The sequence below is a fragment of the Coturnix japonica genome, chromosome 11, assembly GCF_001577835.2.
Source record: "Coturnix japonica isolate 7356 chromosome 11, Coturnix japonica 2.1, whole genome shotgun sequence".
NCBI classification, from domain to species: domain Eukaryota; kingdom Metazoa; phylum Chordata; class Aves; order Galliformes; family Phasianidae; genus Coturnix; species Coturnix japonica.
The window spans coordinates 14,758,951-14,831,039 of record NC_029526.1 but is presented as its reverse complement, the minus strand read 5'-3'; the positions used below and the strand labels follow the sequence as shown (position 1 = coordinate 14,831,039).

Genomic DNA, 72,089 nt, shown 5'->3' with positions numbered 1-72,089 from the left:
TGACTCCAAGGAAAACAGCTGCCTCCTTCTGCGAAGTCACAACAGTCTCCTCATGGCAGTGAGATACTGGCATTATCAGTGGTACTAAATGGTAACAAGTGGCACAGAAGCATTTGTTTGTCCACAACAAAATGAGATCTGAGAGTTGGATGCTCCCTGGCACAGCTAAGGTTTATTCTGAGGTCTGTTCTGACTGCAAAAGGGTTTCAAAGCAGTGCTTATCTCAGGGAGGGGTGGTGGCACCTACAGCCAAGGCTGCTTTACAGAGCTGTGCAGGACCTTTGTGCTCTGAGTGTTTAATAGGACAATCCCCATTTCAAATACACTCTAATTTTTAGATTACCAGTTGAGATGGCTTATGCTGAGATTAACAGAGGTTTTGCTGTTGTAATTTTGTCTTGAACCCTCATTTAAGACATTGTGGATGTTTCCTTTACAAACTCTCCACTCCCTCTACCAGGAAAACATGTGTTTAGTAAATAGCACTGATGACATGAAGCACTTTTTATTGTTTGAGTTAAATGAATGTAGCAGACTTAATTAGTTACACATTTCCCAAGCAGGAAATGGGAAGCCATTAAAACTACTGCACTGAAATATCCCCCAATTAGTGTTTCTTTGCACATGATTTCAATTTTATTAATCTGCCTGCTCCCATAGGCAGGGTGTGTGTGCTCACAGTGCGAGCAAAGCACTGGCCAGATCAACAGGGCTCCTGGTTCAATGATCAGGAATCAGAGCCCCTTGGGTTAAAAGGGGAAACTGAAGCCATGCAAAGTCTGGATCTCTGGTGTACACCTGCTTTCCTGTCACCTACAGCTCAACAGGCAACATCTGGCCTTTCAGCCAGATTTTCTCCATAACAAGAACAAAGAAAGAACTAAAAAAGGCATAAGGATAGAGGATGAGCACACAGAAAGCCTTTTAATTTGTGTGAGTTCAGAGCAATATGGTCAGAGGATAATGAGTATGATGTACTGCTCACATCAGTTCAGGGCCATGTTGAAATAAGCACAGCTAATTAATTAATGAATGTACTTAGAACAGGGAATAAAGAGATAAAAATCACTGAGAGGTGTAATTATTTTGACAGATGCAACAAATAAGGTCCTGTAATTCCTCATGGAAGGATCAAACTGAGCTCAGGGTAACGCAGCCATTCCACAAACAGGCTCCTTCTGGGGCTCTTGTGCCTTGGCCATATGGGCTGGAATTTGTCCTTCATTAGGACTTCACTCATGGAATATGGAGGGAGGTGAGCTCATGTCACAAACACTTAGATGTAGGTTTGTAGGACAGTTCTCATACATGTGCTTTTCTAGGAGACTTAGTTCACCCCTATGCTAGTGCAACTATGTACAGCTGGTAGCTTCTAGCTGCTCTGTAAACATCATCTGTGCTGACAGGTTTTGCAATTACTTAGCAAGATACATGGGAGGGGGGGAATATAAACTTACTATGTTTCAAATAGACGATGTTTTAGTTTTATGTGCTTTTCTTCCAGTGGCAGCCATTTGAACCTAGCTTTCAGCCAAGCCATTGGCATTTTAATCTTAGAAGTTATCGGGATTTAAATATTTAGATGTTTCTCTTACATTACTGATTACTGCTCCAGGCTTCCCAAGTGGCAGATCCACGCACTTTACTACACAGTGAAACACACTGCATTGGATGGCAGCATCACTGTGGGGTCAGGCTCTGCCCCAGCCCAGCCGACTGTTTCTGCACTGCCCCTGCTTTTGTAGCAGCTGGTTTGTAGTTCTTTAACTCTGCCACGGCACACTGTGAACAGCACATCTGGAGTATCTAAAGAATCTGTTCCAGTGTAAGCTGGAAACTTCTGCAGTGGGGATCGAGAAGTCAGAGCTGAAACTTTCTGGAGATATCTGCCACTTGGGGATGAATATAGAGAGAAGAACTATTTCTGAGTGAGGTCTGATTGGGTTTGGAAATTAAATCTATTTGTATAAGCTCCTTGCAGCTTGGCAGCTATGGTAAAACCTGCTGTAAACCCAAACAGCATTATTGTTTGTTTGAGTAAGATACTAAAAGCTGCAGACACACATTTTCTAATTTCAGGAAGATGTTTACTTTCCTATTTGATAACATCTTGCTCTTTCTGATGTTTCTTTTCTTCCATTTCAAGATACAATTGATTCTTCCATTACTTCAGTCATATCAAATATTGTGAAAGAGGAGTTACGCAGAAATACTTTGTTAATAGTACTCAGCAGTAACAATCCAAAAAGCATTCTAAAGACTCTAAAAGCCACTCAGAAAAATAGATAAGATTCATTTAATTTATTTTAGTGATGCTGCTATTGTCATCTTCAAATGTCATACCATTTTCTCTTCTTTAAAAGCCAATTGAGAATGTGACTGCAATTCTTTTAGCCATTTTGCTCCAACTGTTGATCTAACTTGAAAGGATGAGTGTTTTTATTGCACAGAAAATGTCACAATAGAAACAGCCTTGCTCTAGAATACAAGGATCCTCTACCTTTTAAATGCGTGGCTTGGCATGGCAAATTGCAATTAGCTTGGGGATTTGGAGCCATGTTACAGTATCACTGGGAGATACTTTGGCCGAGATATTTAAGAATGTTTTAGTAATTTCTTAAGAATCCAACTGTCTAATTAAAAGGAAGTGTTTTCTTTATTTAAAATGAGAATACTGCAATGTTCACGCATATAATGCTTTCTTAACAGGAGGAAGAAGATGCCTTGTCATTGCTGCCCATGTAATGACTCATGAAAACATTTGCATATGTAAGCTGAGTTTCAGGAGGGCAGGTGATGATTGATACAGAACTCCCACTAAATGGCTCCTGGTTTGCTATACTACTTACTAGTGTAGGTATTATGAGTTGCCTGGGATACAACCTGTTTTCCTGCCTTTTACAGCACTGATTAATGTCAGCTAAAGACTTTCCACTCACTTTCACATTCCATTGACAATCTCTGATTCAGATTTGTTTCCAGAGCCAAAACCCACATATTCTACAGAAGAAAATGGCACAAAGGCTGTGGGATTTTTAAATCTTTACCCCATATTGGTTCTTCTACACAGATAACCTGACACTGATGTACTGCCTTTTTTCTACACTGAATATCTGTCAGAGAATAGAAGACACTACACAGTTACTAAAAGGCCTCTTAACATTGGCTAAACTGCTTAAGATGAAGGACTTTCTCTTAGAAACTTGCATGGCCTCTCCTACATTAAAAGAAATATCTATGTTTTGGTGACAGATAGAAGCAGTACAGCTGTAGCAGCTGCTGCTACTGCATTAAACACAATATCATGAAAAAGTTCTTAGGATAAATTCCTACAGTAGTCATTACCTGTCCTCAAAGCTGTCAGACTGCAGCTGAAATGAGGGAAGCGTTCCTCTGATGTTCATGCAGAGATGTTCCACAGTTGAGTGCTTCAGACATTGTCATGTAAGGCGATCTTTCTTTCTAGATGAAAACAGTAGGCAAAAATGTAAGGAAGTTACTGAACATGTTTGTCATTAAGCATACTAAGCTCTACAGAATGAGGGAACACATATCCCCTTACATGATGATGTGAAAAAGTGCCCAGCTATATTGAAATCCTGACTTCAAAGGAAAAAAGTACACTAAGCACAGGGAAAGCATTTCAGACAGAGCTCGGATGGAACAAAATATTTGCTGAGTCTCAGGCAGATTTACTACTGTGAGACCTCCACCATCACCAAGGAAATGCCCTCTTAGGAGCTCCCTGGAAATTGCGGGGGCTTCCCAAGATTTTTCTTAAGCTTCACCCTAACCCAGCAAATCTGCACTGCAGACACCTCCTCTTTGGTTTCCCCAGGCTCCCTCACTGCACTACACAGCCAGCAAGGAGATCCTGCCCTCCAAACACGAGGTAGGAACAGATGGTAGGGACATATTCAAACCTTCATACAAAAATACAAGCCACGCATTAAAATACAGCAACCAAAATAAAAGCCAATCACACTGTGGTGCTATGAAAAACACCTGATTATAATCTTTGTTCCTCTTCAATGAACCTCACAGACAAAACAAGAAGTCTAGTCCAGAAGCTCTGATGGAGAGAAAGGCAAAACACAGCACACATCTGTTGACCCACAGTGCAGTTTTAAAGAGCAGTTTTAGCAGCTTCGTGGAGAGAGAAATCAAAAGAAGGATGAGTTTCTTCAGATGCTGGGTGTTTGGAGAACTCTGCAATGAAGTGTGGAAATAAACAACTTCTTGCAGATACTGCCCTCGTGCTGCCTTCTAATTGAACTACATAGATCAAGGAGTGCTGCAGGGAAAACAATCCGATGAAGAATTTAAATGAGCCATAGGAAGGGATTAGCAAGTTGCAATCAAGTCAGGATACGGTTGTAAATATCACAGATAATAGATTTGGCAGATATTGCCTGCAGCAACTCATACAGGCATCGCCCCAAGCCTGGCTCCATGTTCTTGTGTGAGTCCCCACTCCTGGCCTAGCATCTGTACACACAGATAACACCTACACAGAAAACTCCAGTGCAAGGTGGCCAGCTTGTTGGGTGTAAAGCCCTTACAACGTGCACTGGAAGTGAAAGGAATCCCATAAACTTTGGGTCTCCCAATCTGCCTGTAAGGGTCCTTGTTCCATCAGCTCTTCCCTCCCCTAAGCACCAGAGGTTGCCATACATCCCTTCTTTTAACTAAATGAAAGCACATATTCCTAAAAGACTCTGTCTTCAATGAGGGCAGGCTCTCCCCAGGAACAAACCACCTGCCCGCAGGCAAAGGAAAGCACTGTGTTGTGTTTTCTAATTGACTACTCCCTATTGTGACACACTGTTAGTCCCCAGCTCTGCTCTTACTCCCTGCCTCTTGCATTCACCTGGTTTCATCCCAAGGGGCTTTCTGCTCACCCCACAGTGTCAGCACTACGTACAAAAGTGCTATCAGGTAATAAATAATTATATTGATTGTCCCCAGAAGAGTCCCAAACCCCAAAGGCAAAACAAAAAAGTCAGTGGGAGTTTTGCTTGAAAGTCGAATGCTGGCAGCTTTTCATCCAACATTTCTTTCACATTAGGTTTAATTAGAGGTCGGTAATGAGGCACTTTTAAAATTCTCCACATCTGGAGAAAGAGAACCGTGATTAGAGTGTACAGTTATAATTCACAAATTGGATTGTTAGAACTAGTTTTCCTCTGCTTTTTTTCCCCTTCTTTGCCAGGAATAACACAATTAAACTCAGCGTCTCTATGCGTAATCCAGTCAGGAATGACCAAAGGATGGGGGTGATGGAGAAACCTGCTGCAGACTGCTGAGGTGGAGGCCTCACTGAGGGTTCTCCTTAGTCCTGATCAAACCTAATAGTGAGACTGGTTAAGCTTTACATTCAACTACTACAACAGTTAGTTCCCATCTGAAGGACTGAGTCCGACAGATCTCTCCCCCAAGTAGATCCAGGTATCAGGAACTGAACAGAGGAGTGCATTTCATTTATTTTACGACACTGAGCAGCAATAAGAAGGTAGAAATAAACACCCAGAACTGGATGTTGTACTGGAGTGACAGCAATGCTTGTTCCAGAAAATGGGTTCTGGGAAGAACCCGATGGCTTTGCAATCCATGCAATGATGTCCAGACACTGGGGAGGAATACACCACAACAGGGTGATGCTACTGGTACCAAAGATGCTGATGGAAGATGCACAAGAAGGTTGCCCATGAAGAGCAGGGAAAACAGGCTGCTGATCAGAGGAAGAAATCAGGAATGTAATTTCATATTTCTTGGAAGCAAACCAGGATTATTTATATTTCAGAATTCCATAGGAAGCTTTCTGTTTGATTTCCTAAGCAAGTATTTACTTGTTCCTTCAGCATTCAGGGTCAGAACGAAACTAAAGACTGGAAGCTGAGCTCAACGTAATACTACAACATAAACCAAAGTCAGGCACTAGCTGGAATAATGGCTGGAAATGTGGATTTCATTTCCATTTGCTTTCCTGAGTAAGGGCTCACTGGCATTCATTAACATTTGGAAGAAATCATGCTGACTCCAACCCGATTAGAAAGGGAAGCCAGTAAATTTAACACAGATTATGGGATCACTGTCTGGATTAAGCTGACCAGAGAACAGCTTCAACCTTCACTTTCACAAAATACAACAGTTTCCATATATGGATGCAAACGAATGCACAGTGTAGTTATCCACAACTATTTTTTATCTTCCTTCCCTAGGGATAACTCCATTCACTCAGAGTAACAAGCAATAAAAAAGTGGGCTGTAAAATCTGGTGATCTGCATGGCCACAACCTGCTTCCCAGCAGCAAATGTTTGTCGTCCCTGGGCACAAATCATGGAGACAGCAGAAGTGTGCTGCAGTCATGGGGAGGACAGACACACACCCAAAGGATACAGAAGGGCTTTCCTCAGAGACAACCCACACTTAAGTCATAGAATACATAGAGGATTATTAAAGGACCATTAAAGGTCATCTAGTCCAGCTCACCTGCAATGAACAGGGACATGCAAAGCTAGAAGACTGCTCTTCAAATGGCCTTTGCTGCTTCCGGGGGAGTGTGGAAAGGTGGCATTGTTTCACTATGAAGCTCAGAAGAAATATCAAGTACACAAGATTCCTCAAATACTTGGAATTTCTAGATAGCAATTTTGGGACCTCTCACCTCTCCTGATGGCAAAATCCTGGGAGCACAAGCATGGCCCAGAAGAATAGAAAACCTTCTCCCACTTACTCTCTTAATCTCCACTAAATCCCTTTACATTATGTTGAATTAGGTAACAGGCAGGGCATTAATATTTCTGCAGATAAGAAATAAGCTGCCCTCAGTTAAACAGTCCCTATTATTTATATCCATGTGAGCAATGATCATGGTTTAGAAGATTCCATTTGCCTGGCTTTTTTTTTTTTTTCTTTTAAATCCACGTACATATTTCAAATAAACTTGTGAAGCTGCAGACAGAAGTTATTAGAGTAATGGGAAAAGCCCGACGGAACAAAGCTGATCCAGAATGTGGATTGAGGAATATTACATAACTATAAAGTGTTTCCAGAAAGCAAGTGAATAGTGCCCTGAATCTGCAGAGATGACATCATTACCTCCTAAGAACTTAATTCCCACAGATCCATTGTATCTTATTATTTATGGGGGAAGCATGGAGTGAGATGGTTCCAAATGCAGCCATTAGGCTTAGGAAGGGCTGCTGCCTGTAAAGGCTTCAGGTTGAGTTAGTGGCATATTAATTTCTTTCCTATCAGTTAACATGTAAAGCAGCTGCTAGGTGAGGAATTCCTTCTGCCTATTTAGGATGAGGAAGATCTGGGCAAATGACCTGAAATAACTCTTTTGATGAATGGAACTTCTTCTCCTTGGCACAGAGCATACACTGTAGTTTTTCTGAATGTGTTTATTATGGTAAATCATTTGTCCTATCATTGTCCCAACAAATGAAGGGAGATAGATAGACTGTCAAGAGATAAACAACTGCAGTTATTCAACCTGTATATTTGGACACATAAAATGCATCATTTGCCTAATTTTCTGTTCCTGAATGGAAACAGATTCTTCCCCTAACAATATTTGCCAAGTATCTTCTTGTAAAATTGAGCACTTCTGCAAATGTGTGTGAAGAAGGAACAGGAACACGCAAAACAAGAGAGATCCCCACCTGGACTGTGGCATTTTAGCCACACTTTGGGTACTCCTGCTGTCTACTCTCAGTCTATCCCACGTACACAGATTGTTCTCTCACTTGGTTACCCTCGCTGCCAAAGAAATAAACCTGCAAACCTCCTGCCACACCTGCAGTTCCAATAAACCCATCTGAAATCCCAGCTGCGAAGATTTCACAGCATCAGGCAGGGAGATCATGTTAATAAGTCACATCTACAGTGTTTAAGCCCTGTAAATCTCTGCAGGAGTGATTATGTGCTCAGCGCCAGCTTCAAACAGCGCAAGGCAGCACAAAGGCAGACGAGCATAGGGAAGGCATCTCCCCTTGCCTTGTGTTCTCCTCCCTAGGGAGCAGTCTGCTCAGAGAATCGATTGCTGCCCGAGCCCCAGAGAAGCCTTTTATGCAGCCAAGTGAAGAAACAGCCTGACAGACCGCTCCATGTGTCTAATCCTGCAAATCAGGACCAATAATCGTCTTAACTGTTCAGCAGATCTATTTTTTAATGAGTGCCACCCACTGTCTGACTTTCAGCTCCCTACTCCAGATGTGAAGCTATTGGCTGCTGGCTAATACTGGACTTTCACTGGGACTGTGTAATCCATCAGGATTATTCAGTGAGATGCTTCCTTCTTGTTCTTACATAACCAAGGGGACCTTTCTGACTTATCACCACAATTGAGTGTTTTCTAAATTCAGGCCTGAAGAACTGTACACTGATGTTTATCCATTTATGCATACAGCGAGCATGCTGGACTCAGATAACCGGGCTTCTCATTTAAAGCTTTCTATGCTTCAGTAATTGTTGCAATTAAATCTCAAGTAGTAACGTGGCTAACTTTTCACTACAATCAATTTTTACTTTGAAAAAAGGAAATGCCCTAAAAATAATCCCGGCCTACACCCTATATAAATCTTAGGGATCTGATGTGTAGTGCATTGCATCCAATGACAATTGCATTTTGAAAGACACACATACATGGAAATTCACGTCACCTGCCAAAATATCAATTTTCTTTGAGTTATAGAAACTCACACTGCTTTCCTTCGACTGGGGGAAGAAATCTGTCAATGTTTTCAAAGTGCTGTATGAAATATCTCCGTTGTGACAAGAAGTGGGTGGGAAGATGTTTCCTGTTATCTGAAGAACTGTGAGATTTTGGAAAGGTTTCCTGTTGTGCTCCAGAACGATCCGTCCACCCTTGGGAAATCTGCAGGGAAGAGAAATCAGATTTCTTGGTTAAGGTTACCTTTCCTTTCAGATTTAATGATTCTGTAGGGCTCAGCTACCTGAATGTCTTTTGGTGCTCAAAGTAAGTTGAATACAAGGCAGGGAGGACCCCACACCATGGCCATGTGTGAGCAGTGCAGCACCCAGCAGTGGGGGACAGCTGGCCGTGTTACCCATTTGATGAGAACACACACGTTTCTACCCAGAAACTCCTCAAAACGTGACATCTCTTCCCGACAATATTTCATTAAGTGGTTCCAACACTTCCTCTAGATTTCATTTGATTTCATTTGCTTCTATTTTGTATTTTCATTTTGACTCTCAGTAGTAAAAAACTCATTTAATTTTTATCTACCTCCTAAGAACTGGAGCTCATAGGATTTGTGCAGAGATACAACAGAAGCTACTGACAGAACTAGAGACTGACCTTCCACCTCTGATCTTTGAGACCAATGCTTCATCCCTTCCATAGATAGCTGAGACAGTTCTCATACCATCTGTTGTCCTAGCTGGAAGTTCAGATTTGTCATTATTATGTTTCAATGATTACAAAGCACTTCAAATTTGTGGCATGTTTGTACTGGTTCCACAGATAAGCTACACAACTGAATGCAATCAGACTGCTCTGTGTGCTTTGTTCTTGGTCGTCTCTCTATTGCACAGGTTGGGATTTTTCAACATGAGGTTAATCTTGATAGGTTGAGTATAGTGTTTTCCCCATGTTTTGCATTTAATGTCACTTGGCTAAAGGCTGGAACAGACAATACGAGATGCAGGAGGAGATTAGGGTCTCACTGTGAATGTGTACTATGGAACAGAAATAAAAGCAACCCCAGACTGGACTCTTACTGAGGAAAGAGAAGAAATAATCAAGTGCAGGACAGCAAATCCCAGACACCCGCTTGACTTTACTGCCAGAAAAACCATGTTGGTTTCTTAAATTACACAGAACATGTCAACAAATAGCAATAGTGCAGTGAACTGTGGCATAGAATAGCTTGATCCCTGTACTTATACAATGCCTGTCTTGTCCAGCTCAGGTCTAATCTCCTTCTTTAATATCTGTGGTTAGAGAAAAAGGAAATGTAACATTGGCACCGGTCTTGAAGAAAGATTTTGTGTGCAACAGAGAAGTGTTTCATCTGTGTTTTCTCTCTCCTAACATATTTCTTTGGTAGCTAAATGGGATCAGTTGTGGGAGGAGGGCATTTTTCTTTCTAGTTGGTTTGTATTTTTTTGAGGCTGATTCTTCTAAAATAAGGTCTGTTTACATATGTTACAGCACGTGAATTAGCACATCCATTAGCACTTACTTCCTCAGATTCCTTTCATTCTCTGTCCTCTGTATATTTTGTATACTTCCAATTAATTTCAGTATCACCCAGACTCCTCGCTCCCACGGATCTTTTCAACTTGAGCCTTGTGGTCTTTGAACCAGCAATTTCCTCTCAACACCTATTAAGTATCCTGCTCATATACCTCCTGAAGGAGGTATCCAGCCCTGTTTCAACAATGGAGAAATGATTGACTCCAGCTGACACACCAGATGGACATACAGATCTCAAAAGATGCCAGTTCCAACACCCGTCCTCTCATTTGTTTGAGGCAACCACAGTAATGAAAATAAATGCCTCAGGCCTGACAGAAAGCAGGCGGCTGATTGCATTAACAGTGAATTTTCCAGCCAAAAGTGGTTACAAATTAAGTAGCCAGCTGAGATGTTGAATAATAAACCCATGTATTCTGGCACAAATCGCCATCTGAGTCTTGCTCACTCAGGGTTCCATCCACACAGGCACGGACAACCTCAGCCTGCATCCAGCAAAGCATGGGAGCAAGTGATGATATTAAGCACATGCAATACATATGGAGCCCAAGGAACAACTCACACAGTGAACGTTAAGCTCATATTTAAGAGTTTGGCTACAATAAAGCCAGAAAACACTACTGAATGTTTAGTATACATAGGAACAAGCACCTCTTTAAATAAAGCAAGTGATGAGTCACTTCAAGCGTGCACTATTAGGAATGAGAGCAGCATTTCTCCCATAGTAGATACAGATAGCCCACATTTCTTGACAGAATTTAACATCTTCACTGCAACAGCACTGTACAGAATCTATGCTTCAAGGTTTCACAGCACCAACTCAGAAGATTAAATGAATCTCTGCAACTTTTTATACTTTTTGATGCTTTCCTCTCTGTCGTGAAGCTCCATATCCAAAAAGTATAAAGAGCTTTAGATTACATTGAAATTAAAAAGAAAAATTAAAAATCAACACAAAAAACTTCATGGTTGCAATGGAAATATTTTAAGAGTAGCCTAAAAATGCCTTTCAGAACCAAACAGGAGGTACCAGTTAAATTTCTTCTTCTTCTTTTTCCTTTTTTTGTAAAGCAATAATAATTTAGGAGCCTTAATTTGTGACTTGATGGCAACACTCTGCAAAGTACCTGCTCCATCCATATGAAATCCAGCTGACTGGACTGAATAGCTGACTTAAATTGCAGCACATGAACAACTACATTCCTAAACCAGAGCTGTCAGAGGGATATTCCCCAGCAAGATTGAATTTTAAGATCTCCAGATTTCTCCAGCAGAATACCCTGTTCTACTTGCCTGCAGTCGCAGTGAAATAATTACTGCATTAAAAGGAGAATTAACTGCATGTGATTTCGATCAGTGTTTTAAGCGCTGAAGAGGGAATTGCCAACAACTTTCAATGGTTTCAATACTGAAGAACTGTACTTGCTCCTTATATTGGTGATGTTTGTTCTACTTTCAAAATCAAGTGTTGTCCATTGCCAGAACATCTCTGGGGTTCTTTTGTACTGATAAATTCTACAATGCTAAGATATACTTAAAGTATTTTCATTGTGAAGGCTTTGACAATGTGACCCATTTGCCTGCACAGGACCTGGAACATCCACTTTGATTTCATTAACTCTGTGAACTCATCTTTTGATTGTCTTCTGCTGCTTCCCCATGTGCTTCTTGGCCTTGTTAAGAAAACAAACAAGTAAGACCTGCTAATCTTGATGTCATCCCGTTTCTTTGCCCTAAAGTTAAATCTGATGTTTAATTTTTTGAAATGCTTTGAGGCAAACTACAGGACAAAACTGATCTACTGAGCTGTATTTGTTCTCCTTTGTAACAAAGGAGACGTCATTCTTTATTCCAAAGTATATCACAGTGGCTGCTCCCTGTTTATCGCATCAGCAGGCAGACAGACGATAACAGCAAACACTGCTCCCACAGCTCCTCACAATCCCAAGACAAGGGCAGTCAGCACAGCTTCTCTTTTTTTTTCCAGTTCATTTGCATTGTTTTTTAATAGATGACCACCAGCTCCAGATGTCTCTAATAATTAGAGCATCTGAGTAATTCAGTACTCCCAAGTACTAGCACCGTGTAAGCAGAACAGATGGCCAGTCCTACTGCCTTGGACGTACATTCTTCTGACGTATGAGATGGAAACTGCAATACAGGAGAAGTGAGGTTGGAGCTTTTTATTAGCTGTATCAGGTGACTGACAATTTGCTGGAAGACATTTGGGCTATTTCTGGTTTCCACGTGTGCTCATACCTAAATTGGAGATGAAATCACAGCAAGATGTGAAAACTGTCAGGATGCAGCACATAACAGGGGGATGAAAGTCCAGACAGATTACAAAGCAGACACATATTTTTAACTTAATATCGGAGGGCATTCTTAACATTGGCAGTGAGTGGACATATTCTGCTCCATGACAAAACAGCCAATTTTGCCAGTACAAGGAAGTGGTATTACGTAAGCAGCAACAAAATACAGTGAATGTAGTTTGCTGTTAGGTCAACTTCCTTTAATAATCCAATAGGAGTAAAATGTGTGCTAAGAGCCTTGATTTCTGAAGACTTCTGCTGGCTTTAACCCATATTCACCCAAATGTACACTTCAAACCAAAAGCTTTAGTTGGAAGTTACGTTCCTCTGCTATATTTCCAGACAGATTGACTCTAAATCTCACTCCATTGCCCACACTGAAGTTATGCTGACATATGAAATGTGCGAATGGTTCTTTATGTTGCCTTCTGTACTTTATACTGGGCAACAATATGCAGGTTAATGCATCCAAGGCTGGGAAAGTGAGAAGTAAGAGTTCCCCTGTGAGTGCTATCAGACACATTCATAACAAGACGTGGGGCAGTTAATTTTATAGAGATAATTTACAGGCCAGAATTCCATATCTCACCTATTGCTAACTGCAGTAGTGCATGATGCAAGCCAATGAATGCAGCATATTGCTGCATTGCATGCACCACTTCAAACACTACGCTCAGGTTTGCTGGTTGTGGGCCACACAACAGTACAGGTTCCCATCTTTACAGCCTGAGATATCCTGCTATCTTTGAAAAACAAAAACACAAACATAGTAGCCTGGGGTCGTAAAGAGTATTATGGCCTATCTCTTGACATCAGATGAGGGCAATAAAGCTGTCAGAAGGTCTGGAAAACATCACTTACAAGGAAAGACAGGAACTGGGAATGCTTAGTACAGACAGTAAAAGAAGTTAGAACAGCCTTAAGCTACAGGAGATGATTTTGCTGACTGTTTTCCTCTTTGCAGGCTTCATATACACTGGTGATGGGCAAGAAAGGATGGGCCTGAAATACAGAAGAAGCCAGAAAATAAGAAAAAAGCCAAAAACTGCCCTAGAAATGGCACAGTGACCCCTTGAAGTTCTTTCCCACCCTGTATTTTATTGCTCTGTGTTAAGTACGGCTGCAAGATTCCTGCAGTGCCTCCAAGTGGAGATGAGTCTACAACCAAAGACAACAGCATTCTTTCCAAGGAGAGTCTCACCCAGCAATAGGGGATATCTATCTGTGTTCACTATCCCGGTGTGCACCAAGGAAGTAATTCATTTGAATTGCAGCATTAAGTTTCTCCTCCCTCCGTTTCTTAATAAAAATGGCAGTAGTAAAAACACAGGTACTCGGTTGTCTTTCTGACAGTCTAAAACTGGAATAATTCACAGTGAGACTTTCCTCCGATTTATTTCAACCCACAACTAATTTCCAGCCCCACTCAATGCTTAGAAACTACTACAGTCACACTGTCCTCTACCCTAAAGTAAACGATGACTGTACATGCACATTTTCCAGCAGCAGATGTGCATTTTACCAGCGTGGAGCTGGAACTGGGCACTTGCCAGACTGCTGGTGTTTCATGTATCCCCTTATTCTCTCTGAGCTACTCACGTTATGCTGAAATTATCATCTAGGCATTCCATTTTGCTCTGCTATGTTACATGTTTTAGAAGGATATCCAAAAAAGGATTTAAAAAATGAAACCTTTTATACATATTAATTTGGAGCCCATCGCTAGAGCAGATAATGTACTCTTGATCTACCTGCTTCTTTTTTTGTTTACAATGTCATTATTTACTCTTAGTGTATTCATAGACAAAATGGGTTCCAATGGGAGAATTGACCGCTGAGCAAACTCACACTGCAAGGACTGCGTGCTTTGGGTAGCCAAGAGTGGAGTCATCATGTATCAGATGCAATGATGATTGATTCGTGCTTAGAGAAAGCCATGCTCACACGACTCTTTCATTCCAAAAGTGCAGGAAAAGCATTGCCTGTTAAAATATTGAATGGCAAATGAACACCCAGGTTCCTTTATTATTCCTAGTCATTGAAACAAATGCTTTTATATTCAATTATGGCAGAGAAGTGGGAGAAGAATATCAGACAAAGAGAAAGGCAAGTATTATGTTCTTTTTACTTAATGAGCACTATGCTGCCAGTGCCAGGTATCCAGAAAACCAATCCAGAGATCAGCTCACAGCCAATGTGGGTCACTTGTGGTAGCAAGTAATACAGCTCAGTGCCCTGCAGAGACCAGCAGTGCCAGAGCAGTTTTCAGGACCTGCTGGTGCACTCAGTACTTGTCTTGTCCTCTCCAGTTCCTAAGTGGTTCTGCAAGCAAAGTTTCTCATTGGTTTTACAGGAATTATGGCTTAAAAATAACATCTTCTTAACAATCTGACCTATGGGACATGTATACTGTCATATAAAGTTACACCCGGGCTAAAATTCCCTACAAATACCATCTAATAATAAAATCACTAAGATATTGTCATCATTTTGCTGTAGCTGTTGGAGCCAGGCTCATGACAGCCTGAGAGATGGGCAGAAGTACGTGTTCCTTCTCATTCTTTTCAGACTCAAATATAATCCTGAAGATAATAAATATTCATGATACTAAATATTTAAATTCTTCCACCCTGATGGCCTGGATACTTCCACATTTACCAAAAAAAAAAAGACAGAAAAAAAGAGTTCTAACATATGTAAAAAGCTAAACAAAAAAACCTGTGCATTCAGCAAAGATAGGTGTGTTCTCAGGGAATAACAACGGTGATAAAACATTCCATATGAAATATAGATGAATATACTAGGAAGGCATGGCAATGATAAATGACTTTCTCACTGTGAAGTGGCTCACACAGAACTATGGGTCAGGGTCAGCTTATTTTACAAACCTCAAGGGTTAGGTATAAATTTTAGACCCAATTTGATTCTAGAGCTCTTCATACTTCAAAGCCATTTGCCACAGGCCTGCCACACTTCATCAGCAGCACATGCTTTTTTCCCTTGGAATAACCAAGCTGGGGGTGGAAGGCATTAGTAAAACTCACCAACGGGCAATGGGCCAGTCACATTTGAGTGTTATTAAGGGAAAGATATATTGGAAATACAAAGCCACAGATCCTCAAGTCAGAGCATTCTCCCTTTTCTTTAAACATCTTACGCATGGAAAGTGGAAATAGGAGAGAGAAGTATAAGACAAAAGCAGATAATGCTGGAGAACCCAGCTATAATAAGCCTTCTATGGTGGGAGTTTTCAAATCAAGCCCTTGTAGCTGATGTGTCCCCATAGCAGGCTGCATTGAACTTGCAGGGCTCCAACCAGTGAGAACCTCTGTGAAAGGAGCTGCTCCTCTCCCACCAGGCATGGGAAGGGTCTTTTTGAGTCTTGACTGAGACCTAAATGCTCTCTTCTCTTTAGATACTCACTAACTGAGGCATCCAGATCTCCTCTCACGCATTGTTTTTATTGGTTAGCCTTCATGTATTCCAAAAAACCAGAATAACCCACAACCCCATGAAAAGAGGTTGATTTCAGCATGTCGAATATGAAAAAAACCACGAGGAAACAACTTCCAGATAAATGACTAAAGCGACGCTGATACCATTTATCCAACTCTAAAAACACAAAGGTGGAAGCCAACAAAAAAGCCAAACAAGTTTAACCCTGGCAGTTTAAATGAAGCATTTCTTTTGATTTCCATTTGTGTGCATGATACTTAATTAAAATACAGCTAGAAAGGCCTTGCTCCAACATCAGCCCCTTGAATATAATATTTTGTTCTCTATTTCTTTCTCCTACTTTCTATTCTGTAATCCTTGGCATATATGAGGTACTTAGATTTCTTTAGATCTTCAGGGTTTTACTCACCTTGGAACAGCTGCACCAGGTCACTTTCCTGCAGTACCGAAATGTATTATTGCTCATTACACTGTGATCAGCCATAGGAATTCAGAGTTCTTAGGGAAGCATTAGTCGAGAATTAAACATTTTCTCGAATCATTTTGAGATACCATTCTCAGAACTGGAACTTACAGAGTAAAATGCCCCAAGTTATGAAATTTCAGACATAATTTCATTCTCAAGATTTGTTCTTGGAATTGTCATGTCAAGCTTTTAAATATAAATATTTACTGTGTTTTGTTTTTTCTAATCATGTATTTTATGAAATGCTTAGCATAAAACATTATACAGCATTACAAGAGATATAAAATGTGCACAGACTCTCTGGACTCCTCAGAAGCTTGGAGAGTTCAAGTAACCACAGAGAGCAGCTACTTCCAAATGGGGATGGAAACTCAATGTGGGTTTTTAGGAATGTAATTCTTGTTTAAGTCCCCAGATTCCATTTATCAAAGATAATCTTCAGCTTTTATACAGCCAGTTCTTCCACCAGAGCTTTCTAAGCACTTTCCAAATCATTCTACCCTTTGCCCTGGAGATACTTAACACAGGAAAACATATGGGCTGAGCAACCATATTACACTACTCTCTTTCCTCACCTTTCCTAAGACACAGTGTTTAATATGAGCACAATCTGCCAATGTCACCCACATGACAGTGCTCTGCATCTGTGTGGCCATATGACTGCTTCATCTGCCTGTTTCATAAGATAATTACTGAATGAGAAATTAATATTAGCACAGCAAGCCATGGCATGTCTAAATAAGTCGAGTTCAATATAATTTTGTATGGAACTTCGAGCACTTCATTGAATGCGTGTCCTTGCCAATGCAAGAAAAACACTTTTCTTCTTACCAAATGGCTTCTTCACATGTTTACTTTGGATATGTTTTGTAACTGCAACCAAAAACCAGAGCTACTGTCCTGCAAACCAAATGGATGTGACCCGACACCTTTTGACGTGGTGCTGACAAGGTGTGAAGGAAGCCCAGCCTCAGGTTTCGGTGTTCTTATCTGACAAGGACAGACAGGAGGGATCCAAGGGCAAGGCAGGAGGGCAAGATAGCTGTTGGCAAACCACACCAAACAGGCTGATTTCAAACCAAACATGATACCATGGAAGAGATGGGCTCTCTGATGACAGCCGTAACCTCCTTCTCCTGTAACAATTCTTTCCATGACTTAGTCACTAGTTTTAATGATGATCTTTCACTGCTTATGAGAGAAATTAGCTTAAGCAAACCACTGCTGTTTGATTAAACCATTAATAAGACATTTGACATGAGCAGGACTGGATATTAAAAGGAGGAAAAACAGCCTCTAGGAAGAGAGATTTTCCTGCATTTAATGTCAAAGGAAAGTCATTCCAGTAAGCAAGCAATAGCAAGACTTGCCAACACAAAACTATTCATTTGTCGTGCAGCTCTACCCATATAAAAACAATGAAACATAATAATATCCTACTTTGGAATTTTTAATGAGTAATGTCTTGAAAATAATAAGACAGTTGGAATGTTGGGTTTTTTTTTTCCCCATGAATACAGTATCTTAAATGAGTTTGCAATGGGATAGCACTTCCAGAGTTCTCATTCATAATAATACAAGATACAACTCTTAGGAAGATAAGAATGATGAATCGATTCTATTTTCATCTTTAGGACAGACTAAACAAACTTCATTGTAGCCAAGTGCACCTGGAGAAAAGAAGGAAAGCATCTGCTGGTATTGTTAACACGTTCCCCAGGGTCTTGCCTTGTGAAGGGCATGGCGAAGGACAGCCTTGAATTCAGGAGCAGGGTGCTGGGGCTGGGAGAGATGGTCACAGTTGCTTCACTATGCTCCAAATAACCCTACAATGGCCATTAGTAAACCAGCAGTCTGTATTTTGAGCATGCCCGGGATCAGTGATTAAAACTTGTATTCAAGGATATGGTAATATCCGTATCTCTGTATTGAATCTTCAGCTGGAAGTTTTCTCTCTACAGCAAATCCACTCCAACTTCCATATATCAGGCATATGAAATCAAAACACTTATACAACCAAATGCGGTGCATAACTTATTATTAGGATTAGAAATCTCATGAAGTGAAGACATTTATAACAAGGTATTCTGAAAACTTTGGAATCTGCTAAGAAAGTAGCATAGACTGTGTAGCTACAGCCTGCTTGCACTGTGAGGACACCCGAGGAGAGAGCCATGTTGTGAATTTAATAGGACAAAGCTTCAGAACGGCAAAGAATTGTCAGTGAAATTTATTATTAAAGGATGAAGTTAAAATGTAAAACCATTAGCAAATTAAGTCCATAGTAAATAGATTCTGGAAGGGACTACAATTCAAAGGACTCATCAGCTTAAGATGTGCTAAAATCAGCCAAAGAGTCTTTTCCTGCCTGCAGTGAATTTAAAGTTGAAGATATGAATGATATTAACATTCGCTCCCTACAGACTTTTCTAAATCTAAAGCTCAGTATTACTTTACTGTAGTCTAAAACATTCAGCTTTGGCCTTGGCCTGAAAAGATAAGGTCTGTTTCTTTCTAAAACAAGAACTGACACATTTTGCTCGTCCTGTCCCTATGAACAGTTTCTAACAATTAACAGGACAGGATCTTTGTACGACTGAATGAACAGAGTAATCCTGGGACAGAGGCGAGCATGTTTACTCCTTATATTTGATGTATCAGCAAATTGGCCGATTAATGACAATTGTGGGAATTCAATTAGAGTCTCTCAGTGAAACCAGAGACCCAATTTTGCCTTGAAAAGAGAAAATGTTTTCAAACAGTACCAAAGTCCAAACAACACAGTGCCTGGAATAGGCTCTTGCATCTGTTTCAAGGGTGAGCTTTCTGCCACAGCACCATCTGTCTGTCCTGGGTTTTTACTAGACAAGAGGGTGTTCAAGTCTCTCCCTTGGATTCTTAAGCTCCGCTGCAGCACCACTAATGACCAAGTAATAGCAAAAACAATCTTGTCTTTGCTGGAAGAGAGCCAGCATTGATTTCTAGACAATATTTGTGTAAGGAAATATTGGTTTTTTGCTGGAAATGGCTGAACCATAATACAGCAGAAACACCAGAGGAAGAACGTGGCAAGACAGACATGTTGCAGAGGTGGCAGGACTCCAGCACTTTTCTTGCTTTGAATTGGAATTTAGATTATGAGATACATGCATTACATAACACATGCATTATGTGATAACACTTCCATAACAGTAAAATAATTATCTGCCTGACCCAAATTTGGACCTGGAAATGGAGCCCTGACAAAGTCCTGTCAAGATATGCTGGAATATGAAGCTTCACGAAGCTATTTTGTAAAATTAAGAACCCATCCCCAAACTAGGAAGACTTTTCCAATTCATGTTTAGTTCCTTCCTTTTCATGCCATGGATAATGAAGAACCTGCAGTCCAAGCTCTGCCCTCCATGTCCTTGGGTCCCTTTTAGCTCATCCCAGAGCTCTGCCTGAACTCGGTGACCAATTCTGTTGACGATGCACAAAAAGGAAGATGATTTAGCTGCTTTTCTCCTAGCAGGTCTGCTTCTGCAAAGCTGACGGAGAGCAGCACTGCCAGTAACAGCAGCAGTTCTGAGTTCAAGCGAGGAATCAGAGGTGCTGGGTAAAGTGGTACAATTTCTACCTTAGTCATTGTTCAGAGTAGACTGCTTTCAATGGATGCCCTTCGCTAATCTTTCATTGAGCATCTCAAGTACTCTCCCTGTTTTTACCTTCTGATGCATTTACAGATAAAGGCAGTAAGCATCTGTATTGATTTTTCAAGCTTTTGCAGTAGCGTGTGATGCAGGGCTCAGATGAGAGCACAAACAGGAACACACCATTCCGCCAGCTAATGAATGAAAAGTTGTACTGTAATGCACTGTTTCATCTGCATGGACTGAAACACTGAGGTGAGGTGTGGGAGGAAAACAGTCTGGTAGAAGCTCTTGTGAATAGGAAATGCACTGCAAAAGTAGTGCAAAATGGCAGCACCAACAAACAGCTACGAAAACTCATTAGGTGTATGATTAGGAACCAGGGAGATGAAGTAGGCCATCAGAAATGGTAGTTGAGCAACTTTACTGATGTTTCTGCTGCCTATGAGCTACCTGTGACCTCCTGACAATTTGGGCCATTTTATTCCAATCAGAATGTTTTCTTCTATCCAAATAAATAGGCTGGACTGACTGCTTTTCCAATCAGCCTCGTCTGTTAACTGAGACAGATCTTTATGAAATAATACCCCATTTTTAAGTCTTTCTATAACATTTTTAGAAAGGGAAGCTCTAAATAGCAACATTTTGGAGACAGAATTCATCCTGTGCACGGTCTGTAAATAAACTGCTCTAATGGAGAATGACCAGAGAAATAAAGTTTCTGCAGCCCATGTCTGAAACAAATTTATTTTACCAAGGCTAAAAACATTTCAACTAAATATGATGATAATATTTGCTACCTCCAAGAAAACGGACGCACGGAGCCACATATATTGCATTTGTTCTTTGTGAAATTGGTTAAAATGAACTACAGCGATTCTGACTTGAGTACACGAAGAAATATCACTGCTACAATCAGCCTTCAAATTCCCTTTTCCCTCTTGCTTGCTGCCATACTGTTATATGTAACACAACTGCCCAGTTATTTCCCAGGCAGGCAATAAGAACCCACCTGGTAATTAAGTTCCCTCACTTGAATGTCAGATGTATTTTGAGTCCCAGGAATATTTCAGCATCTCACATAACTTTCCTGTCCCACTGTTAAACTATCAAAGGAGCAATGAAAAGGAGAACAGGAATGAGGTGGAGATGAATATGAATTATTAAAAGGGACAAGGAAGAAAGCACTGCAGAAACAGGAGCAGCTGTCATTTAAGCTCTGCATAAGGGCTACATGGAGGTATCAGAGCTATTTCCTCAGAGGAGTCCCCCTCTCTTCACGAGTTTAAGTGACCTTAAGGTATTTTCCCTTGTCCAGCCCAAACAACATCTTGTGTCTTTATTTTAATCATTCATTTTACTTCATGTTAACACCCATTCAACAACTACAAATGGCTCCCATGTTACCGGTAATGTTGTATGTTCTTTGTTTTGTGTGTGCCTTTTATTTTTGCCCCAAAGACCGAAATTTGATGTATAATTTAACTCTGTGAACACTATCCCTTTCACATTCTACATGTCCTCTTCAAACAATGAAATTCAAAGCTGCAGGAACTGAAAACACTACTCCAATTTAATCCATGATCATCATTTTGTTAAACAACTCTGCAAGCATCTTTTGACCAGCTGGATGGACTACATGAATGGAATCATGTCATGTTTTGCTTTATGCCTTCTCATCATATTATACAACCAAGCTGCATTTCTGCTCTTCAGACCCTTGTTTGGGAAGTGTCTGGAAGGCATTGCATTAATCTTTCTTCCTAATTTATTTGTTTTCCTTTAGATTATCCCCAAACTGGACATATTAGTCTTTTTTCTCCCATGTTCAGTCTAATTTTATTAATGCTTACCATTTTCTCTAATCTCTCTAGCTTCATCACTGTCTCTCTATCTATCCTTCCAGACATTTCCTTTGATTTTATCATTAATTAATGCATATTTGTAGGGTTTACAACAAAAGCTCGTTTGTAGATGTGAGTCACACACCCATTCGTTGCCCAGTCACTGGCAGTCAGACCTTTTCCAAATCACTGTGATAATTTTAAGATTACAACAAATGAAATTCTTTCTGGTTATTTTTCCCCTCGGTGTTTCAGCACTTGGAGATAAAAAATCCTTGTGACTTTGGAGGATAGGAGGAGGCAGGGAATACAGATTTGAGAACAGAGTGACCAGTAAGCAAAACAGAATGGCCGGGATGTCACCAATGGCTGGGGAAGCTCACAAGGGACACATGAACCTTCTCAATCCTCTTGCAGTTTCATGCCAAGACAAATCCCCAATGTACCTTGCAGTAATTCAGAAGTTCCTCTTCAGGAAGGGCTGACAAACACCCATCTATTGACAGCAGCCATGATATAGGCTTTGCGTTACTGAAACTTGATGCTGCTGAAGCCCTGTAGTCCTGCAGGCCGAGAGAGATGCGTCCCTGGGTGGCAGTTTTCAGACAGACTGAAAGGTGGGTCTGAAAAGGAGGCTGGAGGGAAGAGCCTGTGTTCTCACCCAGTGGTGAGCTCCTCAAAAATGTTCACTACCAAAGTTCTCAGCAAAGCAAGTGTAAAAAAAACCAAACCAAAACCAGCACATGGAGGGAAAATTCCATCCTTTTGTCCCAAACAGGAAACTTAAACAGCTACTCAGAGCCCACAGGATGGGGTTTGCAGAGACCAAACTGCAAGCACAAACTCCTTTTCTATTAGTTTTACATTCGTATGATCAAATCATAATATCTTTGTTTTTAGCCTGAATGAAGCTAACATTTCATTGATTAAAACAGATACAGATCTCAATGAGGAACTGGCTAAATTATTAAAAAGAGCTTAAGGGCACTTTCAACAACTGGGTGATACAATATGCACAGCAATGCCTTTTGTGCATATTGTATTTTAATGCAAGGTCTCAAGCCTTGGGAGAAACCATGATTAGAATCATTTTATATATATATTTTGACATTTAATGCATCATAAATGCAGAACCGGATTCATATGGTAATTAATTTGAACAGTATGATATTAGGAAAAAAGTAGATGAAGTAATCAATCACCAGTAACAACTAGAAAAATATTTTCAGACTTTCCTATGCAAGTTTTAAATGATTTCAGATATAGATCCTAACAGAAGAAGGGAAGAAAATCGTTGATATTCAGTATTCAAACCCACCTCACCTGCTTAGTGATTCACGTTCTAATCTGGCAGCTCATCACAGCAGTTAATGTTTCTGTTTTCTGTCTGGAAGCAAAAAACATTGCTGTATCTGATCCTTGAGCTATGCACCTATAGATAGATGATCACTGTTACCAAGAACTTATTTACCTATTAAAAACAGTCCTCTTTAGCATAGTTAGTTGAAGATCAACTTTTTAATAGCTCCTGCTCTTTCCCCGTAATTGGAGCTTGCTGTTTTGTCTTATAACAGAGTTCTCCTTACAGGACCACAGGGGTTATATGCATGTGATTTATGACTAGGAAATGAAGGCTTAGAGGCATTAAGTGATATGTCTGGGATGACACATGACGATATTAACAAAGGTAAGAAAGAGAGAACTTCTGTTTTGTAACCACAGTGCTACCTTTTCTCTTTCAGTACTGCATCGCCCGATGGCAGACATCTTATTGCATGCACTAAGTCATGCTCGTGTTGATGGACATAGATTGATGGACCCATGACCTGTGATCTCCAAAATCAGTGGTACTTACAGACATTCATACACTGCCAAGTGAGCCCTCCCTTAAGCAGGGAATGACATTCAAGACATTTGAAATGTCTGGTTATGTTTGTTCCGTTTTTCTCCCTAGCAAATTTACAGCACCTTATTCAGCCCGTTTTCCTCTTTTAATCCTTCAACTGGTATTTTTTTTTTCCTTAACTCATATGGTGGCACAAACACAACTTCTTTTCAACCTACCCCTGTGTAGATAACCTCTCAATGAAACAAAGGTTATCTCTTCCATAATCACATCCCTTCTTACAGACTATAGAAATGCATGAAAATGGTAAAAAAATAACTACCCAGGTACTCAAATGGCAATCAGATATCAGTCTCGTGGAGGGTCTTTGGCTATAGCAGGAGGCACATCAATATCTGTAGGCTGTGCTATCTTTTGGGCATTTGTGGTATTTCAAAGATCCTCATGTTGATCATTGCAATGACTGTTTTAATACCAGTCATGAAAATGGTGTGATTCATAAATGCTTTGGAACTTTGAAACGATAAGCAGTAGGTGAAAAGAAATATAAAAAAATGTTATATGATTTCCAATTTTAATTTCACCAAAGGTTTTACGATGTCAAATGCTTTCTACTTTACAGATACATCAAAACACACAATGTAAATCTACCTGCAGAGATAGTGGGAAAATGAAGAAACCTCGTACTAGCAGCAAACTCATGCTGATTATCACCAGGGACTTGTGTAATTCCCCCAGCTTCCAGGCTCTCTGTGAGGAAAGCCATGCACGACATCAGTCTGTTCCTTGATGTGCACGTAGTCAGACAGATGTGCCCTTTTGTCTGAACTCAAGGGAAAGCTGTACACGTTTCCCATAAAACATTTTGGCACCTCCTAATGGACCGGTGCTCAGAGATGGTAGAAATGCTTCTTCCTGAAATGAGCTGCTTGTGCGTGGTGCTCAGGGTGAAAATGAGCACCAGAACTGACAGCAGGAGGGAATTATTCTCCAGATCAGGTTATGAAAGACTTCAGATTGTCTTTCTCTCAAGCTCTCTGATTACCTGGGGACGGCTCACTGAGTCTCTTGCTATGTGGACAGATAACAGCATTCAGCTCTAAGCCATGGCATTCTAGTTCTGTTTTCTCTGCCCATGCCACATCACACTCTAATCCTTTAAACCTAAGTGAATCAGCCTTTATGCAACATGCATTGGGATTGACATAGGAACGATCATCCCTTTGGAATTAGTTTCTTTATGTACTGTACATTAACAGGTACGATGTTCTGGAGTCCAGAGGAGATAAGCATAGAAAACTGAGGGAAATAGAACTGAAGTTAATTTTGAGTTGCAGCTTTTGTGCAAGGAGACAAGTGAAAGGACACAGAAATTTGTGCATTCCGTATTATTAACCTCACCATACTTTTATATACCTGATACATGCTGTGAATTATCTGTTGGCTTTAGTAGTATTTTGCCATTTTTGGCCCTTTTGGCCCTTTTTGGCTTTCATCAAACTCAGCAAAAGAAAACCAAGTTATAAAGATCGTGATGGAGAGAAGGGAGAAAACACTGTCCCCAGTTTGTGTGACTCAGTCTTGTGAGACAGTTTGTGGTACATCAGGAGCCTGGATCACAACTGGCATTTATGAAGGCTGGGATGAGCAAGCAATACGTTACACAAGTGCTTAACAAATCAAGGGTACCCACAGCCTGATTTACCACACGCTCCTGTGCGAATGCTATCATTATTCCACTGGAATCAATAATACTGCAACTTGCTAAGGCTTGAATAACGAAGAGGTGAACCTAGCCCTTTACTGTCAATTTAATTATCCATACAAAGTAGGCATTTGGCAAGAAAAGCCATTTCTATTGCTCCATAAAGACAAATTATGAAGGAATAAACAGGAGCATGAGGCTAACATTGCTGAACTGAATGAAATATTGGCATAAATCCTGACAGTTTACCTTGCAATAGGCGATGCGATAATTGAACTGAGAAAAGAAGGCTAAGCTCTTCTTTATGTCCAGTGAGGAATATGAGAATATGAAAAGATGCTGAATTCCCGTGTAACGAGTCTATCTAAATCCAATTACATCCACACATGTTAACCACTAAGTACTGAATTTTAAAACGCTCCTTTCAATTTCACGCCAACTATTTTGCAAGTAAATTGAAAAAACATATATTTTATTGAGCAGAAAAATTCATATGGCACAAACAGAAAGAATCTGGGAATGGCCAGGTGTGTACATTGGCTGAGTGTTAGAGACTGAATCCTCACCTGAGCACAAAAGGAAAAAACAATGCAACCATTTAGTGATGAAATTGCACCAACTGAACAGTCAGTGCTGGGCTTTTTTCTAAGCCAATGAATGAAAACAGTATAGGTTTTTTGAGCAAATTAATCACTCTTACTTTTTTTCTCCTTTATATGCTTATTTTTTTCAGTGCATTCATATTTCCTTAAATAATTATTTTGATGTACACCTTTGTTTTTTGACTTTAAAAGCCTGAAATGCATCGTCTGTTTACAGGTGCCAAGGAAAGTAATTATCTTTGTACTATATTTAAGTATTACAAAAAGCCCAGTTGGGAAGCAAAGAGAAGATTAACAGCACTCCTTTTATTAAATTACATACCTGCTCTCTGCAGAATGATTGGAAGAATTGGAAGTACATACAATTTCCAGGCATACATTCCACCCCTTGGTAAGATTGTCTGTTATAAGCAGACATCATTACTCTTGAATATATAGAGTCTGGAATATAGATGCATATACACACAGTTTTGTCTCCAGCAGTTTTTTGCTGTTCTAATGGAGAAATACTGTCAAATAACGATTGCATGACCAATTTAGAACTAACCAGCACAACCAACCTCATGGAGTCTAGGCCAACCTCCTCTGGCTTTTTAACATAAAGGCACCTCCATAGGGTCCAACCAGTGTCTATGCAGCTCCGCATTACAACATCAGAGACCTTGGAAAAAGCAGAAAAGGGCTTGCATGCCCACTGCAGTATTTCCACTACAACTACAACCTTCCTGCTGCCCAGCAATATTTAGGCTACCAATTTTCAGTGTCAGAGGTTGGATCTACACGGTGGACTTTCCCTGCATGAACTTGTTTAGGCCTCTTCCAAATCCTGGCCACAACTGTGTTCCATAGTCTTAATATGCACTTGGTGAAAAAAACATTTGCTTCTACATATCTATAATTTTGTATATATCTCCTGCTTGATACAGGACTCAGCCATAAATAGAAAATGTAAAATCACAGGTAAGCAAGATATTACAGTGATTTTTGCTGGCCTTCCTATTTTCTACAATTTAGAAATTAACCATTGCAACACCTGAATAGTAATGTCATAAATAACCTCATTATCCAACTACCTGGGAAAAACCTGTGTACTGGAACTGGTGCCACTTACCAGATTCTCCTCTGTGTTTCATAAGGACAAAACAATACCTGAACCAGCATAGTCACAAAGTTTTAAGCCATCCTAGTAGATCTCTGCTGTGAGTACTTAAATTTGAATTCTGCCAAGTAATATACAGCCAAGATTGAGGCTTTACCTGCTTTACACAGAGCTATGCTTAGCCTATCTGGGAGGGTTACACAACAGCATGCAATTGCCTCGTCCCTAGAGCTCTAGTGAACAGCCAGCTCTGCTCAGCTTGCTTCTCAGCAGCATTATGTTGCCCTCATTGAAAAAGGGGATGAGAGGAAGGTCTAAGGCACTGCAATGGAATGTTAAAAATAATAAAAGGGGGGAAACAACAGGGAGACAGGAAAGTTATTCACATCAACAAATAAATAAAGCACATGGAAACTGCATGAAGGGCATGTAAAAGAAGCTGATGCAACCAGATGGCTAAGGGGCAAGGAGAGAGCAATTCCAGAAAGTGAAAGGGAACTGCAGAATGGAAAAAAAGAATAAAAATGTTGATGTTAATTCTGAATAGGGCAAATTTAAAGGGAACTTAACGGGAAAACTATGGCTGTAGTTACAAAAAAGATAAAAAACACCATATATAGAAGCAAGTCAGCAGAGGTTTGAACTGATGCAGAAATAAGTCTTTCCCACCTGGAGAGAGACTTCAGTTTTGTGGTCTCAGCATTAACAGTTTCAGTTGCTGAACTATTAAGGAGGATCTGTATTGGATCTTCTGCACAGATACTGGTTTGGTTCTGGCTTGCAGTGAGGCCCTGATATATCTACAGACACGGCTCTGAGTCTCCATAGAACAAATATTAGGGTGCCCAGTACTGAAGGTAAAGCTGTAAACTTAAAAAAACATGTATTTCCTGCTAAATAAGACTCAAATAATTGAATTATGTATAACATTTACTCAGTGATCTGGATTTATTCACCTTTTTGTCAGCTGGTTTCAGAAATGCAACCTTTAGCAGTACCACACAAGGGCTTCACAAGGTGAGAAGGAAATGCTAATTGGTTTCATCCTTTTTTGAAACAATCCGTCCAAAGTTAATTAGAATAGGTTTGCTTTTTCTTCGCAAAAGTAATCCATAAGAAAATCTGATAGGCAGCACAAACTGCATCTCACACAAAGGTAGTAGGATTTAAGCGATTTTAAGCTATGCTCCCAGAATTGAGTTGCCTTCAGGCATCTATCTGGCCTTTCTCAGTGGATGGCATAATTAGGACCTGAGTGTAAACCCCAGTGGTGATGGCTGATAAGAAGTTAATCTTTCAGGCACCACGTGGGTCAATAGAGATGTGCCAACAGGTCCAATTAGCAAAGGCTTCCTGTCCCAGGCTGTGCCATAGCATCTCTCATCACTGATAAACAGCTGCAGGATCTGCTTCTGAGGTGCCTCATCTCAGCAGCACAAGGGGAAGTAGCCCAGGGTGAGCAAAGGGCTCCAGCTGCACCTTGTACCCCCAGCTGTAAACAGCTCTGGGGTACAAACTCCTAAAGGCCTTTCCACGGAGAATTCATATGCCCAATGGGACATGTAAATCCCATAGATGTACACAATTCTGCGGCAGTAGGATTCAAGTTCAGGAGCTGCAGCCACGCTGGGTATAAACTCTGGCATTTCTTACTGAATTTAGCAACGTCACCAAGGGTATTTGTCATTAAGATCTGATCACAGGCCACTTGAATCCTCTGACTGAAGCTAAAGCAAGCAGAATATGGGTCAAACTCATGTCATCTCAACTTCAGACAGAGGCAGCCCAAGACCTACTGGCAGTACAGAGCTCAAAAGCATTGCAGCAAGCTTAGCCCCTACAGCCACGTATGAGAAGGTGAGAAACATGTTATGTGCTGTTTCCTACCATCCTTACAGGAGAGAGAGGAGAAAGTTCCTGGTTGTTAGGAAAGCAATGAAGATTTGCAAAGAGTGCTCAGCACCTGCCCTCTGCAACACAGAGACCTTTTCTTTTACAGAAGGAAAGCACTTTCCTGGCAGATAGAGATGTGCTGAGTCCCAGCATCTGTGGACACAACAAAATTCCCTCTAGGGATGTCTAAGAGCAAATCCCAGTCTCAAAAGCAATACAGGATATTGAAACTGCTCCTAAGGAGTTTGACTGGTATTGTCAAGATGACCACAACAATGGCAGAAGTTAATAAAACGATTTTAATCCCTGTTAAGTAGGTTCACCAGAATTTATTTATTAGCAAACCTGATTAGTCGGAGACTGTCTCCGTGTTCGTACTCAGTTGCTGCCTGCTGCCTGCTGAACAGACAGAGGGATGCTGGAGAGATTATTGCTAAGCCCTTCCCCCTTCCCTCTCCCCTCCTCTTCCAGGACCACACTGACAGTCCCAAGGGAAACAGGAGAGACGGAGGGGGCAGGATCCTGCAGCTCACGCTCAGCAAATTTCACCACAAAGCTCCACGAGCCCAAGAAGAGGAGCTGCCACTTAGGACACTGACTCCTGTGCAAAGGATCTATTAGTACAACATATAATATATGAACACGTACGAATATTTTCCCCTCCTAGAGAAAGAAGGAGCGATAGAGAAAAGCGACTGGGATCTCCAGAGTGCTACAGCAATTTATTTATTTATTTTTTTGGTAATCAATACCATTAAATATCCCCAGGTCTTTCTGCTGGATCGTAACTCAGCTGACCAGTTTGCAGCATGCATACTTCACCTGCGGGGAAGCCAGGCAGCGGGCTGCAGCCCGAGGCGCAGTGGTAAGTAACTTGGGGGAAGTTTCCTTGGGTTTTTTTTGCTGCCTTGGAGTAATGAATGCATGTGTATCTTTGGAGAATAGGAACATAAACAGGGCTTCGTTCCTGAGAGAAAGAAGGGAAGGGGGGTGTCTTTCAGTTGCTTTTATCCCTGAGCTGGTAGTTTTCTTTCTGTCCTTGTAACAAAGTTTTCTACAGGATGGGCAAACGTTCCTTGTATTTTCTCAGTAATCTGCAGTGACATGAGACTGAGCTGGTAAGAATACTTGTCATTTACAAAGCATTTTACTCTTAAAGCACTGTACAAACATGTACTAGTTAATCCTTACCACGGCTCTGAGAGGCAGGCAAACAGGCGAGCAGTGAAGGAAACGGGAATTAGAATCTGAGCATTCGAGTTAAAGCAATTAAGAACTTTGCATCCAGCTGATGGCAGGTAATTGACCACTCTAATAACTATTTAGCAGCTTAGTTAAGTTAGTGTGTATTCAAGGGTTTACAGAAATTAGAGAGCCATGCGACAACTCTGGAAAATGAACAATCTAGCAAGGACCGAGATATTTCAGAGCAGAGACCGATCTGCTTGCACTGGGGTTTGCAGGCATCCGACCCTTTGTGATAATTATGAACAAGGCTTTAGCTCTCCTCTGTGCCTGTGTGTTGCCAGACAACCAATGAGGCTGCAAAGCAAATCGCGTTCACAGGCTGCAGATTCCAGGAGGAGGCACAGAGGTGACTTTTACTTACACACACTCATTAAATTTGTGGTTCAGGAAAGTAGCCTGAAGCACCCTTTCTCTTGCAGTAACCTCTACTATGTTTTCTCCTTCTTCACCCATCTTTTGGCTGGCAGATACCCCTGGTCTGATGCCATTTCGGATGTCCCAGTGAGAACTCTTAGAGATGCCTATTCTCTCTGGAGGCAGCGACCAAGACTATAGTAACATTAGCTACGCGTCTTGTAATTCCTTGAGCCATTTCTTTCCTGTCTCCGTTGAAACTCCTTCTGTCAAAGGGGTCCACTACCAAAGAGCCAGGAGGATTTACCACCCTGATCAAGCCTCTGCAATCGATCTAAAGACAGAAATTATGATAAATGTTGGAGGCATCAAGTACCTGCTACCTTGGAGTACTTTAGATGAATTTCCCCTGACCAGACTGAGCAAACTTAAGTTTTGCAGCAGCTACGAAGAAATTATTCAGCTGTGTGATGATTACGATGAAGACACCCATGAGTTCTTCTTTGACAGGAACCCCAATGCTTTCGGGATGATTGTCAGCTTTCCAGCAGCAGCGAAGATACTGGGGGATTGAGGAATCCAACCTGGAGAACTGCTGCTTTCGAAAACTATTTCAGAAACTGCAGGAGCTGGCTGAGGTACGGAAAGAAGAGGAGCTCCGGAGGAGCAAAGAAGCAGCGTGTGTCCTGGATGAGAAGACCAAATTTGGACAGTTTATGAACAGGCTCAGAGATATGGTAGAAAATCCTCAGTCGGGACTCCCAGGCAAAGTCTTTGCTTGTCTGTCCATCCTCTTTGTGGCCACCACAGCTATAAGCCTTTGCGTGAGCACAATGCCAGATTTAAGAGCCGAAGAAGACAGGGTAAGTAAGTCCCCTTTAACTGATCTGACTGTAGAATATAAGGAAATGTGTCTGTTTTGCTAGACATGCATCCTTAAAAAGACACAACAGATACAGAAAATCTATAGTGATGAGGTTCGAAACTGCCCCAATGATGGAATTTTCTACAACAGAAAATGCAGTGATAGCTGAAAGTGCTTCTGTCAGCTTCAAAGGGATGTTCAATTAAAAATAATTTTAACAAAATAATTTACTAATTGTGAGCTAAACTAAAAGAAAGTGTTTCTGGACAGAACTCTATCACTCAGCACTGGGTTTTGTTCTCAAAAAGCAGTTCCTAGCATAAGTTATAAACTTGTTACACTGAGAGTTTCCAGCTCACACTGAGGAGTTTCCAGCACATTTTACTCTTTGGTTATAAGCAACCACTCAGTAACAGCACAAGAAATATCTTCTCTAGCATGTAGCACTAATATCAAATACCAGCTGAACTTCCAACCACATATATAAACCCTTTTCAAGTAGGTCAGCTGCAGTAATTCAAGGCAAATTGCCCAAGCCCGTATCATACACGAAGGATCTTTTCTTTAATACTGCTGTATTTCAGCACTGTAAAGATCTGTTATTCCAATTATAAAATGGAGGGAAGTAGAAGTTTAAAGTTCTTTCAGATGCAGTAACACCCAAATTTATCAAATAGCTTTGACTAATCCGTTTAATTAATCCTTCACTTCATTAGCAAACTGTCCTTCTGAAAGTGGTGAGAAAATAAACTCCCTGCCCGGTGAGATAAGACACTCCCTAAAGTATTCTGCATTGATGAATAAAGACATTCTCACATTTATAGCACATTAGGGTATGCACCATGCAAAAATAGGTACCTATTTTATTGCTCAAGCAGTAATTCAAGGCAGCACAGTCACGGCGAGATGATGTTATGATATGTGATGTCTGAATGAAACTGAGGACTGAATATTAACTTGTATTTGCATAAGAAGACCATTAACTTTCAGCAGTAAGTCTGGTGCTCTCACAGTTTCCACAGCTATTACTTTTGGCAGAGAAAACTGATACCCTGCTCCAGTGCTTCTTCTAAGGAAACACTTTAAAGATAGCACATCCTTCTCAGGGTTAGGTGTAAAAGCATCACAAGCCCCACTCTAGGAAGTGCTCCGTACCAACTTTGTTAATGGAAGCTGCCTGATGGGTTTTATTGTCATTTTCCAACCGCTGCAGAAAAAGCTGTGGTGAATACTTGCCATGAAAAGGAAGCACATGTTATTTCAGATCTCAGCACAAAGAATTACCTGTATTTTAGAAAGGGAAAGATTTTCAGGTTTGTCAGTGTGTCTGGTATATAGCTGCTTTCCATAGATCCTCTATAAAGCACAGATAACACTACTGCCCAGAGATCTGCATCCATATCATTACTTTAAAGACAAGCAGACTGGACTGAAAGAAGCTTAAATGCTTAAAGTGCAGGGGAAAGCACGATGGGTGAACTCGGTCCAAGGAACAGATTTGTCCAAATAGTTGGAAACATCCCACAGTTTACTCTTAAAGCACCAGAATGATGCACCTCTTTGTGGAATCCCAGAAGAACAGTATGGAAAGCCCTGTTATTTGAACCATTTAAAATGATGCCAGAGGAAGCACAGGGGAGGATGTGAGGTGTATTGCTCACACCTTGTGGAAAAGCATATGAACTACTGAATTTTTTCTATCTATCTCCACATTTGTAGCCTGCAACACCTAATATTTTCCTACTGGGATTTCGAAAGAGCATTTTAGCTACAGGAAAGCAAACCACTCACAGAGCTTAACTGATTAAAAACACCACTTCTCAGTTGTGACTGAGTCACTCCCAGGGAAACTGCAGCTCTGCACAAAGATTTGTTACTCAAACCTGGTTACTGACTGACCTCTGAAAGTGACTCCAGCATGAGGATTTGTGTACCAGCAACCTGGGACAGGCACACAACACCTCAGATTTTGGTTCTGTGGGCTGAACTTAAAAATTCCACGATATCCTTTTGCCCAGCGACAGAAACAGTCAAACTCCTCCAGTTAAGTTTCTGAACAACCTGTAATTCCACCCCTGAATCTAAAGATGCCCCCATACGGAGGTTTATTCATTTCTGAGCTGAAATCAGGCTAAAGCTCTATGCATAAAGGTGCTCAGAGGTATTGTAAGGATCCGTATTCCAATGTCACTAACACTGGAAACGGAACGTAAATACAAACAAGAAAGGCTTTACCTCTGGTGCGTTTGTGCCACTCGGGGCTCCTTTTTCAAATCATCACAGCCGCACCAAGAGGGTGAGAACTGGCTGGGTTGCAGCACAAGGAGGATCAGATTCAAACAGAAAAAAGAACAGGAAAAAAAATAAGACCAGGTGACTTCCATTTCACTCAGAGGCTGATCCCACCCTGCAGGCACGTGAAATCACTCGTTCTTTTAGCAGGTGCAAAGCCAGGGCTCGCTCAGAAGGAAGAAAAGCTGCCTCAGTGGGCAGGAGAGCAAACAGGAGTCCTCACCATCCAAGGGAAAGTGAGAACTCCGGACTCTGGGAGAGGGATGGCAAGGAGCCAGAGCAGGAGCATCTGCACCGGGGAAGCCCATCACCCTGGCAACCGGAGGGAGGGATGGAGCCATCCGCGTGGGTAGCGCAGGGCGGGGGCTGGCTTACAGAGCACAGCCCAAAGTCAAATAAAGAACGAGGCATTGGAACTGACACCGTGCACATCTGTTGGAATATTTCAAACGGCGTTAGAAATAGGAAGGAAAAACAGAGAGATGAGCAAATAGTTCTGTACTATGTGTCATGTGATGTGAATCCCCGCCAAGGGGAACAGCCCCAAGCAAAGGAGGAGAAAAGTTTGGGAAAAGTCGAAGGGGTAAATCTGTGGGGCTCTAGTGACCTCAGGTCTGAGTCTGACCATGAAACAGATGGATGTGCCATACATAGTGCTAAGGTTAGACTGGTTAGTACAACTTAAGGCTATCTGTGCGTAAAACAACCAAGATTCCACATCCCCCAACAGCCATACAGCTCTATCTATGGCTTTGTGTCTATTCTTAAGGGAAAGCAAAGTGTCTTCAGTAAGGAAACAGATATGCCATCAGCAAAATGTAGTAATCAAGGCACATGTGTATGTAGGGGTAGACAAGAAATCATAGTTGGGGGTGAGGAGCTCTCACTGTTGTTGATCCAAACAGGTATTGCTGGCAGCATGAGAAATGCCAAGCTGAATCACAGACAGTGTATTTAGGATAAAAGAGCTAATGTGATACATCTACAGAAATTATCCACCAATGACAGAATTAAGATGAGCTCATTAGAGTCAAGGCAAAAGTCTCCCCAGAAGTCAGTCCCATGCAGGAGGTACGGCCAGGATCCAAGAGGTGCAAATGAAGTAGGCACTGCTCGGCACAGAGGGAAAAAATCCACATCATTAGACCTGTGAAGTACAGGACAAAACCAGCTCAGAAGGCCTTGGATAGGACTATGCTTTAAAGCACCCTTGGGGTTTTCTTTTGGAGGAGATTTCTTTCAGTGAGTCCCCAAGATTGGCATTCTCTGGAGAAATGACTCAGCAGAAATGGTGCAGCAAGGTCGTTTCCTCAGGAGAGACAAGCAAATTAGGGTCAGTGAAGGAAAAGAAAGAACACCCAGCCATTCCCATTAGCTGTACCACAGCACTGGCACAACCAGAGCTTTCTCCTGGTGTAGAAGCTGCCAACGAGTCACACTTACGTGATGTCCTATGGCTGCAGCTAAGAGAGAAGAAAACATCTATCCTCTGTCCTCCAGTAATAAGTGAGGGGTCAGACTTCATTACTACTAATTTTTGTGCTTGCTCATAACTGATCTTGAGAAGCTTGTAAGTGCTTTCTGTACTGCACAGATAACCTAATGAAACATAACTGACATGGGATGCAACCAGCATTGTCAGACCTAATGATCTTATCTTGGAGCTAAGTATATTCATTTTCTAAAGTTCCAGTTCCTGCGATCATTTGATTATGTAGAACTGTAATTCCTTTTAAACGAGCACACGTTTAGTCTTTGATTACACTGAGAATCCAGAAAATGGGAAAAAATAAAAGAAGGGAAAAACAGGCAAACAAGGAAGAGCAGATATATAATAAATGGAACCATATTTTATGGTTTGTTTTTCATCCTATGCCATTATTCTGGAGGCACTGATGTATTTTTTTCAGTGTTTGACATCACTGATGCTGTGTCACTGTGAAAATAGCCTACCTGGCTTGGACCCCAGGGGAAACTGTTGAGAAACACATCTTGTGTGAAAGCAGTTTCATTGCTTTATAGGAGAAAAGGCAAGGATTTCCTTGGGAAGACAAAGGAAATCAGACAAGATATCTGCTTCATGAGGGTTACCAGCACCACAGCTAAAAGAGCTGTGAACACAAACTTTGGTTAACTGGTTAAACCATGTGAATTTTTGTTAATGTGAAGATATGTCCACTATGTGAACATAGACAGGTACCAGACAGATCCTCAATATTCATGCTATTAAATCCATTGTGATGACATTACAGCATAATGCACCAATCCTGCCCATAACATGCAGATAAAATTAGATCTCTTTAGAGTATTTATTAAAGGAAAACTTGAATGACTTGGGATTGACTGGAGAAGATAACAGTACTTACAGACAATGTCATGTAGAGGTGTACAAACTCATCCCTTCTGCTCACAGCACAGAAACATATGCAGGGACAAAATAGAGCATTGAACTTAATATGTACCCCATTAGTGATGCTTACCTTGCTGAAGCCCTGCTCTATGCAACCAATGGGCATCCGTGGGGTGGATGCTACTGATCACCTGTATCAAGACACCCTCACTGCCACACAGAATGATTTGCTTTAGAAACTCTTTACACTCTATTTCAGTGAATAAATGTTTTTTAAAAGCCAGCTCTGCCAGTTCAAGGTCCAATGTTTAGAAGGCACAGTCTGACACCATTAGTTTGCCTTATGTTCACCCAGCTTTGGCTGTATCCCAACAGCCATGGGACTCCCAGCTTGCACGCTATGCTGGGGGGACACCCAGCTGTTCCAGCTGCTCTGCAGTGGGCCATCACTCAAATGCAATGTGGGACAGCCCAAGTGTAAATCTGTACGTTCTATAGAAGTTTCTGTTGCTGCAACAGTCAAAATCAGAATCTGGTCTTTTAGTTCTGGAGATGTTTGAGCAGGTCTAATCATTAATTTCACAGCACCAGAGCTGTGACCTGCATATGTTGTGCCTATTCCTGCAGTGTCAGCTCCTCCTGTCAGCACCAGTATTTGTCCTTATAACAGGTTCAGTGCCTGTACGCAAGTACAGGCAGCCTCTGCTGCAAAGAACTTCCAATGCAGTAAGGAAAGAAGCAGAGAAGGAAAAGAAATAAGGCTAAAGCTTTCACCAGAAGTAAAACTGGAAATTGAGTCTTTCCCCTAAGTCCCATGCAGATACCTTGTCATTCTGACTGTACTGTTCCTCACCGTTACAAAATGAAGTCTGTTACATTTCCTAATAGGAAAAAAAAAAAAAAAGATAATGCCTCCACATCTCTCTCCTAATAAAATGGTCTGGGCTCACCAATCAGATTGAAATGCTTCGGTTTGACTCTTACAATATTTGCAGAATAAAGAACACAAGCATAAAAGTTAATTGAAATCCTTTATTTTAGTTACATTTACTCCCCTGATGTGATAACCTGTGCTGGGTACAGGGATGAGTTCCCCTTCCCTGCATTCTCTGTAATGTCCACATTCATATAATCCCACTAATAGTTTAGTCTCCTCAAATGTACTAGGTTTAGTAATTGTTTTCATAAGTCCAAGTTTCTTACTCATAAAGCAAAGTAAGTGGAAAATTGTTCTGTGATCAGAATACACAGCACTCCTTTAACCAGCTTATCATCCTGTAAATCAGGTTACAGTCTCTCTCTCAGCAGGCAGTAAACCTTTTGATTTTATTGCATCTGTCTCTAACTACAAATCCCAGTACTGGAGTGATCCATCACACGGGGTTTTCAAGTTCTCCCTGACCATCATTTGATTCAGCAGCACAGAGTTTAATTATTCAAATCATAGCAGCAATGCGGTCGCGGTGATTCAGCAGTACCTGCAGCACTGCAGCTGGATCCCACGGCTCCAGGTACGCAGGGAACACAGACTGGTACAAGACTGACTAACTGAATGATCATTTTAGTGCCAAAAGAAATGGGAAAAATGCTGCAGGGTGGGATAAGAACACCTGGGAGACAACTCAGTGTCTCACCTACACAAAGATCTACACAAAGGTGTGTTCTGCTCCACCTTAACCACTCTCCAGACTTGTAGACTCACTCTTGAGTCCAGGGGCAGGCAATAGCAAGAACTGAAGCTTGCTTTTTCACTACCACATTAGCTTGCATTTTTTCACATAGAGGGCATTCTCTGGGGACACAGATGAGGATGCAGTGCCCATCTGTAACCTTGAGAAGTGCAGAAGGCTGGAAGACAGCACCGTGCTCAGGAATTAAGTCAACCTTGAGTTTAGAGAGGAAAATTCCTGTGAGTTTTTTCTTCTAAATCCTCCACGTTCAGGGCTGTTTTGCTCTTCATGTGCTGTGTGGGCAGCCCCAGGAGCTGTATGGCTGGGATGGAGCCTCTCTGCTAAGCACGGGTAGCTGTCAGCTGCACACAGAAGGCAGCCTAGTAGCCTGTTCCATCTGCTGCCATTTTAGTGGACGTTGGCCACTGTACACAATACAGCATGTGGATCAGACAGAAGGATCTGAGTGCTAACTGGCTGTATCTGAATGCAGTAAATAACATTTGGACACACCAGGCTAAGTTTAGTAGATGTGGACTGTGACCTTGCATCAGTAAAGCTGCCAGCATTCCTGGTGTGAAAGATGATGTTCTGGCAGCTTGTCCTTCAAATACATAGTATTAAGCAGGACCAGGTCCTGCCTACCAGTATTTAAGGACAATTTTCAGGCTCCACTAGGAGTCTGAATTAGAAGAGTCAAATATATTGCTTTACTGAGCTCCTTTCCTGCTCCATTTTGAGTCACTGTTTAATGTTTTCTGGATGACTGAACAGCAAAACTGCCTTCACTCAGACGCAATCAGTGCTGCATTAGGATGGATCTAACTGGGAAGAGGTTCAGAGCCTTGCTGTCCATTGCTCATTTGTTTTACGATGATAAGCCAGCTGCTTTCCATAAGAGAACCCCACAAAGAACAACATTTGCATGCAGTGATTCAGTCGTGACTCCTAACTCAGCTCAAGGACTTTTATCAGCCGAGCTTCATAAGTAAAGTTACTTGCCTTTCTCAGAAGTATGCTGTATAACCCACACTTCTACACACTGCTGATGTAGATAGTGATTTCCTATATGAAGTTTTGAAGGTATTACTCCCTGCAGGGATGATGTGATTCTGAAATAATCCATAGACTGATCTAGCAGTGCTTATTGGCAATGTGCTTTACAAGTGCTGGTGCAACTTCAGCCAGTTAACTAGGAAATGGATGATGTGAGACAAGAAACACATAAAATCACTAACATCATCATTAACTTCATTAACAGGCAAGCACAGAAAGATCATAAGCAATGCTGCAGGTTTGCCTCTTCTAAATCTCAGGCACCACTCTTTTATATACTGTGTGAAATCCCAAATTACACACTATGGAAAACAGGCTCAGGATGCTGCCAATGGACTTCCACTGAGAGTCATCCACAGGAAGGGCAGAAAGTTGGTATCCATGGCCACAGTACAGAGCAGCTGGGTAATAACTTCACTATTCAGAAACCTGAACCTGGTTAGCCATCAGCCATTACCTCACCATCAACATAGTGCCATTCATTTCCATGGTGCTCTACAGAGGATTACAAAGAATGGATCTGTTCCAACCAATACTGGTTAGGAGACCACAGTCAAAGCCTGAAATCCTTCCCGGCAGTGTGCAGCACAGCTTGAAGTGGCCAACATGCCAGACTTGGGTTCAGATGTTCAGAAACCTCAGACTATTTTATGAGATGGTACCGCAGTGTACAGTGTCCAAAATACACATTCCCACTGTTTTGTGTTTGCTTCAGCATTTATTTAGAAGTACCTTACAGTGGGTTAAAGGGCAGACATCCACTTCAGAAGGTACTGAGGTAAATCTTCAGAGGAAGGAAATTAATTGGCCGATCAAGTCATGATTCAGAACAGATTTTCCCCAGTATATTTTAATTATAAAACGCTTCAGATTGCAACCAAGTGGGTCAGAAATGGCCAGTGCAGAGCAGGTCCTGAGGGCATGAGAACAGCTCCCTGGTGCTCTCATCTAGTTATATATAAATGAGTTTATAATAATAACTTTTTATTTTCTTGTCTATAAAGTGCAACCAAGTACAATGCATCTGAAAACCAAGGTGGATGGACGAGGTATTTATTCCACAAGGGAGGTTCTGCTTCACTCTGCCTGGGCATTGCTACCATTATTGGTGCATGTACAGACATTATTTTCACAAGATGAGATTTACATCTGTTGTAAAATATGATAGTGCTGCATAATTTTGAGATCTGGTTTTATTTACTATCCTAGATGCCATTATGCTGTAACTAATGTTTCCTGGTCAACTAATAGGGCACTTGGCTGGAAATTCATATTATTTATCTTATCTAGTGAGTGGCACATATCTCAAGCTCATTTAACTTGAGTTCACAGCTGGGGAATAAATTTCAGTCCTGTAAACTCACCTGTGCAACTAAAATTTAGATGCCATGCATCACCCTGGCATCAGAGGGTGCTGAATTCTTGAACCTCTGATCCTATCAAAAGAAGGTGCTGCATGAAAGCTGCAGTAAAGCTTTCTGGAACTCCAATGTTTTCTACTATGAGTAATACTACTTTCTTCTCACTGTTCCTACAGAGATCCATTTTGCTTAAGCTTTTGTTTCTCAGGCTGTCAGGATGGGCACTGGGCTAATGGGACTCTGCTCAACTATTCTTACTTTTTCTTATCAGCCTTCTTTTCCCCCACATCTAAAGAGGCTTTAATAAAAGCATCCTAAAATGAGTGTTTCCACTGTAGTATTATAAACATCCCAGTACATAATAGAGCCCAGAAAATGAACCATTACCTTATACAGCAGAAAGCAATAATGAAAAGGAACTATGAATTGCTTATTATCACGGGTGCTACGGAACTTTGAAATGGCCACTTTACCTATTTGAGCTGGTTTATAAATCTAAGAAATCATTCAATATTTCAGCCATCGGGCTCGGTATATAGCTTGTTACATACAAATCATTGTGTCCTTCATTGCTGAACTTAATGTTCTTTTCATACGTATAATCAATACCAGGCACTCTTTTTATTACGCTCATGCCATATGTTGTAGAGTTTCAGCTGGAGACAAGTTCCATAAATCCTGATAAATTCTTGCATTGCTCCAAAGTAAATCTGCAGGATGTATGTAGCACTGGATACTCACTGACTGCTTGCTCTGTTCTAACTGATCTCCCATCAGACTCCATGATGGTCAGTGCTGGCTGATGCTAAAATAGTGCAAAGCATCTCAGGTTTAGCTGAAAAATCCCACCCCAAAGCTATTTTGTGTCCTGTTATAAATAAAAGCTCATCTTTCCCCCACACTCATGATCAGTGCTGCATTGGTCTGGAGCTTTTATAAGTTCTACTACACTGTGATACACAAGAAGAAAGAAATCAGTGGTAAATTTGATATGAAAATAATAAAACACCTCTCACAGATCAGAATATTTGGCCTGCAAGTTGACAGTTCACTGGAAGGAGTTAACTTCCAAAGGGAAGCTGGTAACAGCAGCACATGAGAGAAATACCACTGACACACAGGTACCTGTGTTTTGGAAAGAATATGGTAGCTGAAGTCACTGTGTTATTCCATCAGCTCTTTGGACAACAAAATGGAACACAGAGCACTTTGAGGTCTGAAATAATCCAAAATACTGGAGAAACAGAAACTGGCCTTGGTATTCAGTATATCTTCCCCTCTTACTGCCCCAATATTTGCTACTTCTGAATGGGATATTAAGAAGAATCAAGAATCTTCAAAGTGCCTGGTGTTAGAGAGGGATGTTCCATATAAACTGTCTCACACATATTACAAATTAAATACAGGTATTCCTAATATGTAAAACATTCTCGTACAAGTACAATGCATAAAATTTATCTCCCATTGTCACATCAGTGGGTTTGTTGTCATCAAATCCTGCAGACCCTGAGTCTTCACTCTCCTTCCAGACAATAGAGAGGCTGAGGTGTGAAACTTTAGTGTCAGGTGCTGTATACAGTTTGACTAACTAATGGTATTGCTACACTATGTAACGGAGTGAAATTGTGCTGGTGGCTGGTGCCCAGCTGTGTTATTTCTAGTGTTTGAGTTAGTTACCTCCACATAGAACTACTGTACTGCACGGATAAACCAGTTCCCTCTGAAATAAACAGGGTTGGTTTTTCAGGGTGCCTTCGCACCATGTTGGCATGTCTGAAGCAAACATCTTTCTTTTTCCATCTTCCAAACAACAAAAAAACAAAGCAACCAAAAAACCATGAAGCCAGGAATTCACTGCATTAGTCAGTGTCAGACACTGTGATACTGGAACTTTCCTCAGCAGAAAAAGAGACCGATAGACTGATTTGAATCATATACTTGTACAAATATATTTCTCAAGTGTCTTCTGCAAAGTATATAAAAAAGACAAAGTGTGCTAACAGGGGAGAACTCACCATCCTTTACATCCACAACTGTGCACAAAAGGGAAATAAAATGCACAGTAACGTTCTTGAAAAGTTGGCTTTCAAGGATGTTCTGATGAAACACAAACATGCCTTTGGGAAGCTGATTGCACAAATTGCTTTCTCTATACATAAATAAGGAGAATGGAGAGAATAAAGCTCCTAACCAGCTCTTACCATGCCGCACTGTGACACTGCACATTTAGTTCAGGTCTAGATTTAGTCCTAGACCTTAACAGTTAAAATTCCCAGCAAACCATTTTTTTTTCTTGCATTTTCGTAGGAAGGAATAGGGTAAACTACACAATGATCTGCAAGCAGCATCACTGTAGATGTGTAAAGGTGGGTAAGTAGCAGATCTAGTGGAAATTCAGCTCAGTTAACAAAAGGTAAAATAAATCTTGATGGTAACGATGAATAATTCAGTAGTGTGACCAGAGGTGGGTGTGTGCAGAGTCCAGGCTGCGCTGTATGAACAACTGAGAGCTGAGACAAAGTGAGAACCTCATAACAACTGCTGATCACAGGCAATTTTATCAAGCCAAGTCAGCAGCTCTGTGAACACTGCAGCACTCCAGGCTCTGTCAGGGCAGTGGCTTCAAATAGGGCTGTAACCTCATCACCTACTCATAACTGTAGCAGGACTGAGTCTCTGAGATTAATTTTAAGTGAAAAAATTATGATTTTGACATTCTACGGTGCAGAAAGATAGAGATCCCCACAGAGTGCTACAGAGCTACGCTGTTCTGAAGGCTACACCAGGTAAAATAATGATAATAACATACAGGATGCATTACAGTTTTCTTTGAGGAGTCTCAGCCATTGATCCTAACACCTGAGAATGGCAGAGCCACGGGATATAAACAATTCCTGAACAAAGTGAGCTGCTCCCTCCCAAGAAGAGCTGTAATTCAATGCAAAGGGACGCTCTCAAAAAACATCACATTGTAATGCAGAGTGTAACTGAACACTGGGACAAGTTTAATTAGTAATAGGGGTATGTGTTTCCCGCAGAGCTTTTAATCAATACTGCTTGTGAAATGTGGCTGAGAATGGATAATACTGTATCAGGAACTGCTCCTGTATTCTCTTGTTTACCAAAATAATCAGGAATTAATTTACATTTTCCTCCTCATTTCACGGCAATGGACCAAATGCAATTCCACTTTTTAAGCTCAGGAAAATTTAAAAAATAATACAAATAATAATAAAAAAAAGGGATTCTGAGGAAGCAAACTAAAGCAATTCCTCTGATAACAAACATAAGGAAAGTTCTGCTTACAGCATGGGGGATCAACACAGGGAGAGGATTCCTCAAGGCAAGTTCTGCCTACTGGAGGGGTATTTATTTTCTTTGGGACTGCAGCTATAAAATATTTGTTCACATAGAAAGAAACATGATTTGTATACGGTGTAACTGAGCCAAGGATCCAAATGACTTAATGAATAACTCTGAGCCACTTTTAATTGCACCAGAGTACGTAACATTTGCAAAAGCACCACGCGTTAAACAGCACCAGAAGTGTGCAGCCATTCAGACATTAATCTTTCTTTTGAAGACACACTAATTTTGGTGCAGACTTATAAATCAGTCAAGTTCAAAAATACGTGTTTTGAGAGCTGCAAGCGGGACTGATTTGGAAGTTAAGGCTGTGCATGCAGACTTTAGGGAGAGCTGAGCCTTTCTCAGACTCTCAGAAGAGCTTCATTCATTTGGAAGAAGCAAATAAAACAAGCAGGTAGTACATCTGTTCATCTAGACATTTCGTGTGCTTAATACCCCCTATGTGCCATTGAAAGACAGCTACCTGCTAGCTGGGATTTGGTTATTTCTGATACTGGTGACTTGAGCTGTGGAGCATTTCTGCTCCTCTGATGTTTTTGTATGCTGGTTTGCAGACTGTTCGTTTATTTAATTCTCCTTTTTTTTGTGTGTGTGTGTCAGGGTGAGTGTTCCCAGAAGTGCTATTACATCTTCGTCATAGAGACCATCTGTGTGGCTTGGTTTTCTCTGGAGTTCTGCCTCCGATTCATTCAAGCAAGGAGCAAGTGTCAGTTCTTCAAAGGGCCCCTAAACATCATTGATTTCTTGGCTATTTCACCCTATTATGTTTCCCTCATCTTGGCAGAGGATGACTCGAGTGAAACGGATGACAGGCCAAGCAGCAACACTTATTTGGAGAAGGTTGGGTTGGTGCTACGTGTTTTACGTGCCTTGAGGATCTTGTATGTCATGCGCCTTGCCCGGCACTCCTTGGGCTTGCAGACCTTGGGCCTCACTGTTCGAAGGTGCACGCGAGAATTCGGCCTGCTTTTACTCTTCTTATGTGTGGCTGTCACTCTGTTTTCTCCTTTGGTCTATCTTGCTGAGAATGAATCCGGCAAGGTGCTTGAATTCACCAGCATACCTGCCTCCTACTGGTGGGCTATCATCTCCATGACCACTGTGGGGTACGGAGACATGGTGCCACGGAGCGTCCCAGGCCAGATGGTGGCTCTGAGCAGCATCCTCAGTGGCATTCTCATCATGTCCTTTCCTGCAACATCGATATTCCACACTTTCTCCCATTCCTACTCGGAGCTGAGGAAGGAACACGAACGACTGCAGTCTCGGCTGAACAGAGTTAAAAATGCCAATCACTCCGGTGAAAGTGACACCTTCAATGAGACAGACAGCTTGATCCTGGAGGAGCCAGCATCACCCATCAAATACATTTACACAGGGAACTAAGCCTCGCTCTGCAACACTCCCAAGAATAGGATACAGATGTATGTCAACATAACACACAAAGCAAAGCAACAAAATACGTTACGCCGCTATTTTTCTCTGCCAGGATAGGTGCAGCAAAGCAGCACAAGCCAATGCAGCTGGCTCCAGCACATCACTACGGAGGTGGAGGGTTGAGAATGTCAAAAGTCAAAAGTTTATTCAGTAATAAATATTCATTATTCGACAGGACTAATGATAAGATTCAGCTTTGTCTCTGCCAGTTAATATCTTGCTGAATACCTAATACTGAATGCAGAGCAAACTAAACAGCTTCTGTTGGCACAAAAGCACTTGCTATTTTATTTGCCTTTGAGTTTCCAACGTTCTTTGCAACACCTTGAGCCAAGCATTAGGAAGGATTTTTTCAGGGTTACACACCTGTGCTATTTATACAATGCTCATCACCCAGGCACACAGAGTTCTATATCTGAATCAGAGTTCTGTATCTGAAGCCACTAACAAGCTAAAATAGAAGCACTGTATGTGAAAAGCATTACAAGTTTGCCTGTAGTCAGATGACCTGTCTCTACACAACAAATTGCACTGCTGTTGTGAGATACATCATGTTTGCAAGAGAATTTGCTTGGAATGCAGTTGCAGTCTGAGAACTGTAAACATTTCATACTAGACAGGAGAACTTTTCAAACTTTTTTCATATACTTATTTAAAAAAATAATAAAAAAATCTTACTGAAGACGTGAGATGGTGTTTTGTTGTTGTTGTTGTTGAATGCTGATGGGTCTTTGAGAAAAAAATGTTATTGAAAATAAAACGACAGCTTAGAAGTATTCAAAGGTATAAATGGCAAAAAATGAGAGGGATGATTGTTAAAGGCAGTGGGAGTGATTTCCTAAAGCAAATGGGAGATGTCCCTCAAAAATATATGATATTCCAGATGATCTTTCATAATTCAACCTTTTAGATGCTGTGAATGATGTTAGTGGAAACTTCCACCAAGACAAGGTCAAGTCTGCACAAACATCAGCTCACGGGTCCTTGGTTTGTAGGCAGTCCTGCTGCTACATACAGAGCTTTAACTCAACGGACATGAGGCATGTATTTAAGTACCGAGATAAATCAAGGCCTAAATTAATGTTTCCATCTGATTTTCAGCTTTTATTTTTCCGTTTCTTAAATCCTACCACAGTCCCATGACATGGTTGTGAAGCGAGGCTCCACAAAGTGACTCTTTGGTTCCATTTTCAGCCCGTGCCATTCTCAGGCAGAGCAGGTCAGAGCCCAGGGGATCCTGCAGTCACTGTGACCAGTGTCCCACGCAGACACACACAGTCAGCAGCAGTTATGCAACTTCATGGAGGCATTAGGCAGCTTCAGTTTTTAGAGGCTCCCCTCAATGTGCTTTCTAGCTTAAGTACAGAAAAACACAGTTGTTGGCACAGTTCAGATCACGTGCCTCAATAATCTCCTGGGTTTATCCTGCTGTCGACTCTGATCTAAAGCAGAGAAACTCCAGCACATCATGGATGGGATGTTCCAGTACAACTGGAGCAAGTTAATGCTAGACGACAGGAATTTGTATTTGCCACACACTGGGGAGCTCCCGTTTCATGCATAAATCCATCTGATTTATTTTTTTCTTGTTTAACGTCCATTTTTGCCAGCAATTCTCTATAGCAGGACTACTCAGATAATAAATCAGACCAACTCCTCCCCAGATGTGTACCATGAGCCAGACCTCTCCAGGGCCCTGTGTATGTGATGCCACCTGCATTTGATTCTGTATTTCTTTACCATTGATCCAGCTCCTCAGGAACAGCCATTGCACACTGCCACAATGCCCATCACAGCCCACGTCTAAGGCAGTGCTTGTTACTGCTCAGTGATCGCTGTGAGAATTGCATACCCTGCTGCAGAACAGCTGCATCCTGGAAAGACATTTATCCCCTGAAGCACCGACACGCTCTTTGGAAATACAAGCAGTTAGGTAATACAATTGATTTACTTTTCTTAATTAACAGTTTTCTTGCTAGTTCAGGAGTCAGTTCAACACGGTCCCACAGAGAGTTAACCCAGCCACATTTCTCTCAGCACACAGATAGCTGGAAAAATACAGGGACTTTTATTGCCCAAGTGCTGCTACCACCCTAGTGTCCAAGATGTTCTATGATGGCTTGTGGGGGTAATTATGTCTCCAAAATCACAGCACCCCAAATCTTCAAAGAAAAGAAAAAAGAAGAAGAAAATCACCCATGTTTAACAGTAAAGTATTGGTATTTTGGCCACAATCAGCATCATGCCATACATTTCCACGTGTAACTGAATTTCACACGATAGATGGGCCAGGCCAGAAGCAGCTTTCATAGCAAATATCCTTCATGATTCATTGCGTTATTAGGGAGGGGAAAAATATGTCGAGGGGAACATTTAGTTCCTGTGTAATTGAACTGAGAAACAAATTCAGAACAAGCAGTTACAATTAGCAGATATTGTTGTTGCCAAGTACATATCATTTCATAACTAGACTTAATTAAAAGAGCAGTTTAGGTGCCTGGCATCCAGCCTCTCTTAGTTCAGAGCCTCTTTCCTGAATCTAACTCCCAACAGATGCAGAGGACCAGCACTTGTTATCCAGTGTGAGCCACATTCTTCAGCTCTCCCCAGTGCATTACATCCCTTGTTAAAATTCTGACTGGTACTCTGATATATCAACATCTCTGCTGTGTGAAGAACCCACAAAACTCCCAGTGATAATGTTTGGGGAAGTCAGTAGATATCCTTACCTGCAAGCCAGCAAGCAGAGAGACAGGATCACATGAAAATGCAATATAGGACCCTTTCAATTTCCAGTCTGGCTTGACACCAAGACACAATCAATGGGGTTTGATCACAAAATAATTGCAAGCGTTCTATGATGCTGAAGCAGGACTGAGGGAATAAGACCTTTGCTTTGACCTCGCTCTAACTTCAGGGATTCTGCAAATTGTTTCAAACTTTCGCTGCAGCGTTTCTACCTCCCAGCTACTTTCCAGCTGGTTTTGACTTTCATCAGTTCCTCTGGTAGTGAAGGATTATATAAAAATGGAAATGTTATTTTAGTCAGGAAGTCCCATTACTTTCATAGGTTCAGTATTTTTCAGCCTACTGTTAGGCCTCCTGAGGGCTGATTTCTAAGTGTCTTTAGCAATGTGAAGTTTGCATCCAGTCACCAATGTTCATACATACTTCAGGTTTATTATTTAAGTCACAAATTAATTGGAGGGCATGACACATTATTGAACTGAATTATTCTATAATTTACTCCTAAGTACACTGCATAAATTAGAGTTAATAGTACTATGCATAAATTAGAGCTGAGCTACAGTGGGTTTTTTTGGTCAATATACATATATATTTTTGATTTCAAACATACCCAAACAGCATAGCTAATTACTTAATTTCTTTAGTCGTTATGAAGCATTAAGCATATCTGCCAATAAAAATTATACTGACTATGTTCCCTCTGATTTTATTCCTAATTAATGATTTTAACCTTTCTTTCCCCCCCTCCCAGGACATTTGTTATCTATAAATAACAATGAAAATCCAGAAGGTCAAGGAAATGTACAGCACATTCCCTGCAAGAACATCAGAAAGTTTTAGTTCTTCTGAATGATAAATTGTCAGTCTCGTGTTGAAGTTAAACCTTGGTAAGAACGTGTAGTTCTTAGTCTGCAATGTTACAAGGAATGCTAACACTCCAGGGCTTTCTGATTTTTTTCTGGATAACAAAAACTGTGACCTCAAGGAAAGGGGGAAGAACTAAGGTGCTTCTCTTGCCTCTGTCTTTACCATTTTACTTTCAATAGAAACTAAGTCTCAAAAGACTTGCCTCCACTAGTTCCCTCATACCATGACCTGATCTCCAGGACCAGCTTACACAGAACTGGAATCAATCTATCCCAGAGTAATTCCATTACAAATAAACCACATTCTAGCAAGGACCATGGAAATGATTTCAGTATAAACTGCAGGCCCAATAGCACAATTAGGAATGCTCAAGGAGAACCTCAACAGAATATTAAAGTAGGTTCAGCAAGAGGGAATGGTAAAAATCCATATAGATTTCATTATACTGGATTCCTGCCTGGTTGTACAAATGAAGAATGCACCTGAAAGAGATGGGATGTAGAAAACCCTTTGGATATTTCTCTGCTGAAAGTTACAGTTTGTAATAACATGAGTAAAGAGTGCCATAACCAGTAATAAAATGTAATCTTCCAGATACAACAGTTAATAGCATTTAAAATTTTACATCGTAAATGAAGAACTTTTACTGCTTCATACCTGACAGTTTTGTTTAAGAAAATTCCTTTAGCACTTCATGTGTTAGCACGGAGCACCGTGCATGCAGATGACGGGGCCATAATACCTACTCAAATGCTTGCCAGTTCCAGTGTTCAGCCAAGTATTAGTCAGCTGGACACTAAGCACGAGTCAACAGGTTTCATCTCTACCTCTTCAAAATAATTCCCTTTTAATCACCTTTCAAGGAACTGTGACTGTTCGCACTAAGAGCAAATGGAGTGATGAAGAATTTTTTCCTGCCTGATATCAAAGTAGATGAGGTGTGGTTTCCATTGACCTTGCACACCAGTGAAGTTCTTGCAGTGCCGCTGTGAGCATGCAATGACTTTTTTCATTTAATTTCAAACAAGCTGCATGACTGCAAACAAGCAGGCAACAACAACAAACCTTTCTGCCTTCTTGATCTATTCTTCCTCCAAATCACAAAACATTCATTAGTCAGGTATTTTATCCCGAAACTTTTCTGACTGTGCAGTTCTATACCAAATCAGAGCTGTTCTACCTCTGAGAGACTTTTAGATGAGAATTCCAGAAGTCACCTGAGCTCAGACACAAACTCCTGGAAACTTCAAAGCTTCAGAGAGAAGAAAGAGCTACGAGGCTACGAGCTACGGATGATTAAAGGAGAAATTACACAGTTCAGCAAAGACACACTAACAGACTTGTGTAGCAAAACTGCTACAGGGTTTTCAAGATATTTTTAGGAAGCAGAGGGTAAAACCATCCAGGCTGATGTTCTGATCACAGTCTGGGGACGAAAGGTTTCACACAATTCTAAGCCAAGGAAAGTCAGGGAAATAGACTATCAGATCACAAAATCACTCTGAACATGGATAATAGGAAAAAATCTACTCTGCTATTCCACCTCAACTCACAAATGTGTCCTTTTTCCATTATAACCAAAGCCAACCCCATCCAGCCTTGCCAAGGAGATCAATACCAATAAGGTGTAACACTGTTCACTTGGAATCTTTCTTGCCTTTCCCACTATCAGTAAATTTCCAGTTGGACTTTTCCTATTAGCACAGCTTTATTTGTAATTCCAGCCCTGATACCTAAGTTCCTAACTGAGACGGTGCCTGCATGTAACATTAAGTGGGAGTTCGTAGTACAGTCATTTACAAAGTTGATACAGACAATGCAATCAGTTCATCCAGGTGTAAGTATGCATGCAAGAGCAAATGAAACTAATTTCATACCAATACAAAGACACCTTAGGGGAAATTAAAGGTCAAATACATTTGTGCCATTAGTGATTCACAGACTGTGAAATGTTCTAAGAGATTCAATCTAAAATTGCATTTTCCTACAGAATTTTGTCTTTCTACATAAAATTGTGACCAACAGTATTTTCCTTTGAGTAGCACCTATAAAAAATACTGCATTTCAAAAGAAAGATTTTTAGAGGGAACACCAAATCAGTTCCAAATTATCTCCCAGATTTCCATGTTTTTCATTGCCTGATTCAGTACTGCTTTCCAAAGGGAAAAAAATGAAGATAGACTAGATGTGCTGTGAATCACTGTCACTCTTAAAATCCATAGATTTCAGCCAACTTACCACACTTGAGAATAGGGCTGTAAGGACTTCTGCACTGCTGCAGTAATATGTTCACTGCCATCATCCCGCCTTGTCAAGTGATTCTGAAATGCAGAAGAGACCATCAGCAAGTTGAAGAGAAAGATTAACCATCCTTTTACCAATAACCACGACCAATGCTTCAGGCTTTAGAAGTTTAGCTGCACTGTGAGACCTGCAGCTTCCTTGTAGACAGGAACTGAAATATCAGGCACAATGATAAGCCTCTGTATTTCCAGTTTTATCTATATGGATAGTTGTCATTTCAGATATATGCACTATGCAGTCCAAAACTGCCACACGAACTCCACCCAACCACCTGCCTTTCCAAAAGGAAGCTCCATAAGACCTTTAAAGCCCATGACAGATTTCCATATTCTGGGAGGGAAATGAGAAAGTCTGGATCCATCCAATCTCCAACAGAAGAAGAGGGGCTATTAAAAACTCTCTAAAAGCAGGGAGTATCTCAACCTGTAAACCATTAGTAAATGATCACTGTGTTCCTGAACCCGGAAGAGAATAAGCTAATTAGAACCACTGGGAGGTGCTGAACCTGCTCCTTAAGGGCACGTTTATTTGAGAAAAGCTGACATAATCACAGCTGTTTGCTTGCTCATCTTTGGCTAAAAAGCTGCACTGAGGACTGCCAATATTTATACGATCCTCTCATTTTATTCAGAGTAAGAGCAACCAGCCAACAAGTCTTGGAGCATCACGTAGCAAAGCAGCAATAGTACTCGTTTCTTCTAACTGCTTTTTTATTGAATAACCAAGCTTATTAGTTTTGGAAGTTTTCCTTTTCTCTAATGTGGCAGGTAAGTCAAGTGGCTTCTAAGCTGAATCCTGCCAGAACTTTTGCTTGGGAATTGTCCCAGTGGCCTGCATTTGTCTGACTGGATCTCATGAGACAGGAGAAAAGCACGTCTGAAAGAACAAGTATTAATGGATGTTTTTTCATCAGGAAACTTGGGGATGTACCTGTAGAAAATCACTCCAGTTTCCACAGCTCATTGGCTGCCACAGGTCTAGTTTCCTCTTCCCTTTTGTGTCTTTTGTGCTGCACAGTTGCAATCCACTTTTTATTCATAGGCTTTAGGAGGATCAGTAAACAGGCTGTGCTGCTGCAGATAGTTTTTAAGCTAACACCTCCCCAGTTATAGCCAGCAGTTTCACATCTGAGGGTTTAAGAGCATCTTTGTAACATTGCATTGGTCCCCCTCCCAGCACAGTCACTGTGTGTACTTTTACTAACTGAAGAAAATTACTGAAGAAGCATCAAAGTATGTGCCAAAAGTTCAGATGAGAGTAATTCAATCTGCAGGAACATTGCTTTGGTGTGGAGCCAAAATTCAGATATCAGCATCCAGGATCTTCTCCCACTCTTCCAGTTTATCGAGGAAGTGATGCACACACAGACAGATGATATGCTCAGTCTTTAATGGCTGTGTACCAGCTCTGTTCCATCCAGGCCTGAGCCAAAGGCCAAGCAGGACCCCACTGCCATGTCACTGTGCTGGACCCATTCTTGTTCAGCATCTTACCTATTTTGTTACTGCCTTCCAAGATGAAGGCGTTTTATTATTGCAAAACACCTTTAAGATGCACGTCTAATGGTGTAAAACAAATTATAACAGTAAGTTGAAAAAATGCAAGATAATCCAGCGATGCAGCCCATTTTGCCTTTGGGAATTCTGCCTCTTCAACGTATTCACTACTCAATCAGACTTCACACACACTGAGGTTCATTCACACCAAGAGGTTCATTTAATTAACAGCAATGTTTCTCATCACAGAAACACAATTCATCATGATGAAGTCTCTCTCCACCTCCTGAACTTTTTGAGAGTTAAGACCCTGCCACAAAAGCACTCCATAGAGGCCCTGCCTTGAATCCTGCTCTGCCCTGCATGCCACCTGGAGGTACCCACTCCTTCTGCCCGACAGCCACCTAGCGGCACCCGCTCTGCTAGGCAAGACAAAGGTGCAGATCAGATGGATGGGCACATTTCCAAGCTTGCTAGACCACTGCACTCATTTCTAACTACAGACATCATTCACGAGGCTTGAAACATTACAGAAGCTGCATTGCCCTGAGGTACTGAGAACTGTGAAATTAGCAGTAAAGTATCTTGGCTAGCTTAGCATGAAGGCAAGAAAATTGCAAATTAAGTTTGATTCGGGTTTACCTAGAGGGCATGAATGTATTCCAGTGTTAAGGGAAGAAAGGAAGTTAAAATATATATATATAATAATGAAGAGTCAGCATGAGTTTTCAGAGCCAGATAGTATTACTTCATATATTAAGAGAAATGCAAAGGGAAACCAACTGCCTCCACTGTTTTACCTCAGCAGTACACGTGAGATGAAAGAAAAACTGACATGGTTCAAGGGAAATTTTCATTGTGAAAAGCACAACTTGGCTCCAGGATACAGCAGACAGTCAAACTACTCCTCTTCATCCCACCTGAGGGGTATCAGGTGAATTACTGAGCCCAGAGTTCCTGCTAGAAAGAAATGATGTAACTGCATTTCTGGGAACCTGAGTTCTGATCAGCTACAAAGATGAGGACAGCAGCAGCTGTCAGCCTCCTGAACTTCAGCTTTCATTTTATTCTGCTTTCAATATATTCAAGCCTTTTCTTAATTAAATCCTTCAGCCTCGTCTCAACATAGATAGATCCTTTGTAGAGATCTCGCATGCACTGTTTGCTGGTTGGACAGGACTCTGAGCAGCCTGAGGTGGTGGGTGGTAGATCTGCCTGCAGCAGGGGGTAGATCTGGATGATCATTAGGGCCCCTTCTAACCTAAACCACTCTATGATTCAATGAAATTCCTATGCAGCTTTGTTTGCTCCTTCTATAAAATGGCAGGCAGTTTTATCTAAGGCTCTTATAGCTCCTTTCACAGCTGAGAGGCATCAATCACAGACCCATCTCAGGATCAGCCCTTCTTCACTGGGAACTCACTGAAAGAAATAAACAGTCAAGGTTATTGATGTGTGCCTTTTGAGAATGGAAAGTTCAATGAATATCTCAAGTGTTACCTGCAAGGTCCTGGTAAAATGCAGTGCTTCTTTTTTTAATGTATCATAACTGGTATATAATTGGTGTATATGTGGAAGTGGTTTGCTTTTACATCAAGTGGTGATATCCAATGGCAGTCAAAGTACAGCATGTAATCCTTACAATAACTATTCTTGAATACAGTAGTCATTACTGCACAAAGTTACATTGATAAGCATCAATAACTATGACCCTATTAAAGATGCGGTTTAGTCCATCCAGTCTGGCTTATAGACATTTTTTCCCCACATTAAGCCACCCAAATTCCCAAAATAATCCTGACTCAGAGTTACTACTTGCTATCTGTAGATCCAGCGACGCTGTTTACTGAGTGTTTTACTTGTAGAGAAAATTAAATTATCCATTTGAAGGAGTTCACAGATAATGCAAAGGGTAAAGGAGGAAGAATGATTTATTATGACCATTTTCCATGCGTCTCAGTGATTCCACGCTTTTCTGTAATGTTCTTATTTTCAGACATCTATTTTTAAGATGTCTCAGGAGGATGTGTGAGTAAATGAGTCTGGGGGAAGGTCTGAAGGAGACAAATCAAGAAGAGAAAAATAGAGGCGCAGAGGACAAGGTTAAGAAGGCAAATCCTTGCACAGGGAACTGGCCTGAAAGATGCACTAAGGTAGGAGAAATGTCTCACTGCCATAAAAGCACATTGTGAAGTCTGGTTTTAATGGTAGACCTACACACGTTGGTAGATTTTATTTTCCTACCTCTGGTCTGATCTAAGAGAACATAAAATGAAATCAGGTGAAAAAGAAAAAAAGACCATCTATGATGAAGATGCCCAACGTAGATGAGAACACTGCCAATATGAACAAATTGAGGGGAAAAACACACATTTATTTTCTTTTCCTTTAACAGTAGAAATTATGACATAAACTGACAGCCAGTACAACATGAATTGTTTCTTAGGTTGAATTATCCCTACATGTTTCATAAGGATTAACTAGTATGTTGTTATTAGTCAGTGATTCAGTATGTTAGAAGATTGGAAGATTAAACAAAAGCTAATCTCTAGAAAAGTAGGGCAGAATCTTTTGTTTCTTTTTCAGGAAAAAGATTTCGCAGCTTGCAGGTTCCAAAAGCTGATCTTGGTAAGACAAAAAGCTTTTCTCAACTGTAGAACTTACTCACCCACCTCTTTCAGAGGAACAAAACATCCAGCATCGTTAGGAATCAAGAAGGGCTAGCGTTGCTCACAGAGTCATGTATTAAGTGTCATATATTAAGTAGACTTTTAGTATACTTCTATTGAATACCCTCCAGTGCTGGAAGAAACCTGTCAGCCAAGTGCAGGACATTGGTCAGCAATGGCAGCAGCACGAAGCTCCCCAGGACAGTCAAGCTTTAAAACATATGGAACTCATAGCTGAGTGATCTCTCACTTTCCTCCAGGCTCTCTCTGCAGTCATGTTCTGCTGACAGTCCCAGTCAAACATCTGCAGGTGCTAAAATTAGCTACGTCAACCATGATGTACCAGTACATGCCTTTCCTTGGGACCAAAGGCAGTGGGACAGCTGGAAAGGTCACCCAAGAAGTTCCTGCTCATCTACACACAGGTCGGATCTTTCCCATGGCAAGGTCTGACCCAGCAGCTGACAGTGGGCACTTTCAGGGCAGTTCTGACAGGGATGCAGTGAACTGTCAGCTATAGGACTGAGGCCTTGCTTTGGCAAAGTTCCCTTCAGCTGTGCTATGTAGGAAAAGGTAAGGACCAACTCTGATTTCCTGAAAGAATTTAGTATTTCTTGCCAACCACTCAATACATAACTGTATAGTTTCAGACTAAAACTCAGCATGGATTTGGTAACACACAGGTACTGGTAATCTGCAGGAGAAAAAGACTCCTTATCAGAAAAGAAGCATGCAAAACATCTGCCTCAACAAGATCAGGTGGCCTCATGCCCTGTAGTTCCACATGGTTCCCTATGGCTATCTATGTGGTATTATCACTGAGCTGAAACTTATGATACTCTGGGCTAATGGTTTGCAGGGAGTGTTTATTAATCAAATCATATACTCACCATCTTGTTCTGTTTCCAGAAGTTGCTCTACCCAGTCCCTTAAAATTAGAATAAGGATTCCTAGCAACAAACAAAATTTCTAGAGTTTCAGATCTTACAGTAAAAAATTAAGTGTTAACAGTGTCAGAATACTTAGCATCTGCTGCATGTCATTCACTGCTAGTTATCAGCTCTTCTACGGCTCCCTAATGATTTTCTTAAGAGGGGGAGAGGCAAGGACAAACTACATCCAACCCACACTGTGATGATTTAACTGAGGCTGGCAGGCAGATCTGGCAAATGTTTGTCTTGAGTGACATTTTCGATGGACATCGTTGCAATGATACATGCCAGAATAGCATCTGTAAAAGAGTAATGGATGAGCATTCTGTGCAGGTCAGCTGAAACAAGCTGTAAGGAAGAACTTAGCAGGCATTATTGTTTGCAAACAGCCATTTTGGAGCAGAAACAGCTCATGTAGCCTCAATAAAATGGCAGAAATTTGTTTTGCTTTCTCCTCTGGAAAATAACTTTCCCAACAGGCCCAAAAATCAGATGGCAGAAGATCTGTTCATAACTTTACATGCATCATTCTAATTTCAGCCAGCACACATCCACTGAAATCAAGAGGGCCAACCTCCAGCAGCTTCATATTTAGCTAATGATTTCTTAAATGAAATCTAAGAATTTACTTCTCTGCAGTTCATTCCTAAGGGACAACAACGACAACAGAACGGTGTCCTTTTTTATCTGGTTCCAGTGTTCCTGTTTAGCTAACTGGGGTCCCAAATCATCACCACTTCCACTAATGCCTTGTATCTATGGCGTTATAAAGACTTAATTACTATTTAGGATTCTTATTGAGGGTGAGATGTATTTGAGCTCTGTATTTGTCAGTGATCCTAACAACAGAATTACTCTATACTCAGCTTACAAAATGCATAAAGAAAGAATAAGACTTGTGAATGACTGATTACCTTTCTTCGGTTCTAATTTTGCCTGAGTAAATATTATAAGCCTTGAGGCTGCAAAATAAGTCATAATATAATTAAAACTTGCCAGAATTTCAAAGGAGAAGAAGAGAATGCGTTAATATTTCTGATAAGCAGCCTTGAAATAATAGAGCCCTGAGGTTTACTTGCAAGAAAAAACAAGTTATCTTCTTTTACCCGTGCTTTCATTTTGTTTACTTAAAGATGAGATGATACCTCATTTTTGTCTACAATAGTCACTCGATTTTCCTATTGGCCACCACCTGCTCACTTAATTAGAAAAAAATGTCCCATTCTGCCCAGGCTGAAGTAGCTAAACTCAGAATTTAAAGCATTCTAGAAGATCAACAAGCTATTGCTTATAGACACAAAGATCATACAAGTATTTGTTTGTTTGGAAGGCAGCTACTTCCAAGCTTTCAAATAGATCAAGCTAAACAGTGTGCATTGAAGCACTGTATCTGCTGACAATGGATATAAATTGCTTTATTTTACATAATGAAAGTGCAATTTGTAAAGGCAGTGTTTGGAACTCAGATAGTGAATTTATGTTGTATACTGACAATTTTAGGCTGTCAAGCTAAAAACCTGTCTGGAGAGAATGGAATTCAAAGACTGAGATTTACCCAAAGCAAGATGGCTGCTACAGATTACACACAGACTGTGTGACAGAAAACAACTTAATGGTGTGTGATAATTCTGTTTGTTTGGGGTTGGCAGCATTAACTGCCTTGTAACCTCATCACAACATAGAAATCCCTGGCTTTTCCTTTTCTTAGGCAGGTAGGTAATAACACTTCTGCAGTGCACAAATAGGAGTTGGCCTCAGTTAGCATGCAGAAGCAGAGAATTACAATTTGGAAAGCTCAGAGACTTTTGATTTACCCAACCAAAAGCATGAAAACCTCATCCTGAATTCACCTCCAGATGCAAGAGGCAGAGACTTCTCCTGGATGCTTTCTTACCTCCCTGCTGCTAGAAAAACCGGGCCTTATCATCAGCCATGATGGACAATAATCTAGCTATGTGAGTTAGTGCATGCTCAGCCAGCCAGAACAGGACTCAGCTTGGTAGTAATCATGACCCAGCCCCATAACAGCACTTTATGTCATCAGTCATCTAAATTTACTGTGATAAATGGCATTTTTCAGCAGATCCCTAATGATTTCTATTATGAGAGTATGAAAGGCAGAGACCTGAAAAACCTAAATCACACATCTCATTGCTATTTGAATGATAATAGCTCCGCTGTCTGTTTTCCTGGCAAGCAAGGTGAGTCTTGCAGAGAAAATGTGGCAAGCTCTGACTGATTTTCCTTTCTCTAACCCATTTTAATCAAGCAACGCTTGATCTGGAAGACATTCATGTTACACCTGGCACACTATCAGAAAGAAAACTGCAGCCTGAAGATGCTGGAGTCCACACTTGCTCACAGTATGAATTATTCTCTAGCCTTTTAATTCTTTGAGATCTTATCCTGAATTGTCTACCAATATAATTTATTTTAGCAATGGAAACTCATTTTAACCACTGTGCTTTCTAATTTCATTGCAATTGTAGTACTCGAGAATGAAAGGGTCTCAAATCACATTAAAACATTCAGGAAACGCTCTGGGAAATGCTGCAGTTGAGACATCAGATAGCAAGCTGGGCTCGGAACAATGGACTGTGCTAACCAGGTAAAGAAAACACAGTTAATTTCAAATTACCTGATTTCAAAAGACGCTCAGCTGTAGTCTTCCTATAATCACCAGAGTAATTCTCCAAGGACTCAGCTCAGTTAAAACATGCCATTTATCTAGTGTGATTCGTGCTGTACTTGATTTCAAGGAACTGTTCAGTCATATTCTAGGACTCTCAACTTCACTCTCAGTGTGCTGAAAGCAGAACCAAACAAGGGCAGTGATGGTGCAGAGCCTTCATGACTGCAGGCAAGGCTGCTTCCCCAGGAACGTTCCTTTCACTGTAGGACACTGGGAAAATTCCTATAATCATCCAAGGCTTTTAAAACTGAATCAATCCCTGAAACCAGTATTTGTCCTTCATATTCAAATCATTCCTCAGTTCTGTCCTGCTGCTTCAAACGTTTGTTTTTACAAAGACTGCCCATTTCAGAGCAACAAAAATGAGGCAATGGATTGGCATCAGATGAAATATAACTGGAATTTCTCAGGTGGTGGTCAGACTGTTACAGCCATCCTGCATTAGGAGTCTGCTGTGAATCCCAACCCAGTCTAATAGGTAAAAGTTCTATAAAATGTATCTACACAGGTTTAAGGCTGAATGGTGACAGATTAAAGCTGAACGGTGATTAGCCTGAGGTTAACATTCAATTAAAAACAAAGGTAAATGACACAGCAACTTGAACAGGCAGCAGTGCCAAGAAATAAAGTTTACTACATGGATAAGGAATTTTAGATCTTATCCTTGCATTGTAAAGCTATTAACTAATCGAGGACATTAAGAAAGATTTCATACAAGCCACTGGTACATAATGTCATTTTGCGGAGAAGCCACAGTGAAAGGAAAGTTCATATAGTGGTCAATGGAATATTAAAGTAATGAAATTTTGACTCAGCAAGATATTTTAAAGCATACGACTGGGGTCTGATAATCCTATTATCTGGTTCATCATGTGGTTTTATTGAGTAAAGAAGCATTTCAGAGAGTAGATGAGATGAGCTTCAAAGGCTGTGAAGAAGGACCAGGACATCAAAATCCAGTGCTTAAGTCTTTACAACAAGTCAGAATCCTGAAAACAAGACAACTTGGGTGACGCCAAGGATCTAAAACGCAAGGAAGGATGGGAAATGGATGAAGGTCCCTAATTATTTCCTTAACGATTTCCTGAGAAATTGATCTGTAAAAACACTGGAAACACCAAGAGTACAGGATATCTCATTAGCAGAAGCCATAGATAAACCAATACAGAATAAATAATACATGCTTGATCCCATAAGCAGATGTGTATGCAAGTGCGAGAAGAAAATGATTTCTCCACTGATTCCTCCATTACATTTGATGAGAAAACAGAGCCAAGATTTAAAGCCTGGGATCAAGGATTTTCATAGGCAGTTCACCCAGAACTCCCTATACCTTCTTGAAACAGAAGTTTTAGGACAACTTCTCCTTCTTCTTGTGTTTCTTGGTTTGCTGGTAAAGCCCCACTGTTAACTGTAGCAAATTAGTCAATTCTGTTCAGCTTTTGGTCAAGACTTACCACCTTATTCATGCTTGTGTGGCCAGCATTCTCAAAATATCTCGCTTTTCTATGCACACGCAAAGTCTGCAGCGAGCAGCATTGATCATTCCATTATCACTGTGTTACGCTTAATTTCCTCTTCATCTTTCAAGTCAAACAGCATCTCACACCACATCAATAGCAGCGGCAACATGCTGATTGATTATCCTCATCTTTGGCAGGCATGCATGCTGCAGATATGTTGTAAGATTGTTCTTCTCCTACCCCAGCACAACTGCATTCTCCTAAGCTATTCCAAGAATCCAACGACAAGTGTATTGAGATCTTTAAGCACTTTGATTTGACTTTGCAACAAGCAATTAATTGTTGCAGACAGTTTGACTAAGCACAAGAAATCTCTGCCAAAAGCAGGATGCTGCTGCAAGCATAAAGCAGCCTCAGCATCCACCTGGGCAGCTTCTGGCCCCTGCTCTGCTCAGGTCTATCAATGAACATTGTGGACCTTGTGATTATTCCTATGGGATAATTCTGTTAAAACGAAAGATCCTAAAGAACCTTTGAATCTGTGCAGTTTCCCATCATAGTCGGGATATCATCAGTCATTTGATTTCCACAAACAGAAGCACCTTGCAACCTCTCCTGCATAACTGCAGTCCATGCATAACTCACAAAGCAGAACAGAATAGCAGGTCAGAAGCACAAACTGCTGACACTATCTTGCTGTGAAGCTTCTGTCTTTTACTTACGGTAATTTTTAAAATATATTTAGACCATTTTAACCATTTTTCTTAAGACAGTGGCACCTAACAGTTTTGGTACTATTCAGATTCAGTACTAGTGAAAATGGAATTCCCAAATTGGTAACAGTATGTAATACAGCATTTAGTGCCCTAAGTGCATCTCTTCTGTGCCTGCCTACCTTTTCTTTATCTCCTTGCCTCCATGCTAGATACATATGTACAAATTAAGAAAGCATTTGTAAAAATTAATTAACAGCAAAGCTCTTGATCCATATTATTCTGGTCAGTTCAATTTCACAGCAGTAATTACAGGTGCTCTCAGTCTACTACTGTTTATGTTCCCCAGACACAACTGGTACAGATCCGAGAAGAAACAATAGCTAAAACAGTCAGTATGCACCATTAACTCTGTACTAGTTTAATTTCAGCATTCTTTGAGTATGGAAATTGCAGGAAAATAACCACTAGGTTTAGATGGAGTTTAGATCACAACGGTCTGAATAATGAGATCACAATGTGCACAACCAGCACTTCCAACAGTGCTGTTTCTCTGGTATAAACCACATTGTTTCTAGGATCATTTTTTCAGTTTTAATTTACTTTCAGAACATATCTCCCTCTCCCAGTTTCCCTTTCTTTATATGACTGTGCATTACTGATCCTGCCCAAATTATTTATTTTGATATATCAGAGTAGGAACCTTACACTATATAATCTCTCTTTCCTTGACAGCCGTGCATGCAGTAGAGTTCTTGACACAATAAATTGCTTGAAGTTCTTCATCCCATGTAGCTTTAGAGCAGGGAAATGAAAGATGATCTCATTGTGTTCCTTATGCCTCTAATGAATTTCCTTTATAGCTTAAGATACCGTAAAAATGAGTTTCTAGGATAATGTAACCAGAATTATATGAGTTGAATTTTACTGTCATGCAATTATGGTACTGTTAAAAGTTTAATTTCATTTCTTAAACTTTCTGGTTGTTGCACCCTAATGGGCTACGACCACGTGACCCTCTCATTAACCTTCTGCTCAGCACAGGCTTTGTGTTTTTGCACAGAGCTGGACAAACATGAAGTTATAGCGTACACTCTTACAGTCTGATATTGCGTATTTTTATCCATCTAATTGTATAGATAAGCACTTTGTATTGAACATCAGAGGAAACGTATCTAGGAATTGTTTCAGTCGTAGGCTGGAACCAATAATAAGGCACTTTCAATGCAGTATAAAAATAGAGTGTGTTGAGACCCAAGAACAGGTTTGTTCACACAAGCAGACAAGCATAACTCTCATTTATCACATGCTCTCAACATCTTTATACAATCAATAACAATATAATAACAAGTAGTAGTTCTCCCAATATAAGCCACTCATTTTACCTGCAGACAGAGAAAAAGGCATCAAGGAGACATTCAAACCTAGACTTGACATCTAGCAAGGAAATAGCGCTGTGACATTCTCCTAGCACTGAATCATGGATACAGCAACACAGAATGCAGCATGAAGACACAGCTTCCCATTGGAAATGCTGAATTGAAAGAAAAACAGAAGCAATTTGGATCAGTGGACATTCTGTTTCACAGCCAGATGTTAATTGCTTTCCCTGCATTAATTTCTCAGAATCTTATTTATCCGAGCTGAGGCATAAGTCCAATGTTAGGAAACATCTGCTGTTAAGTTCACATAGGAGACCTTGTTGCACTACAACGAATAAAGGCAGAACAGCACTGTCATAATCTGAAACTCTGGCACAAATTGATGGGGAAAAATCATAAAGAGCTAATGGGATCTTTAAATGTATGTGTGTGGGACTAATAAGGAGTAATAACATTATTTTATAGTACAGCTGAAGCAGAGACTGAAAGACTGTGTTCAGTTCTGGTAGCCACACTTGTAAAGGAGATTGAAAAATCACCAAGTGATGGATGAGCTGTGTCTGGTACCCGGGGTTCTGTCTGACTGTTGCATGGCAACAAAAGTGCTGCTTTCAGCCCAGCTCTGGCTCCCAAAGGAGTTCCCTTCAAAGCACTGGATCCAGCAGCTGCAATCTTCCCCCCAAACCCTCCTGCATCACCTGGACTAATTCATGAAGTGCCACATTCAGGCTGGGGAAAAAGAGTGACAAATTCTGCAGATAAAGTGGCCCAAAAAGAGATATTCTAAGGACCTTGTGCCAAAATGAGACACTGTTTAAGGATGCCACATTTACAACTTGAGGAAAACTCAATTTCATGGCTTGAACATTGCGTGCTTTTTTAAGCACACAACCTTCCCTTTCTGTGGCAGAGTAACAGGAACACAGCTGCCTTTAATGCTCCGTCCCTGACTCTAAAGCTGAAATAACAAATGCCAGCCACACTGAGACAAGTGATGTGGTTGGTGCCTTGTTCCAGCATCCTGAAGACTTGAAGATCCAAAGTCGGATCCCAAAAGCTATGGGACTACCCCCAGACAAGACAGATGTTACTGTCTTTCTGCCCCATTATCTGTTGAAATAGATCCATTGAAGGCCTAAATCCTACTTACAGTTATTGGAGAGACCACTTTCACTTCAGTGAGTTTTGGTTTGGGTTCCTTTCCTGATGCTGATGCACAGAAAGTGCCCTACTTGTTCTCACTCTAACCTGATCTAAACTGGCCTAACGAGTGGCCCAGCACCATGCGATGAGGATCGTGCCTTCACTTAATCACTGCTCCCTCTGGAATGCAAAGGACAGCTGGGGAGAAGACGATCACATTATCAACAGCTCTGTTCCTGACAGAGACAGATCTTGAGAGTTTGTTTACATCAGTGGTAGCGACTGAATTTCATTTGACATGTCACAACCATCCAGCCTCTTGGCCACAGCACCAAGTGAATAATTTAGCAGGATGCTGTATGCCAAGCAAACAGGCTGTAAAACAGTTCTGTACAAAACGTGGGGTACCAGCTGTCCAGCGCTGAGGCACAGAATAGTATTTACTGCTTATGCACTGTGCTGAATTGCTAACAGCATGGCCCAAAATGAGGAAATTAGGGAACGAATGACAAACATGGATGAGCCCTTTTTTTGCTGCCCACGTTAAAGCTCTTCTTCCAGCACACGGACAATTACAGCAAACACTGCAGGACTGAAGGCATTACTTTCAACATTCCTAACATCTAAAGAGCAGCGTATGTTGGTGCACAGTTTGGGCAGGAAATGAACTGTAATGAGTAATCTGGGAAAGTAAATGTAGGCCACAGTTTTCCTGGATGTTGCAGTTAGAAGACTTTCTCTTTCCTATCGTTACACTGAACAAACAAATGCTGGTTTTATTCATCCATAAGCAGGTTTGTTTCACACAACAACTCAGCACTGACCTGATTCTGAACACCTTGGAATCAAAAGGAATTTATTGCTAGATTCATTCAGAGTAGGAATGGACTCTCACTGCTCCAAGGTGTGCGATGTTACAGATTCACATATTCTGCAAAGCCTTTATAATTGCCCTATTATTCAGAGCGGCTGCAGAGCCATTTAATTGGCCTAGTTCCTCCTCTGGCTTCCCTGCTGGCTTCCATTTGCTTTCCAGGTGCCACCTTCATCCATTTGCAAATGACGCCTTTCTCGTGGCTTTGCAGTTAGAATTGGAAGGAAACATTTCCAAGTTTTGATGAGCAAAACTTGGCTGTCTATGCATGTAGCTGTTAATTTGCATCTTCCGTGCCAAACTTCTTTCAATACAACAACAGAGGGCACAAATATCTTGTCAGAGCAGACACTGAAAAGATTTACCTATTCTCCACACGTGAAGTATTTAAGGTAATTAAATACATCCAGATTTGTTTGCAGTAACTGGAAGAGCAATGAACTCTCTAAGAAATGTTCACAGAAATCTCATCCATCTCCATTCAGAACTCAAAATTTCAGCTTTTTTCTTTCTATCATCAACATCACCCTGAATAATCTGCTCGGCCACATCTGGCATGCAAACACCAGCATGAACAAGTAAGAAAGATTCCTTTTATACTTCTGAATAACCTCATATACAAGGTAAGTGTATTTGAGTTGAGATGCCCTTGACATTGTTACATGACCTTACGCCAGGACCAAACAACAAATCTAAAGAGGACACAGCTCTTTAGTTTACAGCTCTTTACAATGTCAGACAACTTTAAGCACAGCAGTTTATGCCCCCACCAAACAACAAAGTTAATACTGAACATAAAACAGTATCAGAAATAATTTATGGGACAACGATCTCCGTGCCAGGCACTTGCTCATGATTAATGTTTAGCCCTGAGGAATTGATAGGCCCATAAAGGAATTTTAACACTTAATAGCATTCTTTGTGGTAATGTGTATTACTTCTAAACGTATCTTCTAAAAGTATTCATTCTGAATTCCTCATCAAAGAGTCCAAATTGAATACTTTCACTTTTCTGTGAGCTCTGGGTAGAAAGTTAACATTCAAAAGGTAGAAAACATCTAAACAAAATTGCTCACCCAAAAGAAGGCAAGAAATAAAATAGAAGAGCATTTCATTCTTAGCACATAAAAAACTAAAACAAGAAATAAATCATTGCACGATCATTGTAGAAAGAAATGGGGACTTCAGCAAACAAGTTGTACGTGGAGGTATATTAAAACGTGACAACAGTTGTAATTCAGACAAAAATGTAAAGTCATTACAGCAGGGAAGTTCTACTAACAGAATGACAAATGGAATGACTGCAGTTAGAAGACACAAGAATAATAGTAACTATTTCTGTCAGAAAACACTCTTAAGCACCTGTGTTCATATACTAGAATTAATGACAATGATGATATCTCAGGTATAGAAAGGTGAAAGCGTATCTTACTGTGCAGCTACAGTCATTGCCGGGATATACTTTGCAGTATCCGAGCCTCAGCAGCCATTTGTAGGATCAGACTCTCAGTCCACATTCTCTTTTGTCAGAGAAGTAGACAAGGTTAATTAATAGGATAAAATTGTAATGATGTGGGTTTATTTTTAAATGAGATGATGCACAAAACAACTTAATTGTACTACACTCCTGTGATCCTTCAAGTAATCCCCTGGTTTGATTGATTAGGCTTTGAGTGTAAGGGCTGCCAAGAGTATCCAGTTTTTCTAGTTGTTATAATCTCTATTTAAAACTGCAAGTAAGCAACCTTGCTGCACAAGTGTAATTCCAGTTCTTCTACCTCAGAAAAACTACAGCAAAATCACATGGGTTATTTAGCACTGACTATCATTTGCTTAACTTGGGAGTGTGAATGGTAGGACTGCATGCTCATGTCAAGTCCAAAACAATTTGGCTGGACCTTCAAAAACAACCAACTGCCATAAAAGTGAATCAGATGTTAGTCTGACATCCACTACTGAGAGCTCAGATTGTGGATACAATCTTTGACCACCTTCTTCAAACACTGAGACAACTGATGACAGTGTGAAGGTAAAACGTATCTTAGTAGCTTCTTTTAAAACTCACATACTGGCAGTAAAAGTAGCATTATTTAGTTGACTTTTCTACCAGCATAATGTCTGTTTTCATATATAAGACATGTCCTTTTTCCTTACAGAACTATCAATACCACAAAGTACAATCTTAGAATCTCTTCTTTGTTCTTTTATAGGGTGGTTGCTGAGCACAGCTCCTCTCGTCCTGGCCCTAGAGATGCCAGTAACGAATGTATTAACATTATTATGAAATACAAAGCAGTTATTATTAGGTAACTAATATTGCCACACGTTGTCATGCTTTGCTTTAAATGAAGTGGGGAAATGAGGAGCAATGAGACACTGAAAGCGTAACATATGAAATTTGATAATAATACTTCCTATCTACATATCTTACTTTGCTCATTTTCCTCCGGTCCGACTTTCTGCAATGAAATCTGACCAGTCATAATGAATCCAGGGTCCTCGATCAGTTCTGCTGGTAGGTAACATCCAGCTCATCGGAGACTGAAAAGGCAAGACAGAGGATAAGTGACCAGAGCAGAATAACTACAGCAAAAATAATCTCATTTCTTAGCAGGAGTGAACTTCATGTAGGAACTACTCAGACTAAAGATATGTATTTTGGTTGCTGAAAAATTGGTCTATGAAGAAAGGCTGAGGGAATGTGGAGCTTGGAGAAGAGAAAGGCTCTGAGAAGATCTCATTGTGGCCTTCCAGTACTTGAAGGGAGTGTAAAACAGGAGGGGGGATGGCTGTTTATGAGTGTGGATGGTGATAGGACAAGGAGGAATGGTTTTAAACTGGGACAGGGGAGGTTTCGGTTGGATGTTAGGAGGAAGTTTTTTCCACCCAGAGGGTGGTGACGCACTGGAACAGGTTGCCCAAGGAGGCTGTGGATGCCCCATCCCTGCAGGCATTCAAGGCCAGGCTGGATGTGGCTCTGGGCAGCCTGGGCTGCTGGTTGGTGACCCTGCACACAGCAGGGGGTTGATACCAGATGACCGTTTCAACCCAGGCCATTCTGTGATTCAGTGATTCTATAAGAATAATCTGAAAATAAGTGCAGTAAATTGTTTCTGTTTTGCTCCAAATCACTCTTCTGTTCCTTCTGCAGCTTCCACACACTGTGCTTTAACTACTTAAAGATTCACAATATTCAACATTTCACTTTCCCTTCACAGTTCTAAGGAGTATTTGTTGTTTAATACGTTCTGACCTTGTGTATAGCTGACAGCCCCTAAAGAGCGCTGTTCCTCTAGAAGTAATAAATGAATTCCATTTGTTATATTTTTCTAATGTCTCTAGAATTTATGCTGTGAGCAACTCAGGCCGCAATAAGATATTAACATTTCATTCTCAAGATGTCATCACGAGACTTTGGCTGCAGTACAGAAAACATACTTTTGATTTCATGTGCTGAGCACCTTAAGATCCACAAACTCAGCAAACTCAATAAGGGATCAAGAACGGCTGCAACAGTCTGAGTGCACGTCCATTGTACAAACAATACTACCACAATTACATGACATCATCCAGGAGCCCAAGTAAGAGCTGATGGCCAAAGCAATTAAAATATTGCTGCAAAAACAACTGTCTTTGCAAAAAAAATGCCTTTGGGATTTATTTACCCTTTTATTTCATTAGCTGCTGCCTAATCCCTGCGCTGTGACTATAAGAAAGGAGGTATAACAGCAAATACACAATTATTAATTATGTACTACCAACCAATTAGGTGATTTTCACATTAAGTAGCATAAAAAAAACCCAACTGTTAAATCAACAGTAGTTTCTTAATTATAATTATATTAAGCTTTAACTCTGCATCACCAAAGTAAACAGGAACTAAAGATGCCAGTGCCAGAAATCTGTCATGTTTCCACCAAGGCAAAGTTTGTTTCGAGTTCCTTGGAAAGTTGAAAGCTGCTGCTGTATGCAGTCTGACAATGCCTTATTGCTATATGAGCCAAGCTCTCTGCGTTGCAATTACATATCCCTGCATTTAAAATGAGTTCCATTAACAGTTCTTAAATCAATCTTTGTAAATTTCCCTTGAATTTTAGGAGCACAATAGGCTCTTTACTAACTCTGATAGTCCTTCTCTGTACAACTGAATTTAAGACTTTGCCAGTAAAAAGCGAGCAAGAGTATCCAGCCTTCCACATCTGTCATTTCAGTAATCTCTGACCATTACTCTGAGGGAATCATTAGCCCTATTAGTCCTCACTGCCTTGCTTTTTCTCTGCATTTAGTCTCAAAATGAAGACAAAAACCAACCAAACAAAACCCCGCAGTGTTCAAGTTACTCAGTGTCTGACTGTGTCATGCTAAGAAGTGAATAATGAGAATGTTTTATCCTGCCATGAAAAACAGTCCCAAAACTTGTGTGAAGATAAATGTGCCGCTGCTCAGTAAGTTAAAAAATACTGATGGTGAGAGGAATCCCTTTATCAGTTTGATTAGGCTCCTTGCATAACCAGGACTGCTATAGCACAAATCTTAAGTGACGTGTTAAAACCACCCAGGATCTCTTCAGACCCCAAGCAGAATGTGCCATTGGGATTTGTGAGCTAGAAGAGGCACAAGATGAATCCACAAAGCACCCCATCTGAACTTGCCAGGATCAATACCAGTACAATCACAGTTATAAGGTGTGGAACCCAACTCAGGAAGGTCTCATTCTCACAGGTAAGCTGCCACAAAACCATCCACAAGAGAAAAGCTGGAGATGAGTCTAACCCATGTTCTGCTTCTGGAAGTGACATGCTCAAGTGGTGCAGGGGAAGGTATGACACTGCTGTCCCACATCCTTTGGTGGTCTGCAACAGCTGAAGGGCAGCTCAGCCTGAGCCTGCAGCACTGCCTGCTGTGTGACTCACATCAGCACTTGGGAGCCGAGACATCTCCTCTTCAGTGTGCATTAACAGACCAGGTATGACAGCCTTACCAAAGCAGTAGCTTATGTCGCTCAGAGAACGGTCATAAAAACAACTGCCTTTTGTAAACACATCCAACAAACAAATGGGAGTTAATTTCTTAGCCTTTCTCAGAACTAGAAGCCATATTTACATTTAAACAGACAACATTTCCCCAAACTGGCACTAAATTGCATTTTTTATGACTACTGCAGTGTTTCCAAAGGCGCATTGATAATGCAAATGCCCTGCATCTCACATTTGTTAGCAGTTATGGGATAAGGCTGAACGTGCCAGCGGATCGCTTCAACTAGAAATGAGGCATTGGGGAATTATCCCCTACTAATGGGAAACGTTCTTCATTTACCAACGCACCTCTGGTGTTTCTGTTGACTTGAGTTTGTTTAGATCTTGTTGCAGTACATAATAACGAAGCTGTGTAAACATCCATTCCCTTCACAGATGAAAACTACGGATGCGGGGCTTGGGTTGAAAAGCCCATAAATCTGCATTTAGGAAACGCTGCTCCCTGATGTGAAAATCGAGTGTATGAAGCTTTGCAGTCCCTTAAGGACCGTATCACTGATCTGTGGCAGATATGCATCCAACCTAATGCATTCAGTGCTGTTATTTGCTCTTCCTTTCATGAAGGCAATACGCTGCAATAAAGCACCATCTCCAGCCACCAACCTGTGCAGCAGCCCTTATTGTAGCTTCTAAGCCCTGTTCTGAACACAGACAAAATGCAGGCTCATTCCCTTTCATATTAAAGGCTGGAAAAGGTGAATGCTGCCTCACACTGCACCACCTGATGCCACAAAACATGCTCGTGCCCAACTTGCAAAGTTACCTTTAAAGAGCATCAGAAAAGCACTATATCTCAGCATGTGGGAAGCTTTTACGCTAAGCATAATGTTACGGTTAAGCTTAATGGGAAATAAGGGCACTGTACTGCCTTACAACACAGACCTGCTCACAGCCCAGTGCTGCCTACAGGATGGTGATGGAAAGCAACGAGGGCCGGTCAAAGCAGAGTGAACTGCCTTAAGTGAAGGCTGAGTTTGGATATTAGGTGCTGCTCCTGCTCCTCCAAACCGAATAACACTGAGAGACTAAAGCAGCCGCCATGACCGCAAACTCCTCCTCCCTCGCGAGAGCTCTAAGCCGGAAACCTCGAGGCGTGGCCCGGAAGCTCCGTTGCTGTGTAGGCCGGGGTGAACCGAGCTGCTGCTGAGGCCATGGCGGACACGGACCCCAAGACCGTGCAGGATCTCACGGCTGTGGTGAGCGCTGTGTCCCCGGGGAGGGTGTTGGAGGAGCCCTTAGCCTCGTTACATCACCGTTAGTAGGAGGGTGTGGGTGAGGACGGGGCTGTGGGGGTAGAGAAGAGGCCTGGGCTGTTCAGTGGGAGCAGCTGCGTTTGTCTGTCTGCGTTTATTATCTCTCCCCTATAACTTTTCATTCTGTATGTACATATAAATATAACGCGTTGGGGGTTGTGCTGTGAGGCTGCTGTGTGTGTTCATAGCACTACGAACATCGTGATGAGTTCTGTAATGAATGCAATCAGCCTGCTGTGTTTTCTCCCCTTCTCTCAGGTGCAGACGCTGCTTCAGCAGATGCAGGATAAATTTCAGACCATGTCTGACCAAATAATTGGACGGAATATCCTTTTCTAAAGCCAAATGGCTGCTTTGAATGCTCAAGTGGCTTAACATATCTCTGTGGGATTTGTAAGGTACATTTAAAGCGGCCATAAAAGTTTGAGCAGTGCCATGATTGCAACCAAACAACACTAAGAACCTGATCACTACATTGTAGTCATAGTCCTTAACCAGAGAACTCGATGACATGAGCTGCCGCATAGATGACCTGGAGAAAAACATAGCGGATCTGATGACACAAGCAGGAGTGGAAGAACTGGAAGGAGAGAACAAAGCCCCCGCTACCACTAACAAGAGTTAAGGTGAGACAGTTGGCCTCAGGTCACTTGAAATTACTGACTTTAAAAGGCAAAAATGTATTTTTTTATCTGTGAGATAGGCTGAAATTCCTTATAATACAAGAATCTTATGAAGCTTTCTTCACCAGATGAGGGCAATGCAAGATTGCCAAGAATATTCCAGCAGAAGCAGGGGCTGTGTGTTACAATGTATGAGCAGGGATGTTTTGTTTTGGTTCAATACAGAACTTAATTTTCCTCATCCATAGAAAGCAATGGGCAAATGAACACATGTGATAGTAGAGAACCCTTTTTTAAGGGTGTTAAATGAGAGATGTCTCAGCCCCTTGTGTCTGAAATTCAGAGGTCACATCTAAAGCACTGTGTAGCCTGTTTGAAACAGGCATACTTGCATGTTAAGTGATGTATATTTTGAGTGCTTAGACCAAAAAAAATACAAGTTGTTATGGGCTTCCTTGCCCATCAGTGCCAATTTCCTCAGCTTGAAACTCACAAATGAAAACTTCTGATCAATGTGTTTCTTAAATTCTTCTCAATCATATTCTTGTTATGTTTCCCCCCCCCACAGGTTGCCAATAACTTAAGGTGAATGCTGGAAGACTTTGGTGGTTTTTTTTTTCTACAAGCCCTTGGAATAAACAGAAGAGCTTTTCGCAATTACTGTGTGTAAAAGCATTTTTATATTGTTACAGAGCTTGCATTCTTAATGTATATTGTATAGCTAGGGATAGGTTAGTTTCTATTTCAATTTGTGTACTGTAATTTCACCTCTCAAATTCTTGTTATGAGGATCAATTAGTTG

General features: G+C 41.0%; 2 protein-coding genes across 2 annotated transcripts in view; both read left to right on the top strand.

Annotated features, from left to right (window-relative positions):
• The first annotated feature begins 29,545 nt into the window (after positions 1-29,545).
• KCNG4 (potassium voltage-gated channel modifier subfamily G member 4) lies at positions 29,546-45,781 on the top strand. The gene is given in 4 exon segments (XM_015874161.2): positions 29,546-29,955; positions 30,806-31,229; positions 31,231-31,555; positions 44,256-45,781. Coding segments are annotated over 3 exon segments (1,485 nt in total). The 5' UTR covers positions 29,546-29,955; positions 30,806-30,855; the 3' UTR covers positions 45,042-45,781.
• Positions 45,782-70,471: 24,690 nt separating this feature from the next.
• HSBP1 (heat shock factor binding protein 1) overlaps positions 70,472-72,089 on the top strand; it is a 1,648-nt gene continuing 30 nt past the window's right edge. Inside the window, exons 1-4 of the mRNA XM_015874160.2 lie at positions 70,472-70,607; positions 70,923-70,989; positions 71,168-71,290; positions 71,856-72,089. The exon at positions 71,856-72,089 is cut by the window's right edge and continues 30 nt beyond it. Coding sequence (XP_015729646.1) covers positions 70,563-70,607; positions 70,923-70,989; positions 71,168-71,289 — 234 coding nt within the window. The 5' untranslated portion in view covers positions 70,472-70,562 and the 3' untranslated portion in view covers position 71,290; positions 71,856-72,089. The remainder of the gene's footprint in view (positions 70,608-70,922; positions 70,990-71,167; positions 71,291-71,855) is intronic.